Raw genomic sequence first — 72089 nt, 5'->3', positions numbered from 1 at the left:
CGATGTTATGACACGCATGTCAAAGGGCAGGAGGCGGATCTCGCCTGGGTGTATGGACCTGAGAGGGTAAAAGGCCGCTGCCCAAAGCTGGACAGCACCTGGGTTGGGCCCTGTTATGTGGTTGAGAGAGTTGGTGAAGTCGTGTACAGAGTCAAACTGGCTCCCAGAAGTCGCACAGTTGTACTGCACCGGGATAGGATGGCGCCATACCGGGTAAATCAGCACCCAGACTTCCATGTGACATCTTCCAGGGCACAGACCAGGTCGCCTCGCCACAGGAGAACCCCACTGAGGCAGCAACAGGGTGTGCCTCAAGGAGAGGTGGTGACACCTTTTGGAGCTGTGGTGCCAAAGAACACAGCTACAACAAGTGGAACGCTGCTGTTGGATCGTGACTTAAGGAGGTCACAGAGGGAACGGCGCCTTCCGGGTCGCTTTCAAGACTTTGCTCTTCCTCGGGGACGAGGAATTAGAGGGGGGGGGCGGTGTAGCGACCCTGCAGGAGTAATGGGATGGAATGAGGGGGAGTTCATGGGGGGAAGGAGTTGCCCCTAGTTCAGCTTGATAGGCCAGTTTGGGATTTGGGAGGGGTGAGAGAGGAAGAGGAAAAGGAGAGGAAAAAGGCAGGCAGTTCGGGGGGAAAGCCTGCGAAGAGAAGCTGCTACACTCCATAGTTAGATAACTAGCCAGTTTTTCGGCTATCAGCTTTTGTTGTTTTGGGCACTCCTCCAGCCCCGTTGTTAGCCTGTACAAAAGGGGAGTAAAATCCGGTCCTCCGGTTAAAACTTCAGTCACAGTGTCCTCGTCATTCTGCTAGCTAGCCCGCATTGTTGGGCCGCAAACGCTACAATATGTTGTTGGCGGGCAGCAAAACAAGCTGCTGTACACAATACTGACATATTATTCCTTATAAGGTTAATATGGCTAATGTGTTAGGAGAGAGTTGCCTATTTATATGTCCAGCAAATAAACCTTAGCATTCATTTAGAGTCTTGTATCTGTCCTGATGAATGAAAGTCCAATAATTACTCAGTTTAAGGTCTGTTTTTGGTCCCTACCAACTTCTTATCTATCACTTTAGCTGCTAAAGGCTCCACAGTCACCAGAATCAAATGTTAGCAGTTAACGTTTGTGCAAACCACGGAATCATTCATATTTGTAGTGTCATTGGCTACACACCATATTGACATGTCTACAAAATGGGTCATATCACATTCACGTTACACATTTATTACCTGACTTCCGTGTGGAAAGATGAAGGGGATGGTGGTGGAGTTAGAGGTGATAAGGGTGTCAAGCCAGTGAGTGCAAGTCTGCATTTCAACATTTATAAGTGTGACACCACTGCATATTTTTAAAGAGACCTCTGAACAATTTCCAGCTGTGTTTGTGGTGACAAAAATCTCATATTTTTGACAGGAAGTCAGGCTATCTGCATCCCTGTCTGTGGCAACAAAACCGTGTTTTTTAATGAGACCTCAAGACCAAAACTGTATGTTAAATCAAAACATGATGTTTATCTAACTTGAGTGGGTCTTGTGCCTAAACCCGACCAGAGCATAAGCACATTATTGTGACAGGAGAAAATTTGAAAATGAATCCTAAAGAAATGTAAAGCTGCAACATCAAGAGACGGAAAGTTTTAACTTGCCTGTGGTTTTGCAGAAATGTTATTTGCCAACATTTATTCTGGTGATTGGGTTTGTCAGTTCAATTGCTGCTGGTGATTTTTGTTGCATGTAATACCCCTCCCTTTGCTTTATTCTTCCTCCTGTCTTTTCTTTTCTCAGCCCCATTAGCCTCATCAACAACCATCCACAGTGTCAAAAACAAAGGACCGTACAATGACAAAATCAAAGCCCCTGTTTGCAGATGTGGGTGTAAAATTACAGATCAATCTCAGATATCAACATACCTGAGATATATTGATATGTTTATGCAGGGCTGCTGGTAGTTAGGGGCCCTAGGTCTCAGCCTGCTTGAGCCTAATGTTAAATCTATCTCCGGTCATATTTGATCTGGTCTGTTTTGTTTGATTGGCTGTGCTCTGAGTTACTTTGTTGTGTTCAGTCAGCCCTGCTGTAATGAAAGATTTCACAGCTGTTTTTTCTGTTGGTTTTATTTCCACTTTAGCAGAGCATTCTTAGACTTTGTAATTTACAGGAAATTTGAGAAAATTGTTCCATTTTCCAAGCCTGCTGGTTGTAACAGTGTGTGTGTGTGTGTGCAAGCTGATAGACATCAGGGAGCCAGATAGCTGAAGGCTGACGGCATTAAGAGAGGAGGACATTAATCTAAAGAAAATTAAAATCTGGAGTGGTGCGTTTAGGATGGAGAGCGACCGCCACTTCTGATAAGAAGTGGTTAAGGAGAGCACAGATTTAGATAAATGGGCAGGAGAGACAGAGGAGGGGAGGAGAGCCAGAGGGAAGGAGAAGAGGAGGAAAGAGCGATGAGGAAAAGGATTATGAGGACCATGCAGAGAGAGATGAAGGAATGGTAGAAAGGAGGAGGAGAAATGACAAAGGGATGCATGAATGGAAGAAAGAGGAGAAGGAAAGAAATCCGGGCGACAACCCGGAGATAAGAGGAGGGCAGAGTGAAGGAAGAGAGAAGGGGTTAAGAGAAATGAAAATAAAAAAAGGAGAGGAGTGAGGAGGAAAGAAGACACTGAAAGGAAAAACAGAGGAGAGGAGGAGAGAGGAGAGGAGGCCATCTGACAAAATCTGACAGACCTGAGCAGGCTGCTAATATGCCCTCACCGTGTGTGTGTGTGTGTGTGTGTGGCTGTGTTATGCAGCACATGTAGATAGCAGTGGCTCTGTGGTCTTGAGCATCAATAACATCAGGTTATCTGGAGTATGGTCTGGTCACACACACACACACACACACACACACACACACACACACACATACACACAGTGAGTGATAGCAGTGCCACAGAGGTGGCTGTCTGAGGTTAGCAAAGCTGTGCTCAACAGAATGTTGTAGATTTAAGACTGTGGCCAGCAGACAAGATATGGAGCAGATATAGCTGCAGCCTGCAGCCTCCTCTGGCCACTGACATGAAGCTGTGGACAGATATGGAGCTTTTTCTCACATCTGCTTTTTATTTTATTTATTGCTTCATTTTATGATTTTGTGCTGATTTTATTTGCAACAATAAAAAGGTAACTGACCAATCAGGGATGTGCAACCCATCACAAAAAAGCATTTGGAATTGATTTTTTTATATGGAGGTGGAGTTGTAACTAACACATGTGATGGTGTTTCATGTGATACCTTTGTTATTATAATTTTTGTTGTAATGGGGACCTTCAAATGAAGAAAGGGAAATAAAATGTCTTTTGTTATAATTTGATATTGATACACAATAAAAACTGATGACATATGAAAAAGATGCAACATGAATAGTTCATGTAATTTCCAACAACTGGTTTCTGCAAACAACCACAGATATGTTGAAATTTGTACATGTTACATGGTTATGTACCATTGACACGTCTACAAAATGTGTCAGATCACGTTCAGATAACATGTTTATTACCTGACTTTCATGTGGAGAGGTGGAGGGGATAGTGGTGAATTTACAGGTGTTAAGGCAGCCTAAGGCTGCTGTTTGAGTCTGCATTTCAACAACTGTAAGTGTGACACCACCATGTTATCTGTGTTTCTGCAGAAACGTATCTGCCAACATTTATTCTGGTGATTGGAATGCTCATGGTGGCTAATGTTAGCTTAGACAGATTTTGCCATCTCACTGACATTACTGAGTCAGACTTTTGTTATTGTTATATTACATTTTGCCATTTATCATTTAAGCTCCTGTCGGTAAGATAGTTGATTATTTCCAACTTGTCACATACTGAAGCTTTGAACTGGAAAAAAGATTAAAAAATCTACAGTGGCAATCAGTAGAATAAGTTGCATAGTCTCGCTTTAAAGGCAATAACCCAATGAGAGACAATGATTAATTAAGCATCAGACTTTTTTTATTTTGATGATAACATATACTCAACAATACTAGGTGCAGTCATCGTCAAAAGTTTATATCCGCTTGTAAAGAACATGTATATCATGGCAGTTTTCAGTTCAGATGATTTCTACAGCTCATTTTTCTGTGATGGAATGAGTGGAACACATACAACTTTGTCACAAAAAACATTAATGAAGTTTGGTTCAATAATTAATCTATCGTAGGTCTTCTGAAAATATGGCCTAATCTGCTGGGTCAAAAATATACATACAGTAATTCTAATATTTGGTTAATTGTCCCTTGACCATATTCACCTCAATTAGGTGCTTTTGATAGCCATCCACAAGCTTCTGGCAGGCCTCTGGTTGAATCTTTAACCACTCCTCTTGACAGAATTGGTTAAACTAAATTTGTTGACCACTCCAAAACCTCAATTCTAGCCTGATTTAGCCATTCCTTTACCACTTTTGATTTGTGTTTGGGATCATTGTCCTGTTGGAACACCCAGCTACACTCAAGACCCAATCTTATGGCTGATGATTTTAGGTTTTTCTGAAAAAATTGGAAATAATCCTCCTTCTTCATTATTCCATTTATTTTCTTTAGAGCACCAGATCCACTGGAAGCAAAACAGCCCCACAGCATAATACTACCACCACCATGCTTGATAGTACGTATGGTGTTCCTGGGGTGAAAGGCCTCACCTTCTTGCTTCCAAACATATTGCTGCTCATTGTGGCCAAACAACTCAATTTTTGTTACATCTGACCACAGAATTTTCCTCCAGAAGGCTTTTTCTTTGTCAATGTGATCAGCTACAAACTTTAGTTGGAGCAAGGGCTTCTTTCTTGCACAGCAGCCTCTCAGCCCATGTTGATGCAAAACACACTTGACTGTGGTCACTTCCAGCAGCTTCTAATTTATTGCAGACTTGCTTTTTGGTGTTTTTTGGTTGACTCTTGACCATCCTGACCATTTTTCTCTCAGCAGCAGGTGATAGTTTGCATTTTCTTCCTGATTGTGGGTGTCACTGCCACAATCAGGAAGAAAATGCAAACTAACTGTGCCATGCACTTTATACTTAAAAACAATTGTTTGTACAGTTGATCTTGGGACATGTAACTGATTTGAAATGGCTCCAAGTGACTTTCCTGACTTGTTCAAGTCAACAATATGCTCTTTCAAATCAATGCTGAGCTCTTTAGACGTTCCCATTGTAGTGTTTGTGACGAGTCTACTGGGTGTATCAAACAAGCCCTATTAAAATGGACCCAGAAAACTCACCAGCTATTATCAATCAGAACCACTCAGTTACTGTAATGTATATTCTTGAGCCAGCAGATTTGGTCACATTTTCAGAAGACCCATAATAAATTCAGTTTCGAAGCAAACTTCATGAATGTTTTTTGTAATAAAGTAGTTTGTGTTCCTCTCATTCCTCTCATATTAAAACTTTTCTACTCTGTGTGTGTGTGTGTGTGTGTGTGTGTGTGTGTGTGTGTGTGAGTGTGTGTGTGTGTGTGTGTGGTAAATTGACCAACAGCATTTCATCTTTTCAAGTCTACATTAAAATTCTATGGTATGTAGCCCGTGTGTTTGCAGTCTGCAGGTACAGTGTGTTGACTGTTGAATGGCCTCCAGCAGGAGACCTGAGCATCCACACTTCAGCTGACACCTATTTAACACCACAATGTTCTGATTGTTCTGGTTCTTTATTCAGTAAAAAAAAAAAAAGTCCCATAATGGATTGTGGGATCAGTCAGGTACTCTTAATGTGTGTTTGTCAGCTGGACTGACAACTCTAGACTACACACGTACACACACACACACACGCACACACACACACACACACACACACACACACACACACACACACACACACACACACACACACACACACACATTAGCACACTGTGAGGCAGTCAGTGGCCAGTCAATCACTCAGAACAAAGCTTTGAAGCTCAGAGGCAGACCTGATAGACCATGCGAAAGAGTGATTGTGTGTGAGGTTGTGTGTGTGTCAGAGTGATGACTGCAGTTGTAGCAAAAGAATGATCAGTGGGCCTGCTCTGAGCCAACCAGCCACTATATTGTGTTCTATTATGTTTTGGATTATCCAGTGTAACCCAACTGGAAGGAAACTCTCAGTTGAATTTTTGTAAAAGAGACTCAGCAAAACTGGTGCATAATATATATACTAGAGTGGGTTTGTATTAAAACAGAATAGGCCAATCTTAAGTCTATCCTAAATTACTAACTTGAGCCCCTCCAGTCCCCCTCCAGTGTATGTTGATGAATGTTTTCAGTCATGCAGGTCATGGTAATTCTAAGTGATATGACATAAGCAACTGGACTTGTTTCACTTTCTTGAAGACGTTTCACCTCTCATCCGAGAAGCTTCTTCTGTTCTAACTAACTGGATGGGAGCTGCAGGCTTTAAACCCTGTGTGGGTGTGTCCTTACAGAGTTGTTAAGTAAACTCTAAGTTTCAGAGTAGTATTTGTGTGTTTGTGCACCTGTACCTGAAGAGAGAAGAAACAATAAAGAGATGTGTTAAAACTCATGCATGCCTGGATCCCTTCAACCCTAGCTGTAGACAATAACATCAAGTTCACGTGGGAAGATGTCAGAGGAGATAGTCTGTCCTTCTTGGACTGAATCAATACTTGCTGTTCGACTCTCACCACCCACTGGAGCACAAGCTGGGGGTTTTCAGAACTCTAAACCATCGGGCTGAGACTGTGCCCACAAAGACAGAGGGGAAGGAGAAGGAACAGAAACACATCAGGGGAGCACTTAAAACCTGTGGCTACCCAAACTGGACCTTTATCAAAACCTCTAAAAGATCCATAGCAGACAGAGAGGAAGAGACAGAAAATCATAACAGTGTTGTAATTTCTTATGTCATGGGAATATCTGAGAAACTGAAAAGGATCTTCAATAAACACCATATCCCAGTTCACTTCAAACCCAGCAAAACACTGAGGCAGAAACTTGCCCACCCTAAGGAGCCAGGATTGCACAGATTTCTACATTGGGGAAACAAAACAACCCCTCCAAAAACGAATGGCAGAACACAGGAGGGCCAACTCCTCAGCTCAAGACTCTCCTCTCCACTTGCATTTAAAGGAGAAAAATCATTCGTTTGAGGACAATGTACACATCTTGGCCACAGAAAACAGATGGTTTTAAAGAGGAGTATAAGAATCCATCTTGTTTAGCTGTAATGACCATCTTTAAACAGGGGAGGTGGCCTACGACCCTACTTATCACCCACCTACAACGCTGTACTGAGTTTGTACTGTACCCCAGACAGCTTAACAACCATTCACATCTGGGCTCACCTGATGGCCTAACATCCCACATGAGGGCCGGTTGCATCAACGACTCACAAGTGGCCCTAACAACTCTGAAACTCAGAGCTCACGTGACCTTAACGACTCTGTAAGGACGCACCCACACACCTGCAACTCCCTTCCAGTTAATTAGAACTGAAGAAGCTTCTCAGATGAGAAGTGAAACGCCTTCAAGAAACTGAAAGTCTAGTTGCCTGTGATATAGCACTTAGTATTTTTATATTTCATATTTTTCCGGAGTCCTTTCCTGACAATGTTGATGAGCCACACTGTTTGCCAAATATTTCTTGACAAATAACTTTCTTGCTCCAAGTCATAAAGTTTGAGCTGTTGCTAATATGGAATAATGACAAATGACTAAAGTAGAATCTGGGAGTCATATGTCATCCTCCAATAGAGGTTATGAAAGCAACATGGCTCCTTTAAGAAGTAGTGCGTAGTGTGGGGTGTTCAAGCAATAGAAGGAGCGATAGCTACGGTGATTGTGTTCGGGGCAGACAGGTGTTAGCAACAGAGCTAGAGGGGAAAGTTTAGCAGTGAAGTTGTCCGGTGGCAGTGAATGTACAGTACAGGTTACTGTCCATAAACAAACTCTGCAGCTACTCAATACCCAGGAAGAACTTCTGTTTGAGTGACTGTCGTGTCTCGACTTCTTCTTCTTTGTTTGTTTGAAAAGGTTTTTCAGAGTTTCAAAAAGTCCCCAATAAAAAAGGAAATAATTTCCAGGAGTCCTCAAAAGCTGAGTGCAGTAATGTTTAATTGTCGACAATTAAAACATGAGATCTCACAGACAAAAGCCCATGAGAAAAGACCCAAATTCTCAATACAAAATATCCTCCTTATATTCGCTAAGATGGGGTTTGTCCAATCCTTGCTCTTTAAATTTTAAAATCTTTTTATATGGAGAAATCTTCGAATCCTCTTCAAACCCACCCCACTTTTAAGTACTGCTGCTTCAAAAAACTTTGAGCTATAGATGTCATTTAAACTTTAAACACGTCACAAGACTTTGAACTTTAGTGGACAGTTTTTGAAATATCACAGTTTTAGTTTTATGCTGTTTTAGCTCCTTTTCAGCTTTTATAATGGGTGTGTATTACTCTAGCTGTGATGTCACGCACACTAAGCTAGTTACTACTACTACCACTACTACTACTTTTATCACTTCTACTACTATCAATCAATCTTTATTTGTAAAGTGCCAATTCACCATAAAAGTCATCTCATGACACTTTCCAAATTGAGCAGGTCTAGACCATACTCCTTAATTAATTTATTTACAGAGACCCAACATTCCCCCCATGAGCAAGCACTTGCCAACAGTGGCGTGAAAAAAAACTCCCTTTTAACAGGCATAAACCTTGGAGCAGAATTGGGTTCAATGGTGGGTGGCCATTTGCATCGACTGGCAGGTTTTTATGTCCTTAATACATGCCTGAAGTTTAGCTAACTAATTAGTGTCACCTAGTATAATTGTGTATCATCTGCATAACAATGAAAATGAATGGAGTGTTTTCTAATGATATTCCCTAAAGGAAGCATATATAAAGTGAATAATATTGGTCTGAGCACAGAACCTTGTGGAACCCTGTAACTAACATTGGTATGCAATGAGGATTCATTGTTAACTTGTACAAACTGAGATCAGTCTGATAAATGGGAGTTGAACCAGCTCAATGCAGTTCCTTTAATACCAATTAAATGTTCCAGTCTTTGTAATAGGATGTGATCGTCAATAGTGTAAAAGCTGCACTAAGATCTAACAAGTAGCACAAAGACAAGATCCTCATCAGATGCAATTAAGAGATCATTTGCAACTTTAATCAATGCTGTTTCGGTGCTATGATGCACTCTATAACCTGAGAGGAAATTCTCTTCATAATTATTGTTATGTAGAAAGTCACATAGCTGATTGGCATCTGTTTTCTCAAGAATCTTAGAGAAAAAGGGAAGGTTAGATACGGGTCTATAGTTGGCTAAAACCTTTGGATCAAGCGTTGGCTTTTTAAGAAGCAGTTTAATTACAGCCACCTTAAAGGACTGTGGTACAGAAGCTTACATCTAAGAGGTGGAAACTACAGAGGGCAAAACAACTATTATACAAAAGGAGATAAATGATCAGTTTAAGAAATTTTATCAGCACCTATACACATCAGAGGCTGTTAACCGGGTAGGAATAGAGCAGTTTATTAGTAATATTGAATTGCCTACCCTGAACACTGAAGATAGGGAGATCTTAGATACAAAGGGCAATCAGTAAAATAAAAAGTGGTAAAGCTCCAGGCCCTGATGGGTTCCTCATTGAATTTTAGAAAAAGACATTCTCAACCAAGCTCTCCCCACTACTATGTGCAGTGTTTTATGAGGCATTACAGCCAAAATTTTTGTCCCCCACCATGACAGAGGCAACAATTTCAGTCATTCTAAAGAAAGGCAAAGACCCAAAGAAATGCGAAAATTATAGGCCAGTAAGTTTGCTGGGGGTTGACTACAAGATTTTAACAAAAGTATTAGCAGCCAGACTCAATACAGTCATCCAAAAGATAGTACACCCAGATCAGTCTGGATTTATCGCTGGAAGACAACTGTTTGGCAACCTGCGGCGCATGTACAACATCATTTACTCCCCAAAAGCAACAACTATGGCTGAAGTCTTGGTCTCTTTAGATGCCTATAAAGCATTTGACAGGATAGAATATAAATATTTATTTAAAGTATTGGAAAAATTTGGATTTGGCGCCTCCTTCTGTTCATGAATAAGAGCACTGTACGCATCCCCCCACACAGCTGTCTGCACCAATCGCATGCTGTCACAGTAATTCCGCTTGAATAGGGGAACTAGGCAGGGGTGCCCACTCTCCCCACTCCTGTTTGATATCACCATTGAGCCTCTTGCAGTCATGATAAGAAATGCTGAACATGTATAAGGTATTACAAGAGGAGAGCGGGTACACAAACTGGCCCTCTATGCAGACGATCTGGTTCTATATTTGTCCCACCCTGATGTGTCCATCCCAACTGTAATGGATACTATATCAAAATTTGGGGAAGTATCTGGGTACAAGATAAACTTCGCTAAGAGCATACTCTTTCCTGTCAATGAACAAGTGAAACTAATGTCATTAGAATCATACCCATTTAGAGTGAGCTGTGAGAACTTCACCTATCTTGGAGTAACGGTTACAAGGAAATACGGAGATCTCTTCAAACATAACTTAAAACCTGCCTTAGACAAAGCTAAATCAGACCTGCAGCGCTGGGGTTCCCTCCCTATATCCTTGGCAGGGAGAATAAACGTCCAAACGAGAGTAAATGTCCATTCTGCCTAGGTTTACATTCTTATTTCAGACCCTAACCCTAACCCCAATTCCTATATTTTGTCTAAGGCTTTTTTTAAGGAGTTAGATAAACATATAGATGCTTTCCTGTGAGATAAAAGTACCCCCAGAGTAAAGCGGATTTTTCTTCAACGTGGCAAGGAGGGAGGAGGTTTTGGCCTTCCAAATTTTATCCTCTATTACTGGGCAGCAAACATATTTAAAATGTTGCAGGCCTGAGGTTCAGGATGGCCCAGAGTGGGTAGAAATGAAAAGGAGCTTCAGAGGCCATGCAAATTTAATATGTTTAGCTTGTGCTCCTCTACCTATAAATCTGAAGGTTGCAGGAAATCAGGTTATCAAAGGCTCCTTGAAAATCTGGGCACAATGTAGGACGCACTTCGGCCTAGAACAAGCATTTTCCTCTATGCCATTAACTAATAATCCACTATTTCTACCCTCAATGTTAGACGTCACATTCCAGCAGTGGTCCAGGAGTGGCCTGACCAAAGTAGCAGACTTGTACAATGATGAGATTTTTATGTCTTTTACCCAGTTGGTTGGAGAATTTGGCCTTCCACAATGTCACTTTTTCAGATATCTCCAAATAAGGGACTTTATTAAAAAAATGTTCACCACTTTTCCTTCAAAAACTCCTGCCAATTGGCTGGAGGACTGCATTCATAAAGCCCCTGATGACAACTCGATATCTCAGATTTATGACTCTTATTATGCTTATTATTGCTTCACCCTCCTTAGACCATCTTAAATTGAAATGGGAGGAGGACCTTGGTGAGAAGATCCCTGATGAAATTTGGAAATCATCCATTGCAAAGATACACACAACCTCCATATGTGTCAGACATAGTCTGATCCAATTTAAAATACTTCACAGGATGCATCTGACCAGGAGTAGACTTGTCCAATTCTACCCTGACTTTGATCCAACCTGTCAACGATGCAACCAAGGCCCAGCAACCCTTGCACACTCATTTTGGGCGTGCCAGGTCTAGGACAGTTTTGGGTTAAAGTCTTTGAAACAATTTCGCACACATGTGACAAGGTTATAGATCCAGAACCAAAGCTGGCAGTCTTTGGCGTCACTCATGGAGAGCTGAGTCTTAACTCAAGCCCAGGCTCTCAGGGGCGGGGGGTGGGTGGGGATATAGTTGTTGTTGTGCAACAACAAGTTTATTGTATTGCATTGTATATTATGGATAAAAACCAAATAAAAACATCTGAATAATAATAATAAAGGACTGTGGTACATATCCTGTTAATAGGGACAGATTGATCATGTCGAGTATAGAAGTGCTAAAGGTGCGTTCACACCGGACCTTTTATTTTTGTCGCTGTCGCTCGTGTCACTCCAAAAAAATCGCTCTGTCGCTCAGCTGCAGTCGCTCGTCGGCACAATTCAACAGATCGCTCTGATGACATCATTCAAGCGATTCCAGTGAATTTCACGTCGCTCGGAGGCGCTTATTTCTTCCCGTTTGTATTGGTCCAGCATGGCTGACATTGTACCTATTGCCGCCGTTTACCTGTTGTGGAAGTCCCACAAGCGCCGTACAACCAAGCGTTGTCGGTTTTGGGTCCACAACATACTCAAGATGCGCACTGATCTCGGTGAATACCACCGGCTATTCCAGGAGCTGCGTCTGGACGCCAACCGTTTTCATCGGTATACGCTCCATCCCAGCTGAGGAGCGCCTGGCCATTTGTCTCCGGTGAGTGGCTGTGTGTGCATTTTTTTGTAATCATTGATTGTGTGGTCCCACAGGATTCTGTGGGACGGCACAAGGACAATAAGCCTGTCCACGTCCACTGTCATGTCTCTGTATCCAGAAAATAGTCTTTATCCAGAAGTCAACGTAAAGCCGGCTTTGCTCTCCGGACTGGTGGAGTTGTATTACGTTTCCATGATTTCAGTAGTTGTCATAGTTACACATAGATTACGGCAGCCAATCAGCACTGAGCGACAAGTGACTGACGGCCAGAGACTTGGGATTTCTCATCTCGAGCGACAGAGCGATTGAGCGATTTTTTGCTCCGTCACTCGGTCGCTGTCGCTCGGAGCTCCAGCGATTTTTCGCCTGAGCATTTAATCGCTCAGTCGCTCGTTTGCATTGACTTAATATGTAAACTTGTCGCCAGTGACAAAAATAAAAGGTCCGGTGTGAACGCACCTTAAGTAAAGGTAGAGCTTCTTTAAGTAATTTAGTTGGGATTGGGTCTAACAGACACGCTGATGGTTTAGATGAAGAAATAATTGAAGTTAGCTGGTGAAGGTCAATGGTAGAAAAGCAGTCTAGATATATATCTGGTTTTACATTTTAATGTGGTAATTATACTTTTTTGTGAAAAAACGATATCAGACAAATAGTACTGTTCCAAGCAAAGTATTTCTATTTTAATTTGTTTAAATGATGCACCAGTACTGGTTATAGAATGTAATCTGGGGTTTTGCAAATTTGACCAATAACGACATTCTTGTCTTGCAATAGGTTGCTACAAACCACATTAGTTAAAAGCAATAACAAGATGTTGGCTTTAAGAGTATATCCTTGGTTTCTGTGTTGGTCTTAAAGTCTGTTATTAATTGTCATTGAGTGAATCAACAGGAAGCTAAATGTGGAGATGCTGCAGAACAAGCTTAGAGCTGTTTACCAGGGCAGGTCATATGAGATATGAATTACAGTATGTGGAGGTGTGTATGATGAGGTGTGTTTAGTGGCTATTTTGTGTTGTGCAGGTGATTTTCAGTGATAGGGTTAAGGTTGGCTAGCTTTTCATTAGCCTGGATAGCATTCAGTCACCTTCACTTTCACCCTTCCTCAGGCCATACATTAACATTCACTCCATCTCTGCAGTGTGTGTGTGTGTGTGTGTGTGTGTTTATTGGTGTTTGTCTGTCTGTTATTTTGCCTGTCTGTGTTTTTGTGTATGTCACATTGTGTGTGTGTGTGTGTGTGTGTGTGTGTGTGTGTGTGTGTGTGTGTGAGAAAGTGCCAGTGAGTGTTAATCTCCTCAATATTGCGTCCATGAAATTGACATTTGACAGTAATTGTGTTGCGACAGCAATCCGGGCCATCCCGTGCTCTGATTGGACGAGGATATTACACACACACACTATGACCGGTCACACTTCCTGCCTGTTAACGGCACAAATATAGCGTTAAAACAAAAACCCACAGTTTTACCCTGGATGGAGAGATGGTAAGAGGAGGAGATGGATGCAGCTGGATTTTTTGAACACCATGAAACAGGAAACAGTTTGGAAAGAAACAAAAATCCAAATGAAAAAATGAAGGAAGGAAGAAGGGACAGAAGACCAGATTTGAAAGAGGCTTATGTTAGGGCGCACTCACACTAGGCAATCCGTACTGTGACCAAGCACGTTTGACCCCCAAAGTCCAGTTTGTTTGACTTGTGGGAGCGCTCACTTTCTTGGACCTGACATGGTTGGAAGAGGTGTGCTTCGACACAGTACGGTTGCTCATGCACGAGCACAAGCACAGGCGTGCAACATGGACATGATGTCAAATCATTTGTATTACGCCACCTTGCATAATCAAGAAATCCAAGAATGTGAAAGTGCTGTCTACGACCAAAACAACACAAAATAAGCCACAAAAAAGTCAGTAAAGTAAGTCATTTTCTCTGTGTTGTTCTCCATTCTGCCATGACCGCACTACAACGTGATGATGGATGTACAAGAGGTAACCGTACTCAGGCCTGGTTGCAGCCAGAGCAATGTGAGTGCAGGCCAGCGGGGGACTAGAGAGGAGGGACAATCATGTTTCAGCACGGTACAGAGCAACTGGGCCAAGTGTGAGTCCACCTTTAGAGACAAAATTTCACATTTTGGAAGTATACGTTATCATATTTAGTAAGAAAAAATGTGTACGTACTACTGTCTGATTATTTTAATTTGCCATTGACACTGCTATTGTCTTGATGGATTAGGTATAGAGTACATTTCAGCATTACTAGTAACATCAGTACAACAAAAGTCTTGTCACCTCTCTGCTGCTCTGAGTTTCTTTTTTGACTGACTGGTAGCTCTAATTAACACAGTATGTATCATTTGTTTAGTCCATACAAAGAAGTGATGATAGAGGCTGTATTTACTCACTTATACACTAAAATACTGTTCGCTGTCAGGGTTTAGTCTGACACAAGCAGCTAAAACATTTACTATCTGTAACTCAGTAATCTCCTTGTAATGAGTATTAAACAAAGATTTTGACAGCTGACTGCCTACATTGATCCTGCTGATAAAAACACAAAAGCCTATAAACACAAAAGTATGAATGACAAGAAACAAATTCCAGTAACTTTTTATTCACATCCAAAGCCCTGCCAATGTTATATTAACATTACCTTACACTATGCAAACCTGCTTGCTAGTGTGGTTTGTCACCAGTTTTTGCGAATATATATATATATATATATATATATATATATATATATATATATATATATATATATATATATATATATATATATATATATATAGCAGCAGTTATATGAAGAGATATAGTGTACTGTTAATGGAGGACCAAAACTGCCAAAATGAAATTGACCTGTGCACTCTGATGTCAATCAACCAATAGGCAAAAAGTTGAACCCATGAATCACTTTGAATGACATTCCTCATCTGCATAATGAACCAGAACTGCATAAAGACTGTGAAAAGAAAAAGGAAATACAGAAATAAATACGTTTGGGGGAATAAATAGGGGAGAATGCAAAGAGAGAACAATACAGAAATTAACACACAGTCATGGTCAAAAATTAACATCCACTTGTAAAGAACATGTATATCATGGCAGTTTTGAGTTCCAATGATTTCTACGACGCTAATTTTTTTGGTTCAATAATGCTTTTATTATAGGTCTTCTAAAAATGTGACCAGATCTGCTGGGTCAAAAATATACATGCAGCAACTTGAATGATCAATTTTGGTGATTACAGAAAGTTGTGTGAATCAAATTCGATTCTTCTTAACTTCTTCTGAGTGATTATGACTGATAACAGCTGGTGACTTTTCTGGGCCCATTTTAATAGAGCTTGTTTGATACACCCATTAGACTCAGCCACAAACCCTACAATGGGAAAGCCTAAGGAGGACAGCATTGATCTGAGAAAGCGCATTATTGATTTGAACAAGTCATTAATGTCACTTAAAGCCATTTCAAAGCAGTTACAGGTCTTAAAATCAACAATTGTTTGTAAGTATAAAGTGTACAGTACAGTTGTGTCACTGCCACGATCAGGAAGAAAAACCTGCAGCTGAGAGAAAATTGGTCAGGATGGTCAAGAGTCAACCAAAGGTCCGCAATGAATTAGAAGTTGCTGGAAGACAGGTGTCAGTGTCCACAGTCAAGCGTGTTTTAAATCGCCATGGGCTGACAGGCAGCTGTGCAAGAAGGAATTCCTTGTTACAGACGCAATACTTTAGATGTTTACATTGTTGTCCTCAAAGGAATGCTTTTTCTCCTTCAGATGTAAGTGGATAGCAGATTATTGACCTGAGGAGTTGTCAATCATGTGTCTTTGTGTGAGAATCTTGTTTGTGAAAGGGTTTTTAAACATTTTTTAAGAAAAGACCCTGTAGAAAGACCTGGAAATAATGGAATCAGACTCGCAGACATGCCCAGGCATTTCTGGATGAGGAAAGTCCCTTGCAAACCAGCATTAGAATAACACCACTAGAAACAAGCCTCAAAGAGATGTTTTAAAAGAAAAGAGATGAAGACTCCTCAGAATCTCCAACAGTATAAAAGCAGTAGCACTGAGCGCCATGATATACTGATATACTTCGAGTTTGTTGGTGTTGCTATCTGTGAGAACACAATCTCTTTTGCAACTGATTATGCCTATCTCCTGCTTCTTTGAGCACTTTTCCTGACTCTACTATATTTTGAAGAAGCAAGTTTTTGGTAAAGTATTGGAGCAGAATCCATACTCTTCTGGCCCATTGTCTGGACTTTTGTGACACAACATTAGCTGGTATCATGTTAAAGCCAAGTGTTGTCTCTGGTTCAGGTTACGTTACGCTGTTACTATTCCTAGTTGTGTGAAGCACTCGTACAAACGTCTTAGTTGTGTGAAGCACTCATATAAACTTTGAGTGCTACATGGCAAATAATGTCCGAACATGCATGTGACTTCAAGACATAAGTTTCCAAGTCAAACCATTGATATGGTCTGCTGTGTTTTGTTTGTAGTTAGCATGTAATGTGACATTACATCTGACAAATTGTTACAGAAACCTGGGATTTGTATTTACAGCAGTTGTGTTGCACTCAGAAATGGTGGGGGTTGCCGAATCGCACAACATACAAATTTCAACATAATATTGCTTTAATTGTTCATGCTGACCAGTTTTCATCACTCTGCCCATTATTTAAGGATTTAGTATCACATTTGCTTCAATAAAATTTAAATAGGGGTCTAAATTAGTTTATAAAAGACTACCAAACCGGACTGAAGAGGTTTTCACCTGAAGATTAGAGTCCCTTCTCTCTCTCTTTCACTCTCTTCGTGTTTCCATCCACCTCTAAGCACCTTGGACACGACCTACAGCCATTCCACCACTGATTAAACGTTATAATTAGCTCTGTGTGTGTGTGTGTGTGTGTGTGTGTGTGTGTGTGTGTGTGTGTGTGTGTGTGTGTGATTTTTATCATAGTTTTCAGGACATCCTACTCTTCTCCAATCATCAGCCAGCTCCCTGTGGGCAGACGCTAATTAAAATCAATAGTCTCCTCAGACTGACACTGAAGGTTTGACTGCAATGAAGCAACACGACCAACAGACAATATATACTATCTTCAAATTTAACTGCTTTCATTGAGAAAGGCACGTTGGTAAGAAATGAATCCCGGGAAACACAGATACAAACAGACACTTATAAATGAAAACGTTATTTGAGATGTGCTCTAAGATAAACACAAAAATGTTTTGTATATACACAATGGGCAACAATACTGAGCTACATCTCTCTACAGTGTTGCTGACATTAAGTACTACACTCTGTAGAGACTGAAGGTACCTTTGGTAGCCATGTTAGGGCAATCAGTTCATAGGCAACAACAGATCATAGCACACAATAAATATTTCAACCTCAACAGAGGAACAACCTGAGAAGATCAAACATGACGCTTTACTCTACATCTGTGTCTATTAAATTACCTGACCATTTTTACAGACATGGAAAAGCCAGCAGTGAACCCAGTGAACAAGTGTGGCAAGCAGTCAATCTAATCAATTAGATAGTTTATTATGTTGAGCTAAGTAAGTTTGTGAATCGTAAAAAACAAATGAAATCTCAAATCTGAAGAGAAAACACTGGCACATCTACGGCTGCCCAATGAAAGTTGACGAGTCAGTCATTTTAGCTTAAAAAAAATCCAACTGATACCATGAGATGGTGGTTAGGTGATGGGAGCAGCTGTAATTTAGGGGCACCAAATCCTAATCTGGCCTAGGGCCCCAAAATGTGTAGTGCAAGCCCTGCTCTGACAGCACTGTCAGGAGCCTGACAGGAGAGATGCTCTGTGCTGCGCTCAGATTTTATAACTTAATTGTGAGCAGTAGTACACATTTACTTTCTCTCACATTTACTGTGTGGAAATCTCAATGTTTTCATATCACAGATTACGATGAAAGGCGAAAAAACACAAGTCTGAGGCTGTAGGTTAAACATATTCATGTTGGCTGATAAAGAAGTTTAGTGTGGCGTTAAAGTGAAAATCTGATTCAAATAATAACAGGCCTGTCACATCATCCTGATACAGTTATCTACAAAATTTAAATTACTAAATAGTGGTTTATTTTTATGGTTTCAACATAGCGCATATCCTGGACATTAAAGCATCATCCATCTGTCATCACCATCTCGAGAGAATACAGAATCGAAAGAGATGATTGTTCTTGACAGTTACCTAGTTAGTTTATTCACCAATACCAAGTTTGTAGCTTTGACTGTTGAAATGTGTGTGTCAAGGACTGGTCTTTGTTGTAGCAGAAAATAGCATGTCTTATCACGAGTCTCTGATTGCAAGTCCAAGTCGAGTCTTAAGTCTTTTGAGTACAAGTCAAAGTCAAAGTGTGGTGACTTAAGTGCGACTTGAGTCCAAGTTGCAGACTCGAGTCCCCATCTCCTTTCCAAAGAACCTAAAACTGTTCACCTGCTCCACATTAGCTCCGCTGATGTAGACAGGGATGTGTGTTTTTGCCTACTTTCTTCTAAAATCAACATTCACATGCTTGGTTGTGCTGATGTTGAGCAGTAGATTGTTCTCTGTGCACCACTCTGCAGTGCTGCTGTTTTCCTACTAGTGTGAACTCTCATCATTGTTTATAATGTTTAAGTTTAGTTTTCCAATCAGCTTCATGTGTCACAGTGTGTACCGTGGCAGCTTGTTTTGGTTTTGTTTCTCCTGTTGTTTTTCTCACTACCTGTTTCCCCCCTGCTTTTCTCTCACCTGATGCTTCCTAGTGTGTGTGCTTGTGGCCGTGGTGTCACTGCTGCAGCAGAGAGACTCACCTGTGTATCAACTCATCAACTGCCTTTACATAACCCTGGTCTTCGCCTCTATTCAGTGCCAGATTGTTCTGTCTCATCCGGTGATTCTCCAGCTCACTTCAAGTATAGTATCTTGTGCTTTTTGATCTCTTGTGGATTTTTCCATGTTTTGTGACTCAGTTTTTTTGCTTGGCTCACATGAAGATATTTCTCCCGTCTCTCTGCTCAGCAATCAGCTTAACTGCCTTCACCTGCTCACATGTGATTCCTGCTCCTGTCTGGAAACCAAGTGAGATCACTCCACTTTGGCTCCCAGCTCAACCTGCTCACCTGCCTGCCCTCGTCTTCGTCTTCGTGCTCTTATGTGAAAATAAACCTTTTACGCAACAACTACTCTTCGTGTCTCTGCTTCTGAGTCTGCCAGCAACCCAAATGTAACATCATGGGTGAGAATGTATTGAATGCTGAGCTGAAGTCAACAAACAGAATTCTGATGTAGCGGAGCTTACTCTACAGGTGCGTGAAGACTGAGTGAAGAGCAGTAGATATGGCATGCTCTGTGGATCTGCTGGTTCTTAAAACATACTGATGAGGGTCTAGGCTGGCAGGGATGTTGTCTTTGACCTGTTTCTCAAAGCACTTCATCAGGATGGGGGTGAGAGTCACAGGGCAGTAGTAGATAAGACCCAACACTCAACTTTTTAGGTAAAGGAACAAAGATGGCTGCCTAGAGGCAGGAGAGAACGGTCTTCTTTCTTAGTGTTTTTTTTTAATGGCCGTCTATGGGAGTCGCATAAATTCATACAAATAAGAAACAACGCACTCAACTTGTACAGTATATAGCTTCAGTATGGGGTGGTGAATCCCTCTTGGTGAATAAACAAAAGAAAAATAAAGGACAGCACTCCCATCAAGCTGTTTATTCTTGCCACACGGACGTTTCTGGTTTGACACTGTTCTTCAGCATGTATTCTGTCACAATCACAGTAAAACTACACAGGTGTGCTTATTATAGGTTATCCAAAACTGCACAACAGATATACCTCAATAGGAGGAGCTGTATCCTTTTTAAAGAGAGCAAAGGACTACACAGGGTCTCATACAAACAAAACAAAACAAAATCTCACAACAGAATAGCACCTAACTGTATCACAGAAACAACAAAGCATTAAATGCTTCCCCTTGACCATAGAATAACATTGTACACAGTTATGACAAGGGAAATTACCACTAGGGATCTGAGACAAAAAATGATGAGTAGGCCTCTTAGGCAAATCTGACTTCACTAAATAATCCTTCAAGTTTGGAGATAGTTTATAAAAAGAGTTTATAAAAATATCTAGGCAGAGCTTGAAATGAGATAGCAATGTAAGGATCACTTTTCAAGATGTGCCAATGTCGACTCACTACTTCAACTGTAGGTGGATACAAATGTAGGACCCTGAGAAGATGTGTCTCTTGACCTAGATTGGAGTAAATCAGATTGTTGAACTTGGTGTACTCTATTCAGAAACGTTAAATCTTAAAGTTTTTACATAGATCATAAGCATGGTGCTCAAAAAATTAATCCGAATTGCAAATGCGTCTTAATCTTAGTAGCTGATTATATGGAAGACTTCTCTTTAAAGCCGGTGGATGATAACTACTAAACTGAAGGAAAGTATTACTGTCAGCCTCATTTTTATACACTTCAGTCAGAAGACAATTACTGTCTTTTTTCACTAAAAATCCAAAAATGAAAAATGCTCAAGATCATAACACAATGTGAATTTTATAGACTCCATTCTTGAATTAATGAAAGTATGGAACTCCTTTAAATCTTTCGTATGTCCACTCCAAATGATAACTCGTCTATGAACCTCCAAGAGCTTTTAATAAACTTAGAATAGGGATCGTTGTTATAAATAAAGTCCAACTCAAATTTCCCCATAAACAGATTAGCATAATTTAGAGCTAATGGTGATCCCATAGCAGAGCCTCGAAGTTGAAGATTGTATTGATCTAGAAACAATTTTTTTTTTTTTTTTTTTTTGTCAACACCTCATTAGTTAAAGATGACAAAAACTCAGTTGAGGGATGTGATTCCACTCTGTGATTCAAGAAATAGTGCATAGCATCAAGCCCATTTTTGTGAGGTATACTAGGGTACAGGCTGGACACGTCCATAATCCCATAAATTCATAAATATCTCATAAACTATATGTGCTAAAGTCATCATACTTGGCACACAGGTACCTAATGGAAATATGCTCAACCTTTTAAGGGATGTCCTCAATAGCCCCACCAGGTGGTCATTTATTAAGGCTTGTAAGTTTTGGCTAACTCATCAACTGTTTGGAGTAATAAAAAAAAAAACTGTATTGTACAATGGGTTCCCTGGATGAAGCTAAATCAATTTATATAAGCCATGCCCATTTGGACTTGGAAACATTTTCCCAAGTATTTCTTGCCTCTATTGACGCATATTTTATACTGTTGCCTTTAAGAGGATTAAACAAAAGTTCTCCATGAGCATGTACGCGACACATTAAAGTGCGATACTTACAGTGCCATCTTCTGGCCATCAAAAAATGCCACTATAGCTGTTTTTTGCATGATTCTATCAGCACCAAATTCAGGTGGTACCATCAGACATCTATCGCCAACGCTGCTGTGAAAGGTGATGTCATTCAGGTCTAGGTGGCGTTACAATATAAATCAAATTTGGCTTACTTCGGTAACAAATCTCTGTGTAATCTGTGAAAAAAAAACCTCCCTGTTCTCCTTTTAAGAACTACATTTCCCAACATGCGGGAGAGAGAGAGAGAGAAAGAGAAAGCCACATGTCTGCTGCTCTAGCTGGCTAAGTTTCTGTCTCCTTTTTATAAAGCTTTGTGTGCATCTGTATGAATCTAAGTCATCTCAGACTGTACTGTATGTGTATGATGTTTATATTGACTCATTCGTATATGACTACAAAACTGGTTGCAAGCTCAAGCTAATACTAATAGCCCTTGCAGTGCGCACTAGCATGTAGTACTCCCTTCATTTGTCAGTAATCCTGTTGTCTATGCCCATGTTTGTCGTTTTGAGTGTGTATTGAGGTTAAAACTAAGTGTGAATGGCTAAGAGGCTGTACTTGTGAAATGAATGGGTAGCCTTTATTGCTTGTGTTCAAGTGGAATATTTTGGTACTGCAGCTAATATTCACACTGCACTGTTGATTTAAGCTTGTAGAAGTAAGCCTTTCTGTCTACGATGATTTAAGTACCTCTCTTGTGATATGTGTTTTTATGGATATTTGGACATTTATTTTTACATTGATATTCACAACCCATCATACCTGCACGCTCCATGTGTAATCCAACTATTCTAGTGGCTGCTGTTCCATCCTAGTAGTTTGTAAATAAAGGACACTTTTGAATTAAATTCCTGGCTTACCATGTATTTCTTCTGATTGAGGAAGATCTAGTTGTTGCACTGTTCCACTAGCTATAAAACTCACCCTGTGCTGGACACCATGAGCACTGAATTCTGTGATGAATTTACCACTCACTTCTCTTTAACACAAGAGACAGCAGCAGATCACCAGCAATCCCATGCATTTTCTTCAGAAAATGTAAATACTCTAGTTTACAATGAGATTTTTTTTTTTTTAACTCACAGCCTGTAGCATATCCTTCATGCTCACCCAACTATAATGACTCTTTATACTCTCCAAATTTTACACATAACATAATCTTTTTGTACTCGTGTTTTCAGCTGTGATTTACAGTCCCATTTCTCTGGTATGCATTTATAGGAAATAATTTCCATCACCTCAACCTAAAATCAATTGAATTTAGTGAAGGTAGATGGTAGCATTAGAATCACATAAGGTCTTTCTGTCAGAACAGTCTGACACAAAGACCTTATGCATGATTCAATGCAGCAGATGTTGTTACATATTTAAAAAGTTTCAAGACTGGCTGTCATTACAGTAGATACATGTTGCTCTCTGTTCAGCTTTCCATGACTGCTTATCGGAGTTTTATTATATAGCTTCCAGATATCCACACCTTGAACAAATATGAAGTAAAGCAGCATGATCTTCTACTACTAATACCCACTTTTTCTCCCAATGTGGAAGGACCAATTCAGTGAAGATGGTACTAGGCACTTGCAATTCCCTCTGTTGATCAGCGGGAATGCTGCATACCTGTCTATGTGTCCCTCTGGTCATAGGTGCTTCTTTTCACCTGGCAGCAAGGAGCTTCTCCAGGAGGCCATGATACATAGAGGTTCATGCTATACCTCCCCAGAGTCATCTCCCTTTGCAGGAGCAAAGTCATGTCAGTTTTCTATAGAGCCAATTCACAATAAACATTATCTCAAGACACTTTTCAATTAGAGCAGGTCTAAAGACCAGAGCTCCAACAGACCAGTAAGATTAGTCAGCTAGTGCAGAAACAATAATTTGATCCCTCACCAGCTTCCCACCCACAAACACTAAGAATTGTACTTAAATGTACTCAGCCATGCCAGAAACACTGCAGCAGGGATTTTCATGGTTCCTTTTTCTTTGAAGCACCTCAAATTTATGATTTTACATTTAAAAACCATGTTCCTATGTCTCCAGGCTATGCAAACAAGTTCACACCATAATTATAATAATAAGTAGATAGAAGTGTCCAGCACATTAGCTGTACATGCAATTTCAAATGCATTTCAACCCTGATTATATATAGTTTTGATGGTATAACTTGATATGGTGAGAACAATGTGTAATTTGAAGCTAATGATGGATGACATCCATCAGCGTTATTAATCTAAAAACACAGTTATCACTATGAACATTGAGGTTTATAAGTAAACAGTCAAGAACTAAAGAGAACCGCAGAAATAATAATATTGCCTATTTAGCACAACAGCGGTGTGTCGTGGCCTCTTGCATGGAGTATGTATAGCTGCTGTGTTAATAGTGGGATGGGTGTAGGTGATAGCAGTGTAGCAGTGTTTAGTCCCATCCCACATATTAGCAGCTGCTTTCTTTCCTTCCATCACACACAGCCAGTCTGCCTCAAACACACTACCAAATAGACACATTTATCAAAAGCCTCTGTAGACAGCAACACACTGTGATACACACACATCAACTCAACCAAACCTACAGTAAGTGGAATGGCAGCAGCATACACACACAATCACACACACTCATCCCCTTCATCCCCTCTCTCTCTAGTAGTGTTGTGGTTGACAGAGTTGTATGTGATGAATTGTATGTCCTTTCCAGACTTCTCAAAGTTAATTTTCTAAAGACTGCTGCCCATTGGAGAGGAGAGGAGTTGATAGGAGACTGGTCAGTGTGTGTGTGTGTGTGTGTGTGTGTTTAGCCAGTGTTGGCTGCTGCTGTTTAAGCGAAATACGTAAATTATATGTAAATATGGGTTGTAAAAAACTGTTTTCATCTTTCCTATATGGTCATTTTTCTGATGAGGACAGACCCTGTCTGATTGGATAAGGTAGGTCTTGAGCTACTGTCGCTGGTCAAAGGGCCATCTCAATATGTCTATAGTGGATCTGTGGCTTCACTATCAGCACAGATTATATTGTACATCATACACAGAAAAATGTGTGAACTGTGAAGTGGGGAAACAAGGACCTGTTTTGCTGTATTTGGGTTTGTTATTTCCACCAACATGGCCATGTTTCCACCCGTGCCCATTTGATGGTTTGTGTGTTGGTTGGTTGGTTTGTCAGCCAGATTACACAGAAACTACTGAACTGGCTTCCATGAAACTTGGATGGAGGATAGGTCTCGGCCCGCAATACACCCCATTAACTTTTGGTGGATCCAGATCCAGGGATCTTTCTTAATTTCCTTTAACATTGTTAGATAGGTTGTTTTTTTCATTAATTTCTCAGGGATAATGCATGGATCTTGATGAAGAAGATCAGGCTTATTTGGTGGTTGGTATCTATGAGTACAGTTTGATGCGGATCCTGGTTACATTATGGTTAAGCAGTGCTGTATCGTAGGCAGCTGGACTTGTTTCACCTCTCATTCAAGAGAATTCTGGAGGGGAGTTTGCAGGCTTTTAAACTCTGTGTGGGTGTGTCCTTACAGAGTTGTTAAGGACACGTGTGAGCTCTGAGTTTCAGAGTTGTTAGGGCCACTTGTGGGTCGTTGATCCAATGGCCTTCATGTGGGTTGCTAGGGCTAGGTGAGCCCAGGTGTGAATGGTTGTTAAGCTGTCTGGGGAGGGAACGCAGTACTGTATTGTAGGTGGGTGATAAGCAATGTTGTAGGCCACCTCCTCTCTGACAGCCATTCCAGTTGACATAGATGGATTCCTTTACTCAGTTGGTACAGGAGTACGAAAAAACATCCTGGAAGAACAACCACTAGTCCATTACTGTAGAACACACTCTGCAGTAATGGACTAGTGTATTGCTTTTGCCTAACCAGTGCGCCACCCATGCATATTTAAAGCTAAATAACTAATAGAGGCATTATTACTGTATAAGTCTGGGACATGGTTTTTCATACTAAATAACATTGTATTTTGTTGTAAAATACCTGTCACGGCTCAGACATGTCTCTGTTTTTTCCTGTGTCTCTCTGTGTTCCCCCTCCTTCCCCTGTGTCTCTCCACCCTTGTCTGTCTGTGTGTGTGGGTATGCTCGTTGGCACAGCTACCTGATCCGGCAGCTAGGTCATCTCTGTAAAATCATGGTAATCATGGTAAATTATGTCCTTTGTGACTTGCTTAAAAGTATCATTTTTTGTGACTTTGAATGACATCCTCATTTTTTCATGTAGGAACACATTCAGCACATCAGGTTAGTGCTACACCATATACTGGAGAACATGTTGTTTGTCAAGTCCGAAAGGTGTGAATTCCATGTTTCCTCTGTGAGCTTCCTTGGCTTTATCTTTGAGCAGGGGCAAGTGAGCACGGATCCAGCTAAAATCCAGGTAGTGGCGGAGTGGCCCAAACTTACCACATGTAAGCGGTTGCAGTGATTTCTTGGGTTTGTCATCTTCTACAAATGCTCCATCTGGGACTACAGCAAAGTGGCAACTCCTCTTCCACAACTTGCCTCCACTGCCTCCTTCTTGGACTGAGGCTGACACTGTTATTGCCACCTTAAAGCAGCTCTTCACCACAGCCCCGGTGCTGACTCATCCATATCCCCTGTTGCAGTTCATTGAGGAAGTGGATGTCTCGGACTCTGGGGTGGGAACTGTTGTTTCCCAGCAGTCCTCAAAAGATTTCAATCTCCGTCCATGCACCTTTTTCTAATGGTGCCTTTCCCCCACTGAACGCAACTATGATGTAGGAAACATCGAGTTGTCGGCTGTGGTTCTGGCACTGGAGGAGTGGAGGCACTAGCTGGAGGGGGTTGAGCAGCCCTTTGTGGTATGGACAGACCATAAAAACCTCTCTGATCTTCAATCAGCTAAACGGCTTAAAGGGATAGTTCGGATTTTTTGACATGAAGTTGTATGACATCCTCACCATCAGTGTCGTGCATCAGCAGTGACTTTTCCCCCACTGCGTCCTGTGAGCCGAGGTCTGTCCCGCTGTTGTTGCTGAAGAAAGTAGTTACGGCTAGTTTGCGGGGTCACGAAGATAAAGCGTTTTGCTTCAAAAAACAATATCCGTTCAAAAGAGTAAAACATTTGCATCACAAAATCGTTTACGACAAAAAAGTCAGACCTCACGATCACCTGGCACTATTTCCCCTCCCTTCGTATCACTGCGCGCTTCCGCCTGTTGACACACCGCACCGCTCCGTCAGCTGTTTCACGGTGTTTACATGCTCGGATGGTACACGTAAATATGTCTGACTACGAAACGAGTGATGAAGACGTTCCTTTTACCACAGAGCCAAAGGGATATCTTTATGAACCCGAATACACACACCGAGCTTCGTCAAATGGAGTTAGAACGGGCAGAGAGAGAGGAGAGAGACAGAGAAGCGGTCCAAGTTGCTGACAATAATAATAACAGTCATCACATAAAAAGGCACCATCTTTAGCTTGTAGATAGTTGTTCTTACCTGGGGTCGTGGCACAGCAGCACTCTTCAAAACATGTTTCTTCCTCTTTCCTGGGCGTGTAGGAACATAATCGTCCTTGCTGAAGTGTGCACTACACACACGAAGCTTTTTCACCCTTCGCAGTCTCGCTTCAATGTTCAAGCCTATGGCAAGAAGCCAAAGTTGCCTAATAGCAATGTCCGTGACAGGAAAGCAGTGAAATATATACGGCGACTTGGTGTGATCTTTGTTGTTGCAACCCGGATAATCGCAAATCCGCACCATTTTCTTGTCTAATAATCTTGCTAGTACTCACATTAGCTCTCTCGCACATCCGAGCATGTAAACACCGTGAAACAGCTGACGGAGCAGTGCGGTGTGTCAACAGGCGGAAGCGCGCAGTGATACGAAGGGAGGGGAAATAGTGCCAGGTGATCGTGAGGTCTGACTTTTTTGTCGTAAACGATTTTGTGACGCAAATGTTTTACTCTTTTGAACGGATATTGTTTTTTGAAGCAAAACGCTTTATCTTCGTGACCCCGCAAACTAGCCGTAACTACTTTCTTCAGCAACAACAGTGGGACAGACCTCGGCTCACAGGACGCAGTGGGGGAAAAGTCACTACTGATGCACGACACTGATGGTGAGGATGTCATACAACTTCATGTCAAAAAATCCGAACTATCCCTTTAACTCCTGCCAAGATTCCACTTCACCCTACCGGCTTGACTCCCGTAACACTAAACTTGATACCCTGTCCCGCCTGGGTGCCCCCAAAAGACCTGAATCTGAGCCCGAGACCATTATCCCACTTTTGTGTGTGGTTGCAGCATCTACATCAGAGATTGTGACCCTTGTCTGTGAGGCACGACTCACCAAGGCAGACTTAGTCCGCCTGTACCATCTGCGCTCGCAGAATGGTATCTCACCAACCTCCTGCTGGTTTGTTGCAAACCTTTGCCAGTCCCTAGCCATCCCTGGTCCCACATTGCAGTGGACTTCGTCACTTGCCTGCCCTCATCAGCTGATGAATGCCAAGACTGAGAAGAAGGGATGAAGGAAAAGAGGAAGGATAGAAAGGAACAAGGAAAGCGTTTAAAAGGGCAAGAATCATTGACAGAAAAGACCTGTGTGTGTGTGTGTGTGTGTGTGTGTGTATGTGTGACAAAGTGCTGCCATTATCCCCGTATGACAAAACCCTCTCTGAGGGCATATTTTAGAAATTATTTTAACAATGAAGCACGCCAAATGTCAGCATTCACTAATTATGTTTATGCTAATTGTTAATTAGTCTCTTAATGGGATGATCTTAATTAACAAAAGGTTTGAGGCTGCCGCTGGTAACAGGGCTGCAATAAAAGAGATGTAATTGCTGCACAGTGCTTGATGAACATGGATTTATTGGGCATTTTAACTACAGTGCTTGTTGTTTAATTCTATGATGGATAGAATGGACAAATAGAGCAGATAGAATACAGAATGGAGCGAGGAGTGTGTGTGTGTGTGTGTGTGTGTCTGCGCGCATAGACTGAGCTTTTTGGTGTTTGCCCCACTGTGGAGGCATCCCAGCCTAGGATAGTGAATGTCCTTTACTGATTGTCTAACTGACTGTGCGACATGTGTCATTGCTGTAGCCTCTCAAATCACCAATAAACTTGTCTAACACTTGATTGATGGATAAAGTGTTCACTTGTGTTCTGGCACTAAATATTCATGCATGTGTAATTTAAATTAGTTGAAAAATGTAATTAATCACTCATTACTTATTACAGTACTCATTGAAAAAGTAATCACATGACTTACTAAGGACTTAACAGAAGAAATTACATACATTACTGGTTAGATTACTTTTCATTATGTGAAAAAACATGACACACTATGGGGTAACAAGCAGGCAGCCTCTGGTTTGAGGATATAAGGCAACCAATAATAGCTAGTTTAGCGTTACCTCGAGGGACAGCAGTTTTGTACCGTTGGATTCTACCAATACCCATTATTTTTATTCAATTTATCACCAAATTGAATAAAAATAATTTGCAAATGTTTGCAAATGAGTTAAAAGCAATGCCATTTTCTTATTTAAGAGTAGCACTTGTATACATATATGGCCAAAGATTGATAAGAAAAAGGCTTTGTTCTTTTGTGCCTTCACTTGATGAAGAAACGTCTTGAAATGACCATCGACTAACCGTCTGGTTCATGCCAACTATGTGTTGCCTTCCTTTCCTGCCCCCTCCTAATCTGACACCTTGATCCTGTCACCCTTGCATGTCTGAATGTAAATGCACCCCAGTATGTCTGAATGCAAATGCCCCATCCTGTCTATTGTTTCTGTTGATTTCCTTAGTCTGATCAAGTAGGTACCCCTTCCTGCCTTTGTTCCTTTGTCTCCCTTTTTGTATAGTTCCTTTTATTCAGCATTACCTGCTATATATAAATGCCTGTATTTCTTATTGCTTGGGGTCAGCTCACAGACACGGACCCACTCTCTGTCAGTGAGTTCACCAGTTTGCTGGCAGACTTCAGCTCACACCATCACAGCAAACCCTGAACTGGACTTTGATAATTTATCTTCTAAACACTATACTGTTAGGTCAGTTATCAATTTTTGATTAGTCTCATTTGCGTGTTATGGTGTGTTGTGTACAATGCAACCTTTTCTCACTCATAATGCAAACTCCCAATTATAGCAGCCTGGTCAGTGGCCCTATGCTTCTATGTTTGACACTACCCCTCTAACATCACTAGCCTCTCTACTAACCAAGATAGCAAAATGGCCTGGCCCAGATCTGGCCCACACCAGATCCGTTCATTTGGCCACAGTCATTTTTTATTCTAGTGGACTAGATTCTGGTTCATTCAGTTCACTCTTGGCTGACATGTGGCCATGGTATGACCTACTTGTGTCTCAGATCTGCAAATAGGGGTGGACCACCCAAGTGCCATCATTCCAAATGATATGTGGGCCAGATGAACGTGTCTGGTACAATTTTGCTACATACTTAGTGTTTAGTTAGTTTAGTGGTTTAAATTGGTGTGATAAATGATGAGTTCAGTCAGGAACACTCGTCATAGGTTCAACCATTTATTGCAACAAATGGAATACAGTTATGCTTGCCGTTGACAGCTCTTAAGATGCTCCCTGAATTGACCAAGCAGCATGCTAAGCCAAATCAGCTAGCACAATGCAGAAAACCCCCACAACAATGTAGCCCAATGCCAAACAAGGATAACGCCCAGGCTAAGCATTGGCCGATGCATCATGGGAGAGGTCATTCTACAATTATATGAAGTATCAATGTGTAGCAGCAAGCCTGCTGCAGATCTCAGCAAGATTATCTGAGTAAGATGCAAGCATGTATCATGTAAGAGGCCATTCTACAATTATGCAAAATATCAATGTGTAGCAGCAAGCCTGCTGCAAACCTCAGACGCATTACCTTAATAAAGATGCAAGCATGCATCATGTGAGAGGCCATTCTACAATAATATGTAGTACTTGACCATGGTGAATATGAGAGCATGTCGATGTAATGACTAGATGTTCCACTAGCACCACATTGCTTAGGTTAATGCGGTTATGCGATCGCATAATTCAACGCATAATCAGCCAAAGTCCGCACATTTATGCGGGGGCCGCATTTTTTCAAAGATGCCGCACTTTGGCCGCATAAATGGCAGATTTCCGCGCAAAATGCGCGAAATATGCACGAAATATGCGGGGCTTGCATGATTTCATAATCCCCGCATTTTCGTTGCAAAAAAGTCACATATAGCTTCGCAGAAAGTTGAAAAATGTTGCGTTTACTTCACACAAGAGCAGCCATTTTCCTCCTGTTGCCTTGGGAACGTTATGAAGTGACATCATCGGAAAGCTGAGAACTTAATTATTCCCAGCACTTTCTGTGATGTAGTATGCTTGCTTATCATAGGAAGTCATTAGAAATGACTCTTTACATTAAGGTAGTAGCCTAGTGAGCCTAGTAACAGAGTGTTGGGGGAATCACTTTTTTTTTCTTATTTATCAAACCGCAGTTTTTGCAAGTTCCCGCAATTTTTGCAAGTTCCCACAATTTTTCCAAATTCCTGCAATTTCATCCCATAAAATTGCATAAATATCCCGCATATTCCATCACATTTTTAAGAAAACGTGCCGCATAATCAAGGATTTTTGCCCGCAACAATCACAAAAAAACTCTACATTTTTCTGGAAGGACTGCCTTAATATAGATGCAAGTATGCATCCTGTGAGAGGGCAGTATACAATTATACAAAATATCAATGTGTAGCAGCAAGCCTGCTGGAACCCTCAGAGACATTATCGCAATAAAGATGCAGGGATGCATCGTGTGAGAGGCCATTCTACAATAATGTGAAGTATCAATGTGTAGCAGCAAGCCTGCTGCAGACCCCCAGAAAGCATTATCTAAGGGACGCAAGCATGCATCATGTCCCATCTATGATCATGTGAGTTACCAATGCCTAGCAGCATGCCTGTTGCAGAGCTTAGAAAGCATTACCTTAATTTAGATGCAAGTATGCAGCCTGGAAGTGGCCATTCTACGATTATGTGAATTATCCGTGTGTTGCAGCATGCCTGCTGCAGATCTCAAGCATTACCTCAATATAGATGCAAGCATGCATCCTGTGAGAGGCCATTCTACGATAATGTGAATAATCAGTATAAGCAGCAAGGCTTCTGCAGACCTTAGAAGCATTATCTGAAAGATGCATGCATGCATCAAGTGAAGTCATACCTAAATAAATCAGTACAGTGCATACGCCAACCACTCAAATGCAGTGTTTTAACAGTCACAAAATTAGGATTTATGTCCATCTCTCTAAGTATCAGAGCTCATAGCTTTTGAGCTTAGATTATCTCATTCATTCTGTGTAATAGATGTAAATCTAATATTCTAGGCTGCAGACGACCAGTGACCCATAGCTTTCAGAGTGGATGCCAGGACCGAAAGGGCAGGACCAATGTGGAAGGAGTGAAAGGCATACAGCTGAGGTGGGGGTCCACATTGTTTGCAGGGGAGTCAGAGGCAGACGTGAACCAAGACCTTGATGTGGCTTTTCCTTTGTCTGTCATGAAGGCTTCATCTTGCTTTGCACATGGATGTCTTGGCATGTACCAGGTCATGGAAGATATGACAGAAAATGGTTTTAGTTGTAAAATAACAGTTGACCTTTAGCCTCCCTTCATATTTTGAATGTTTAACATGGATGCAGTACATGTGAGAATCTTAAGTGATATTAGCAATGTTAAGATCATGCATAGGATTGAAAGAGTCTGGCTTGTTGTGTATTCTTGGCACCATAGGAACCAATAAAAACAGTGAAGAACACAGCTTCCTGTAATAAAACTGCATAAAACCCAAACACTCCTGCCGAAGGTGAGACACCAGTTTTTGGACTCAAGATAATGGTGGTGGTGGTCTTGCATTTCTATAGCGCTTTTCCAGTCTACTGACAGCTCAAAGCGCTTTACAATACTTGGCACATTCACCCATTCACACACACATTCATACACTGATGGCGGAGGCTGCCATGCAAGGCGCCAACTGCTCATCAGGAGCAATTTGGGGTTCAGTATCTTGCTCAAGGACACTTTGACATGTAGCTGAGGGGAGCCGGGATTCGAACCAGTGACCTTCCGATTACTAGACGACCCGCTCTACCTCCTGAGCTACAGCCGCCCCAATAATGAGAAGGGAAGGTGCTTATTATTTCTTGGTTGCTCTTTAAGCAGTTGAAGAGGTGAATGGAGGGGTTCCCCAACAGGCTACATACTTAAGGATCTGTGTATCTTAAATAAAACTGAATACCTGCTGCAAAGTTTGAGAGAAAATTGCATTTTCCCAGGATTTAAATAGTGAATAATAAAAGCACAAATCATAGGGATATAATAGACAAGACAGCCACAGAGAAGGATGCAATGTGGAGCGAAATAGGATCACCACTGATCTCTATAGATCCCCCCAAAACCAATAGATGGAGCTGAATCAGTAATAATTGAGGGTGACTGAGGTTTCTGCACAGTCATTGTAGAAGATATGGTTTTCCAATTATCACACAGCAATGACTAAAATTTTACATGAGATCTACACCCTTCATGTAAAGTGAAAAGATCATGAAGTTTATCCATTGTTTTCAAGAGGTCTAAACTATTGGATATGAACGATTTGCAATTCTCATTGCCAGTGAATGAATGTTACTAAGTACAACTACTCAAGTACTGTACTTAAGTACAATTCTGAGCTACTACTACTTACTTCAGTATTCCCATTTCCTGTTTCATACTTCCACTCCTTTAGATTTGAAGGCAAATATTTTACTTTTCCTAAACATTTATTTGATGACTTTAGTTACTAGTTGTTCTTGCAGATTGTATGCTGCATCAGAGCCAAAGTAGCATATTTAAATCAGTTTATTTTATCAACAAAACATGCCGAAAATGCTATCAGATCTGATAATCGACCAGGCCATTAATCAATCAACCCCTAGTTATAGCATATAGGCCCACATACATGTAAATATGATTTACTTTACATCTTTGATAGGACTACTTGAGTACATTTATCGCTAGAACTACTTTTGGTACTTAAGTACATTTAATATCAGATTAGACTTTTACTCAAGTTCTATTCATATGGTTGACTTTCACCAAATATTTATTTATTTATATTTTTTACTTTTGATTTACAAGTATGACTTTGGGTAGGCTACTTTATACAACACTGCTGATTAGGCTAAGGTGGTCTAATAAAGACAGTTTGGGATTGCTTTCTTTAAGGACAACTGAGACTTCCCCGCGGTCAAAAAATTGACCATCTGGGGTTTCATTTATAAACATTGTGTGTATGTACAAAATGGTGCCTGAAAGAGGCGTATGCCACTTCCCACACAAAGTTATGATCTATAAAAACAAACTTGATGGGAGAATGTGCACACCTGTGAGCAAACTCTGACCCATGTGTGCGAACATTTTGAAAGCAGGTGCAACTGGTGACCCAGACGGTGAGGCTGTGAAACAAAGCCAGACTGTAAAATGAAGCCTCTCACACATTTTATTCCACTTAATATAAAATGTTTTTCATAAATCCACGTTATGATAAACATTCAAACCAGCCATGTTATGTGTACTTTCATTTTTCTTGAGCCATCTTTATTCCATAGACACCTTTCAATTGTAAGAGATATAAGCAAAGCCAAATCAGCACTGTCGCACCATCACATTCTCCCCAGATCGAGTGAAGAGATCCGGACTGTGCTGACGCTCGTGGTCAGTGTAAACAGTGTAAAATATGTAGCTTTACTATTTCTATACTGTTAGCTAACATTAGCAATGCTAACAGACACATAGTAGCTAATGCTAGCTTTAGCTATATTAGCTACTAAAGGAGAGTTAAAGGAGAGTTTAACCTTTTTTCCACTTAATAAGAAATGTTTCTTGTTTATTCTCTCTCTCTAACATCCTTGTAAAGCTGGAACATGTAGAACTTAATCTGTCATGTTATTAATAGCAACCAGCTATCAGTTTTTGTTAGATAGACTACTAGATACTAGCTAATCCTCATTTAGTCATAATAAGTATAAACTTGCTTCATTGTATTGTATGTATCATAAATGAATATATTGAGGTTAAATAAAATGTAAAACATTTGTGAAATGTCATTATTATTATTATTATTATTATTATTATTATTATTATTATTATTATTATGAACTTCTCCACAGGGGTTTCTTGAGGAATCGTTTTGAACTGAAAGGTTCCTCCACAGAGGCAATGTTGAAGAACCCCAAAAGGTTCCTCAAGGCTCCCCTACTTCTAGCTGCTCATTTGCAGCTACATAACTTGAACAACCTTGGTCTTGTCACATTGCTGTTCATGGCTTGTTTTTTTGTATGTGTGTGTGCTGTGTGTGTGGGGGGGGGTTCATTGTGTTGAGGAGATAAAAAATTCCAGTGCACAGATCAATAGGCCATATCAGCCTGCTGTTAAATTACTGATAACATTATTTGCTTTATTTGCTTTTTTCTACTGCTGCACACATGCCACATTTCTCTTCCAGGAGCTGTGACGTTATACTTGACAACTGTGCATGTGTGTATGTGTGCGTGTGTGTGTGTGTGTGTGTGTGTGTGTGTGTGTGTGTGTGTGTGTGTGCACCAATATCACACATGGGCAAACTATGGCCCAGTCCACAGTAACACCTCTGACACCCTCTTCTGTCGCTGTCAGTAACATGGCGATGGTGCAACCGAACTACACACCTAAAATGATTGGCTGTTCGTGTGTCACTTGTAGCACGCTCCATTATCAAGGGATATTATAAGCTGTTTATAAGCCAGGGCGTATTCTCTATGTGCAGTAAACCGTATACCTGTGAAAATATCGAACATTTTATCAAACTATTTTCTTATTACTATTGATGACGCCGATACATATTTCTATTGTTTTATCACCCAGGCCTAGTAAGCATTGCTTTTCATGTTGTCATTCATAAATACCTTAGAGTTATAATTCATTTTCATAGGTTAGTTGCAGTTACATCTGTAAAACTGAAAATAAGTGAATGTAGTGTAGTCATGTTTGTTCATGAATAGTTAATATTAGGCTGATCTTTTCTTCATTTAGTTCTGCATTTGGTACTGAGAATTAGTTAAACATAATTCAGCACTATGTGTTTAATGTTTCGATTTAATTACCCAATATGTGGCCCTTCGCATACATTTAGTAAGTCAGAACGGCCCTTTGGAGAAGAAATGTTGCCCACCCCTGACCTATATGTTTTCATGATGTCCTCCCAATGAAAATAAAGGAAGGAAAAGCCAGCAAAATTGGGACTTTTTCTTTTTTGTCCTGAAGTGTAAACATCACAGCTTCAACCGTATTTTATAGCATGTACATATTGTGTAATACATAATTATTTTATAAGTTATAAATTATCCTACCACCAATATTCTAATTGTAATTTTTAAGGTTCCTTTCCGCTTGTCTTTTCGGTAACTGCAGCAGGGCATTGACCTTAAGTGTCTCAGTGCATATATCTAAGAAAAACACTGGTCACACCAGAAATTGGCACAGGAAAGTTTATTTGGCACATATCCTTGTGAAGGAGGTGGTGCTGGAGCTTGGTGGCATGGTGACTCCTCACAGGGCTGCACCTGGAAAACATGCACAATTTGTTGAAACATGTATGATGATGATGTATGTATCATTCGGTTAACTGCAGCTGAATTAACATTATATGTCAGGGGCTTGCAGAAACACAAAAACAAACTATCATTGTGTGTGTGTGTGTGTGTGTGTGTGTGTGTGTGTGTGTGCGGGCAAATTGGGGAGTTACTTATTTTCTTGGTCAGTCTGTAACAGTTGTGATGGCTATCAGTTCCATTCAGGCAGAAGCACAACCGATTCTTGATTTAATAGTTGCAAACAATTTTTTTCTTTTTAAATCCACAATCCTCAGACTTCCTCCAACTTAACTTGGCCAATACACACGTCATTTAGCACGGAACTTGGGGACCTGTTATTATTACAACCAGGGGCGGGCTGGGGTTGAAATTCAGCCCGGGAGCTTGGTTTGGAGAGGCCTTTTATCCGATCGCATGACAGGCGCAAGTGGAACCGTAATTTTAACACAAATACTTTATTTGCAGTATAAAAACAATCTAATGATATTAAACACAACACACACAGATTAGTCAGTCAGTAGAGTGTATTGAAGTACATATGCTCACACATACTATGCATACTCATACTCACACACTATGTTTTTTCAACAATCAAAACAACTGTGTGTGTGTGTTTAATGATAAGTGTAAAAGAGCTGTATGATTTAAAGGTTGCATGTGGTGGAGAATGAAGGTGACTGGACCATAGAATTCCTAACTAATATGTTTTCTTTTGCAATAAGGAAATTTGTGCGTTTTTCTGGTCAGCCAGTATGGATTTTATTTGTAATTGATAAAGCAGATTAATGATTTATGCACGTATAGTGTAACATTGCTGATAGGCTACCTTTAATGTTCTGTGTAGGCTTTACACAATCAGGATTTCTGGGGCCGAGCACCGATTAGTGAGTTTAAATAAACCGATAACCGATCACGATCCGATCAAAAAACTTTATTGTCCATTTTTGTTTTGCTTTGTTTGTTTGTTTAAAGCAAAACAAACACGTCTCATTGGTTTAAATATGTTTTTTATGTCTTTGTGGCGTTTATGTTTTGAGCCCTGTCACTATGTGACGGACAATAACATTTTTTGAATCTTGAATCATTAGCTAGCAACATCATCACTAGCAAACAAACATGTCTGTGTCGTGGAACTTCTTCGGAGTAAATGAGACAGATAAAACACAAGCCATCTGCAATCTATGCAACGGGAGCATCTGCAAAAAGTTTCAACAAGACAATGACGTCATTGATCGGATCGGTGAATTAAGGCATTACGGCCGATCTATTGTCAATAAAGAAAAAAAACAAAACATTACGGCCGATTTCATAAATTGCATAAAATGTAATGCAAAATATCGGCCAATCCGATATAGCCGATCAGATCGGCGGAAAGCCTAGTTCTGTGTGCCCTGAACACATCCAAAAACACAAACTAGAGTTCTCAATGGGCCTGAAAATTACAACCCGACCCGACGCACCCCGACATACCGGCATTAATTGTCTGCCCGAAGCTGCTGGGTCCCGTGTCGTCACTGGCCTGGCTGACACTAGCCGCGCTGACCTTGGCCCCTCCACCACGGAAAAGCTCTGTTAATTTGGCGCATTTGGCTGCATCCTGTATTAACCTTTTTTTCTTTTTTGCCCTTAATTTTTTTGCTCCTCTTTCTTTTTTTCTTTTTTTTAAACAGGAAAATAACGGTTTAATGACTGACTGAGCGGCTGAGCCAATCACATTTCAATAGAAACAAGGATCAGCTCAAGTTGGGAGGGGCCGCTCGTATCCCCCCTTAATATGCAAAATATTAGATTGACCCAGTCTGACGTTCCACTCTGTGCCACCTGCGGCCGTTTTATGGGGTAAAAAAATGTTCCGACCACCGGCCGGTTCAGCCTGGAACAGACCGGCCATTCGGGAATACTCCCGAACCTCCCTATGGCCAGCCCGCCCCTGATTACAACACATGTGCTGCAATGACCAGTAACTGCAGGTGTTGCTCAATCAAACAAGACTGAAGGGAATATATCTTTGGCAAATTTACATAAGAACTGAAGAATCACAGAATGCATAAAACTGTTTGCAACACTAAATAGAAAACACAGAGAAATTAATCATTTTGTAAAGGTGGTAGACTCTCAAAAGTTGTGTAAGGTGTGTATGCTTATCTTCCTCGTGCCTGTCTACAACGTGTGGCCAAAGGACAACAGCTCACAGTTTCATTAGTTGAAGGAATGTGAGTGGACTCTGGCTGGAGAGAAGGCTTCCGTCTGTGTCCTTATAAATGTTGTCAAGAGGCCGGCTATGACCTGATAGCTGGCCATGGTTTGAGTGAGTGTGTGTGTGTGTGTGTGTGTGTGTGTGTGTGTGTGTGTGTGTGTGTGCGTGTGTGTGTAGGTGGATGTGGGTGTGTGTGCACATATGTGTGTGTGTGTGTGTGTGTGTGTGTGTGTGTGTGTGTGTGTGTGTGTGTGTGTGTGTATAGGTGTGTGTCTCCTCCGAGCAGTAAAGTGTGTTTTATTGGAGTTAACACTAAGGTCGAATAAAGCAGATTTATTTCTACGGATTACTAGCACTCTGCTAGCCAGTCCATAAAACAGAAACCAATCACTGACACACAACCTCACACACATACGCACACATTCACACTGAATGACTGGGCAGCGGAGATATCATTGGTACTGTGTGAAAGAGCCACTCTGAGAATACGGTCTTATGTTTAACCATTTTAGCCCTGAAGGCCCACAAAGACCTTAAAGTGATTTCAGTGGCTCTCATCACCTCACAATGTCTCATCTTGGGACAGTCTCTTGCACTGCTGCACAGTATTAACATTTTTACTAAAATCCACTTTCCAATCATTTTGATGGCCATGTTTTGCATTTCATTGCTCTGGTTAGAGTGGAGTTGACAGTTTTCTCTGATGCATGGTGAAGATGCAGACATATAATAAAAACTTTGCTACTACTTGTCCCAATGTATTACTAAACGTTCCACTGTTTGCAAGTGTTTGAAGGAGAAGGAGAACAAATGCAAATTCATGTAATTTTTTTATCTAGGCAAAATATTCTTAGCATCTTTGTTGGCAGCTTCCCTGGAAGATACTGTTAAACTGGTGACTACAATGAAATGCATCAAAATTTTATTCAATTCTATCCATTGAGAAATGGCCAATAGTTGAAATAAAACAGGGATGGCAAGACATGGATGAATATACAGGTTACTGGTAATCATGTGAATAACAACGTATCAAATCAGCATGGTATTGAGTGTTGAGCTTTTATGCAGGGCATAGGGCATTTGGGTTAAATTTGGCTATCAATAATAATTAATGACTATCAGGGGTAATTATTTATTATGATAAATACTAAGATCTTTATTTACAGTAGATCGTCTCGTGTGTAGATTGTGTGTGTGTGAACCCTTGCCACCATTTTGCTTGGTTCTTCCAGACACACACACACACACACAAAGTGCCATGCCGCATGGCATGGACAAAGAAAGACTACAAACAAAATGGCTGATCAAGGGGGACTACAACATGGCTGATGAATGGTGCTTACACATATGCTCACTGATATCACATGTAGGTGTGATATGGTCCAGGCTGTGCAAGCAAAGACACTCAACACATACACTAAACTTTCCCGCCAATCCCAGAGTTCATGTCCTGTTTCTGATGAAGAGTCAAGAGTGAATTGTTTTTAAATAATGTGACATTAGTAAGTAAACTAGCAGTAAGCTTTATTTTGAAAGTCCAACTGGACATTGCTTATTAGGTATTATTGCTAACTTGACCATGCAGCCCTTCACATGCAAAACTGATGCTAACAGTGGTAGGTAGGATGTCATAGTTTGATTAGCATGATGTTTTCCTAACCCTAACCAAGTGGTTTTTGTGCCTTAATATAACCAGAGCATAACCACAGCACTGTTATGAGTGAAAACCTGAAAATTGAACCTAAAGAAACTTAAAGTTGCACCATCAAGAAATATAATGTTTGAACTTATCTGTGGTTTTGCAATAACTTACTTTGCCAACATTTATTCTGGCAATTGGATCGATCATTTCTCCTGATACTCTGCTTTGGTGGTACATATCCATATGTAAATGTAAACGTAATCAAATTGCCACAAAGCAACTGTCACAAATTAAATATGAAGTATTCAGGAGCCTGAACATTTTCGGACCCAGGGACAGATTCGCAGTTGGTAAACCAGCCTTGAATCCATGTTAGAAGGGATTCTACATATGTGATTATCTACAGTGTGCTACAGAATATGTTTGTCAGGTATCAACAAGCCACAGCTCCTCTGGCTGTGACTTTCTATCTGTCTCTGATGAATTCAAAAGTGGATACAGATCTCTCTGTCTTTGCATCAAGTTGATATAATTCAATTCTTAAACAACTGAGAAATTATATCATTCCGCACAGTGAGTTTAGCTGAACCCCTAACATGCTACTGCAGACAGAGCAACTTTTGTACTACCATGCCACCAGTGTTTTACTTTATGAAGACAGAATTAAGCCAGTATTGTATTCTGGAAGCAGAACCCTGGAAGAAACACAGGAGAGGCTGATGAACGATTAATTGATTAATCAATTAGCATACAATAAAATAGCATTTCTAAGCTTTAGACTGTACTGATTGGCTGCCATAATTTCCTGCTTTGTCAGGAGCATGATAGCTCATAAATATTGATCTGCTGGTTGCTGTGTGTGTGTGTGTGTGTGTGTGTGTGTGTGTGTGTGTGTGTGTGTGTGTGTGTGTGTGTCTGTGTGTGTGTGTCAGCCAGTGCCTGGTCAGCAGTTTAAGTATTGTTTGTTAGGTCAACCAGAACCACACAAAGGCCTTATACTGAAATATTAAAAACAATGTTGCAAACACGCATTACGATGCTAGTTTGGAAACAACTGGGGGGTTTTTGTCTTAAAATAGACCAAATAAACATCATCTAAAGAAATTTTCAAAAAGATATTCATTATTTTATTATTATATATTATTTAAAAACACATGGAAAAATACTCAATAGCCTCAACAGGTCACAATGCATACCATTTGGAATGTAAAAACATTCAAAAATTAAAACTGCAAGCAGTGATGAACGGGCCCTCGACCCATGTACATCGGGCCGTGGTGCCGTCGGAGGGTGCGCAGCCAGATGTGTGCTCACTCGTTGCCTGTCGAAAGGTTCCTACCTAAATGGGATGCATGTGACCCAAAACACAACAGTGACATTTTCAGTGACTTACTGTGTCCAGTGGGTGGTGCTATGGATATGATGCATTATTGATGCATAGTCATATTCAGGGCGAAACCCTCTACATGTGTGACGAATTTGGTGTAGTTGTGAAATTGTATGTTGGAAAAATGAAAATGGCCGCACGCAATCCAAGATGGCCGACTTCCTGTTGGGGCGAGAAATTCCAGGAAATGAATTCCTGTCTAAATCGATGAGACCTATGAGTCCTGCAAATTTCATGAAGATCGGAGAAAGTTGTTGTTCACATGACCCGGTGTTAGGGGACACTATGGATATGAGACAGTATTGATGCATAGACATAGTCAGAGCAAACCTCTCTACATGTGTGATCAAGTTGGTGTAGATGGGAATTTGTATGTTGAAGTTGTAAGGACTTCCTGCTTATGGTGAGGGATCGAAATTGACCACACTGCCACGCCCACCAGGTGTAATGGAGGCGAAAGCTTTTGATAACGTTTAATGTTCTAGGTCTGAGGATGAGACTGAGTGAATGTGAAGTCTCATCTCATCTCATCTCATCAACTTCCGCTTTGTCCGGGGTCGGGTCGCGGTGGCAGCAGGCTCAGTAGGGAGCTCCAGACCTCCTTCTCCCCAGCAACACTCTCCAGCTCCTCCGGGAGGATCCCGAGGCGTTCCCAAGCCAGATGACATATGTAGTCTCTCCAGCGAGTTCTGGGTCTGCCCCGGGGTCTCCTCCCAGTTGGACGTGCCCGGAAAACCTCCATGGGGAGGCGCCCAGGAGGCATCCTAATCAGATGCCTGAACCACCTCAACTGGCTCCTCTCGACGCGAAGGAGCAGCGGCTCTACTCCGAGCTCCCTCCGGATGTCTGAGCTCCTTACCCTATCCCTAAGGCTGAGCCCAGCCACCCTACGGAGGAAACTCATTTCAGCCACTTGGTTCCGCGATCTCGTTCTTTTGGTCACTACCCACAGCTCGTGACCGTAGGTGAGGGTTGGAACATAGATGGACCGGTAAATCGAGAGCTTCGCCTTGCAGCTCAGCTCCCTCTTCACCACGACAGCCCGGTACAATGCCCGCAATACTGCAGATGCTGCACCAAGCCGTCTGTCCACCTCATGCTCCATTCTCCCATCACTCGTGAACAAGACCCCGAGATACTTAAACTCCTTCGCTTGGGTCAGGAGCTCACTCCCCAACCGGAGGGGGCAATCCACCGTTTTCCGGCAGAGAGCCATGGCCTCAGATTTATAGGTGCTGACCCTCATCCTGACCGCGTCACACTCGTCTGCGAACCGCCCCAATGCCTGCTGGAGGTCACGGGCTGAGGAAGCCAACAGAACCACGTCATCCGCAAAAAGCAAAGACGCAATTCTGAGGTTCCCATACCGGACACTCTCCTCACCATGGCTGCGCCTTGAGATCCTGTCCATGAATATCACAAATAGGATCGGAGACAAGGGGCAGCCCTGGTGGAGTCCAACACCCACTGGAAACGTATTCGACTTTGTGCCGAGTATACAGACACAACTCTCACTTTGGTCGTACAAGGACTGGATAGCTCGTACCAACGGCCCCGGTACCCTATACTCCCTCAGTACCCCCCACAGAACTCCCCAGGGGACCCGGTCGAAGGCCTTCTCCAAGTCTACAAAACACATGAAGACTGGATGGGCAAACTCCCATGACCCCTCTCCACCCCCCACCCCCCCAGCAAGCCTGCAAGGGTAAAGAGCTGATCGACTGTTCCACGGCCAGGACGGAATCCGCATTGTTCCTCCTGAATCAGAGGTTCGACGATCGGAGGGACCCTCCTTTCCAGCACCCTGGAATAAACTTTCCCGGGGAGGCTGAGCAGTGTGATACCCCGATAATTGGCACACACTCTACGGTCCCCCTTTTTAAAAATGGGAATCACCACCCCGGTCTACCACTCCAGAGGTACCGTCCCCGACCTCCACGCGACACTGCAAAGACGTGTCAGCCATGACAGCCCAACAATGTCCAGAGCCTTCAGCATCTCAGGGCGGATCTCATCCACCCCTGGCGCCTTGCCACTGGGGAGCTTCTTGACTACCTCAGTGACCTCTGCCAGGGATATGGATGAGTCTTCAGTCCTCAAAGTGTTCCTTCCACCGCCTGACGATATCCCCAGTCCGGTTCAGCAGGTTCCCTCCCCGACTGAAAACAGCCTGTGCTGAGGCCCGCTTCCCTTTTCTGAGCCGCCGGATGGTTCGCCAGAACTTCCTTGAGGCCAACCGAAAGTCCTTCTCCATAGCCTCACCGAACTCCTCCCACACCCGGGTTTTTGCTTTAGTGACCGCCGAAGCTGCAGCCCTCCTGGCCTCCCGGTACCAGTCTGCTGTTTCAGGAGACCCCTGGGCTAGCCAAGCCGAAAGGCCTCTTTCTTCAGCTTGACGGCTTCCTTCACCGCTGGTGTCCACCAGCGGGTCCTTGGGTTGCCGCCCCGACTGACACCAATGACCGTCTGACCACAGCTCTTAGCGGCCGCCTCTACAATGGAGGCTCTGAACATGGTCCATTCGGATTCCATGTCCCCAGTCTCCCCCAGGATGAGCGAAAAGTTCTTCCGGAGGTGGGAGTTGAAGACCTGACGGACCGGGGCCTCCGTCAGACGTTCCCAGTTCACCCTCACTACCCGTTTGGGTTTCCCAGGTCTGTCCGGCAGCCTTCCCCGCCACCTGATCCAACTCACCACCAGGTGGTGATCAGTTGACAGCTCCGCTCCTCTCTTCACCCGAGTGTCCAAGACATACGGCCGCAGGTCCGATGATACAACCACAAAGCCTATCATCGACCTTTGGCCTAAGGTGGCCCGGTACCAGGTACACTTATGAGCCACCCTATGCTCGAACATGGTGTTTGTTATGGCCAATCCATGACTAGCACAGAAGATTCAGATCTTCCCAATCACCCCCCTCCAAGTTTCCCCATCGTCACCCACGTGAGCGTTAAAGTCCCCCAGAGTACTATGGAGTCCCCAGGTGGAGCCCCTTCCAGGACACCACCCAAGGACCCCAAGAAGGCCGGGTATTCTGAGCTGCTGTTCAGTGCATACGCACAGACAACAGTCAGAGCCTTGCCCCCAGCAACCTGCAGTCGCATGGAGGCGACCCTCTCGTCCCTCGGGGAGAACGGCGCTCAGCCAGGGGCTTGTGAGTATCCCTACGCCCGCCTGGCGCCTCTCACCCTGGGCAACTCTGGAAAAGGAGAGAGTCCAGCCCTCTCAAGGAGTTTGGTTCCAGAACCGGCGCTGTGCGTGGAGGTGAGCCCAACTGTATCTAGTTGGTACCGCTCTACCTCCCGCACCAGCTCCGGTTCCTTCCCCGCCAGAGAGGTGACATTCCATGTACCGAGAGCTAGTCTGCGAAGCCGGGGGTCAGGACGCCCAGGTCCCCCCCTTCGCCTACTGCCCGATGTACATTGCACCCGACCCCATCGCTCTCCCCTGTGGATGGTGAGTCCACAGGGACACGGCCCCACGTTGTCCTTTCGGGCTGAGCCCGGCCAGGCCCCATGGGCCAAGGCCCGGCCACCAGACGCTCGCCGGCGAGCTCCACCCCCGGGTCTTGCTCCAGGGGAGGGCCCTGGTGCCCCCATACCGGGCGAGGTACTCTTTCCCTGTAGTTGCCGATTCATATGTGAAGTCTGTGGTGTTAAATCTGTAGGACAAGTTTGTTAAAGTATGAGGCCGGAAATGGGTCAAAATGGCCGCTTTGAATCAAAATGGCAGACTTCCTGTTGGACTGAGGGTCTGGGTCCAAGGGAGTTTTTTGTGTGTCTGGTCATAATACATATGCGTACCGAATTTCGTTAATGTATGTGCATGTTGGAGGCGGGGATTCATTCCAGGGGGCACTAGAGAGTACCCTGGTCACACCCACACCCAATGATGTTGAATTATCAAATTTTTTCAGATGTGACATATGCTCCAAGTTTGGTGAGTTTTGGGGTATGTTTAGGCCGCCAAATGTGCAATTTCGTGGGTGGAAGTATAATAATAATCCTTACAGATCCAATAGGTCCTCGCACTGGTCAGTGCTCGGGCCCTAATAATCCTTACAGATCCAATAGGGCCTCGCACTGGTCAGTGCTCGGGCCCTCATAACTCTTCATGAGATTACATGTCTGAATGTTTGTACCATTGTGGAACAACCAGTAGGCGATTTGAGGGGGGATGAGGGGGAATGCCGTCCCCCTTGTTAGCAAAATTACCAAAAAGCATCACTCTCCATCCCCTAGTAACAGATAGTGTGTTACAAATCACAAGCGGCCGCGATCAGCTCCGGTGCAGTCAAGCCACGCACGGCTGCTTTGCGTTCCAGCTGCCTGGTCTATTTATTTTTTTATTTTTTTTTTTTGGCCTTTTCATGGCTTTATTGATAGAGCAGCTGAAGACAGACAGGAATCAGGGTGAGAGAGAGGGGGGGAGTGACATGCAGCAAAGAGCCCCAGGCTGGGACTCGAACCCAGGGCTGCTGCAGTGAGGGCAAGGCCTCTGCACATGGGACGCCCGCTCTACCAACTGAGCTAAACAGCGCCCCTGCCTGGTCTATTTTGACGGAAGCCACAACAAGCTGCAAAGAGCAGATCACGCCGGCAGGAAGTCAGAGACACAGGAACGGCATAGAGCATCCGGTCAATTTTCAAAATAAAACACCCTGTGCAGACTCCCGATTGTATGAAAATGAAAAATGACCAGATCAACAAAATCTGAGCAAGTCAACAAAATCGGGCAGGCAAAAGGCTCGGCTTCTGAAACGTTCCCGCTGGGTTCTCTCAAATGGTTTTCACAGAGAACACAGACTTGTTCTTTATTCATAGACTCCACTCCATTTGCTGGTTATATCAGGGGTGTAAATATTTCATATTTATTTTTAGTAATGTTCAAGTATTTTCAGAGATGAGTTTTTTCTTACAGTTTAATATCAATAGTAAGTTTGCTATTTATGTTGTAAAACTAAAATGTTACTTTTTGTAAGTGTTTTTAGTGTGTCTGTTCAGAACATGGTGGCTTATGTTATGTTGGTAATTGTCATTTTTGTGCTGGTTTATAGTTGAACCATTAGTGAGGTAGCTGTTACATTTCCTGACACCAGCTGTTTTATCCCCCGTTGAAGTCCACTGCATACAATTCAAAGGTGTATTTACTCATTACTTTAATACAGTTATAAAAAAAAAGACAATTGTAGTAGGGAGGGAGTAGGGAACTGGATCAAATGGAATTGTAGAATTAGAAGTGTCACAGTTATGGTTAAGGCGTCAACAATGTCCTTTGGGAGGTGTACATAGGTGTGTCAGGGCAGGGTGGTGCTCCCATTGGGCCATCCCCCCTGTTAAATACTAACAAATCACCTACTGGGAACAACCCATTAGAATCAATACATTGAAGAATCTAAGCATATTTCATCTAACTTTACATGAACTATTTAACAAAACAAACTATCATAACCTTGTGCAAAATAAGAAAGATATGTCAAATTCCAGTGTTTGATCATTGGTGCTTCATTTGAATGCTTGTTTTCAGTTTCATCAGTGTCTGTCAGTCTCCTGTGTCTTTCCTGACCTGTTTTGCCATCATTTGTTGTGTTGCTGCCATCTTTGGCTCACTGCTTATGGAAATTCATGAAGCAGTTCTTCTCAGCAGTGAAGCATAGGTAGAGGCATAGAACGATGTTACGTTCATTCTGTAAATGGAGGGAAAATGTGTGGAAAATATAAGCATGTGCTCTGCAAAGAAGACACAAAGTTCACTGTAATAGTAGACTATAGCGTACAGTCTACAGTAATAGCCTGAACGTTACTTTACTACAACTAACATAAAATTTATCTTGGTTAAATTGTCGAGATAAAAAGTTAATTATGATGACTGGTATGCTTTTGAACATATAGCTATAGCTAAATAGCTAAATAGACAATACCAAAATGTCATGGTGAATCCATAATGGCAAGGTGTTGCCTCAAGGCAACATTTGCAATTTACCATAATGGTATGATGTTGCCTCAAGACAAGTTTTCATCACTTAATTAGCAAATAAAGTACATGAAACTATTATATATAACTAAATAATTAAACTAAGCTTTACTCACTCATTATTGCGAATCATTTTGTGACCAGATCGTGGCAAGGCCCGCGATCTCACCTAACAACTTAAGCTCTAACTGGTCCTTTAAATGCTCCAGTCAACCAGTACAGATGCCACAGATTCTTTTTCTGATATAGTTAACTCAATGATGGACTGAGACAAGGATTTTTTCCCACCAAGATAACAGACTTTAGTAGAGCGCAGACAACATCAATTAATCATATAAAACAAGGAACAATTTATTAGGGCTATTGTTAAAATAACTGTAGAAGAGTGCTGAGGATGGGCGGCCGAGGCCGCAGACAGTAAAGGGACAATTCACACTGGGACAGAGTACTCACCCCACTCCAGTGCCCTACGCACACACACAGCAAAACCAAACCAAAAGAAGGGAATCAACTATAAATAGTGAGGAAAGTGCAAAAAATTACCAAGCACACGAAATCAGGGGGGGTGTGAAGTACAGGTGAGAGACTCTGCCACCAAACCCTCCACCGTCAGGCCGGCCATGCTTGCCGCTGCCCCTACAGCACTCATACACAGAAGAGAGAGAGAGAAAACACGTTACTCTCATTAAAATGCAACAATGCAGCTCTATTAGTTCTCAGTGGGAAAAACCAAAAGGAGTTAATTTTAAGCAAGAGAAAAACAAAACAACCTACACAGGAAAACTACTAAACAACCAAAATAAAACAGGCTAAACAAAACCTAAGTAAAACAAATGCAAAACAAATGCAAAACAAAAGCAAAACCTAAGCAAAACAAAACAGCAGTGGCAGTCTGCAACGAAACAGAACAAACAATTTAAACCACTGTAAAAAATAAAATACACAATATAAAACAAAGTCCGCCTTTTACCTCCATAAAGTTTTGTCACCGACACACCAACACCAAGCTGGACCTGGACCGCAGACACACGCACGCTGCCACAGTCGCGGAGAAGCGGGGAGAAGCCGACACCAAGCTGGACCAGGACCGCAGACACACACCCGCTGACAGTTGCGGAGAAGCGGGGAGAAACCGGCACCAAGCTGGACCAGGACTGCAGACACACATACGCTGACTCAGTCACGCACCAAGGAGCAGAGAGGGAGAACGTTAACATGCCACGGCTTATGTATGCTAACCCAGCTGGTCAATTAAGACCCGGAAGTAAAGTGCGGCTACTCGTGAGGGACATTTTACCAGACTGCCTCTTTCTACCTGCTACAATTTTTTTTTCCTGACTAAAAAAGGCAGGAAAAGACGTTTTCTGACCATTTTTGTGGAGAGAAATGGCTGAGCTGATCCTTGCGAGAAAGTCTGCAAAACAGGCATTCATCATAGCCTCCAGAGACTCATGTGACAAATTCAAACACTGCTTTTGCTTCCTTATGGTCCTGCCTCTTTTTTTAAGTATTGTATCATAACTGGGGATATTTGTTGTGAGTGTAAAAGGCAAAAAGTGGGTATGTTGCCCAGAGGCAACATCGTACCATAGTGGGTTAAGTTTACTATTTTAATACATTGAAGGAAAGTCAGTGTAGTGTTTGATATGACCACTGGGGGGTGCCATATTTTAAATTCTACACATAGTGGCTTTTACATTACACCAGAAATTGGGAAAGATATGTCAGCTTCTGAATGAAATTGAAGGGAAGTATGCATTAGTATTTCTATGATCAATGACCCAATTGAGCAGGGGAATAGAGTGGAGTTAGCTGTGAATATATACTATAATCTGCACAGGATGTATTCTAACCATTAGCACCAGAATCACGCCAGTAGCCTTTTTGCCCTTGGTATTAACATGAGCTGTGATAATGGGCCTTTACATTTATACGTGGTACTTACAAGCATTCTTGTTGTGTTAATTCAGACATAATTGCCATTTTTCCATTATATCTGTCGGCCTGGCTCTAATCGGTTTGACTCGGTGTGGCTGCCACAGTCCACCACAACTGGACTACCTGCTTGAAGGCGTATCAATGATGCGCTTGTCTCGATCTCCGCATTACTATCAAAGTATCACCGCCTACAAAATGGCTCCGCTAATTCAGTTACATACACGTCTCATTTCCTAGAACTTCTTCACAATAAAAGCCCCCCGTTATTTAGTCATTTAAGAGCTTTTATGATGAAGCAGCATTACAGGAAATGTGTTTTCACCAGCAGTAACTAAACATGACTCCCGAAACAGCTGAAAGCATACGTGATGAAACAGTAAAACACAGCAGATGTTTTAAAGTACAAATAGGATGAGAGAAACTAAAGAAATCCAGTTATAAGCTACAAAAGTACTTAGAGCTAAACACACAGACTTTTAAAAACGTCTTTCTCTCAGGTTTCCTGCACAGACATGAGTTGAGTATCAATTTGAGGGGGAGACAGGTGCTTGTTACAGGTTGGCCATAGTCCAATTTGAGGGAGGGCACTTGAGGGATTACCATTACATGCTAGGTGACGGACAGAAAAAGCTGAAGGCACCTATCGGCTACTTTTCTGAAGATAACTTGGCTATCGTTACCTTCAAGATATACTGTATATCAAATGTGAGAGTTTAAAAAAATAATACGTGTTAACAAAATACCATTTTATCCATTAAATTTAAGTTTAGTTACACTGAACGATGAAATACGAGTGTTTGTTTGTTTTTTAGCTACTACCACTTTGTTAAGTGCCAAGTTGGATACATCAAAGCTTTTAGGAAAATATAATTTTCTAAGTGATAAGTTTGACTTTGATGTTGACGTGAACAAGTCAAAAACCTGTAATTACGGTGACTCTAATGTGACAAATCACAAGGTAATCAGAGCCACTTGAGCTTGCAAGCACTAATGCTAGCATGGGCACCCTAGAGTTGCATGTTGTAGGGGTCCCTGGAGTATTATAATGGATCCCACTGCATTTCTTGCAAAATCCACACTACTCTACCCCTTGATTGGTTTGGTCATTTTCGTATGACAAAAGTCTCAACAGCTTTTGGGACCTGTTGGGACCGTCCACATGGTTCTGACATCAGAATGGCCTGCGTGTAGCCTAACGCCTAAATGCGGCCTCCTTGCACTAACAAAGCCTGGTAAACAAAGGAAAGTGCACCGATCCTAATATCTATGTCTGAAAGACAACAACCAGGAGTGTCCATGTCTTCATGGAGACACTCCCACCAGGAACCCGAGACCACTATTCTGCCCTTTGTCATGCTCTGTGCGATGAGTATTTCTTGTACACCGATCCTGCCTCTGCCACCCTTTCTGCCTTAGCCATCATGCAAAAGAAGCATGAATCGCCCAAAGAATACTATAGGCGCCCGAGATCCGCATATTTCCAGGGATATAATGCACCAGGGCTGGAGGAGGAACCCGCTTTCAAGTCATTGTTCCTACACAACCTCCACGAAACCGTACGCTATGGCGTCAGCGTGTACTGCAAACCAAGAAACCTCAACATGCAGGAAATTTGAAAATATGCACAGGTAGTATGGGAAATACACGTGGGCCCAGCCAGAGAGCCTGTGGACAGCGCTAGAGTTTGGTGATTGAAGCATTAGAAACTCAAACCAACTCCAGAGCCAGACTCTTTTTGCATGCTTTAGAGATCCAGTCAGCAGTTAGAAGATCTAACTTGAGTGCAAGTAGCTTAGAGATCTTCTGTAGGACCCCTTAGGGAATACTAGCTCCCCTTTGCCCCAATGGAGCAACCCTTAGATCTGCTACTACCACTATTTTACAATCTTCAGATACATCTGACATCGGGTCCTGGCAACGCAATAACAAATTCTGAATCTTCGGAATTAACCCATCTATCATAGACAGGTAGAAGGTACACAGACTTGCAAGTCTGTTAGGTGTTGGTTCGGCTTTTGTTTTTGTTTCTTTTAAGTCAGCACATGTGCATTTCACATTACAACCTTGCGCACATTCTGCACACAGTCCATAACCATATCAGTGGCTAGCTCTAATCCTCTCGGGATGAGGAGAAGCCTACTAACCTTTCCTCTAACCACCCTCCTTTCCTTCTCTCTCTGTGGTTCTTTCCATTTTGATGTTTTTGTTTCGGTGGTTTTGAAAGCAGCAAAGGAATGGACAAAGGTTAATGGTTGATAATGACTGTATGATGTTTGTAACTAGAAGTAGTTAGAAATCATCTGCCCAGACATGCCTCAGTGTGAATGTTTAGTGCCCAGACACAAAGCCTTTGACCATGAACTGTTGAACTGTATGGACAACCCTTCCTTTTCCTCAAGGACATGTGGATTATTCAACCTGCCCACGTGTTTTTAGGAACACACATGGATTGTTTGAACACCTTCCCTGTTCAGAAGATATATGGACTGTTTAACCCCACAGCTTACCACCTACATGGACTGTTCGGCCCTTAGTTGCTCCAAAGACTGCGGACAGCACCTCACTCTTTGGACCAAAGGGGGGATTTTGGGACCGTCCACATGGTTCTGACATCAGAACGGCCTGCACTTAAATGCGGCCTCCTTGTACTAACAAAGCCTGGTAAACAAAGGAAAGTGCACTGACCCTAATGTCCAGTAGGTGGCGCCTGCAGGAAGCATCAGCTTTCATCTGCGCAACTGTACTCAAAGGGATCACCCAGACGTTTGGTTTTATCCGCCTAGGCCGCAGTCTTGCATCTCACTGGACGAGTCAAAACTGTCCCGTGTTTACCAAACACACTCCGGATCCAGAAAAGACACTGTGCAACCAGCCTCTTTCACCGCCTGCAGAAGGAGGATTTTTCCTCAGAAAACGCACACTTTTGCCCGTTTTCTTATTGCCCACGTCAACTATGCTGTTTAAACAGCCAACGCAGGATGCTGCAACCGCCTTTAATCCACGCCGAGGAGGCAAACTGGATTAAGGAAGACATGATACAAGTGAGGCTTAATTAGTGTCTGGGCAGATACTATAAGTTAGCGTGTATTGTATGCTTGTGAGCTACATTGTTTGTTTGTGAGTTTGTGGACCGCTGTGTCCCTTTTAATTGCTCTTAGTTTTACGTTGTAAAACATGCTGTTTGTTTCTCCTTTTCACTCATCACAAGCTGATTTGAGCCTCTCCACTCTGTGGAGCAGAAGTGTTAGCCTAACCGCCGCTAAGGGCGTTAGCCCTTTGTCTTTGTCTTTCTCTCTCTCTCTCTTTCTAACTAACCCACACATACACATACATTAGGGGTTATGCGCGCACACGCAATCTTATGAGCGACTGGTTGGAGACTTATGGTTAATAACCTCGATATAACATAAGATACTTGTGTCTCGTGATATATCCCTTTTATGACTTCAGAGACAGACGCCTCGTGGTAGCACGACTACCTTTGTGGAACAGTAGGTCACTTTCCCTCCAAATTCATCTCTGTATATAGGGCCATTTCGTTATGGAACACTCTTCCTTTAAATATTAGGACTATTCCAAGTAAAAAAGCATTTAAGAAACATGTAAAGTCACTTTTCAGACTTGAGAGTTACTAGTCTTTAATGTTACCATTTTGGGAACTGTTTTTCTCTTTTCTTCTGTTCCGTTCTCTTTTATTGTAACTGGATCTGTGAATTGTTGTTTCATATTGAACTTTTTGAAAAGGACCCCAGGAAGACTAGCCTGGCGTTTGTGCGTCGGCTAATGGGGATCCTTAATAAACAATAAACAATAAACAATAATAAACAATAAACAATCTCGTGTGCAATCAAAGTGCACACAAAGCCAACGGTGGTGTAACCATTGCCGTTGTTCAAATCTTGCGCGTTTGTTCAATTGACTACCTTTAGGTGACGTATTCACGTCCACCATTTTTGGAATTCTAGACACATGACTTAGCAAAATCATTATCATTTTTGAATTCGTATCCACGCGTGACAAGTCACGTTTCGGCCATTTTTGTAGTCGAACGAACGTGAGTTCCCCAATTCCTGTTCGGCCATTTTTGTAGTCCTTTCAACGGGCCACCCCGTGACGTCACCCTACAAGAGATCGTGACTGCCATTTTGGCTCTCCGCCATCTTGTTTCACACACATCCAAGCTTGTTGTTATTTGTGCTTGAGTTTGTCTTAGTTTAGTTTCATAGTTTAGCTGCTTTAGTTGAGTGATTGATTTTTGTTTATTGAAAGTATTATTGATTTAATCAATTTGCTAACAATAACAGTCTATTATATTGTACATAAAAGTTTTCTGTGATTATTTTGTGCATATGTCTTGTGGTATTTATTGGTTTTGATGGTCAGTGCTCGGATTCATTTCCTTCACTGTTCCTTTAATTGTAAATATTTTACAAATATTTACATTTAAAGTGAGCCCTTCTTTTGAGACTAATTTTGGTCTGGTTATTGGTCCCTGATTCCAGGGTGGTGCCCCGTTTTAACGATTTGAAAATTAATTTTATTAATTTTTATTTATTTAATTTTAATAATTATTATCAATAATTATTAATTTCTAATAACCACACCTGCCCTACCATCAATTCCCAACAAACCGATAGGTGCCTTCTTCCTGACGAAAAAACTGAATTAATCTAAAAGATTTTCATGGCCATAGTAGTCCCCTGGACAACCAGAGGGAGGGAGGTCAGTGGGCTACAGTGAATGTACTGTTTAATCTCAACACAAAGGACACAAGAATTACCTATCTAGCAGGCTATTTCCTCTAGAGACTAACTGAGCCTGGGTTTTTCTGATAGTTGGTTTGTAAAACAATGGAGTGGAGCAGATGCAGCAGATTGTGAGCTGTAAACACACAAACCACTTTGGCTGTTACAGCAGCAGTGTCACGTGGCTAGTTAGCGGGCCAGTGGCAGGGCAGCCCAGTGGCAGCCCACCCAGCAGACGCCCTGGCCTGTCCGCTCTGCCTAGCCCAGAGACACTCTGGCAGCGAAGAGCTGCTTCAGAGGATGAGTGACCCAGAGAAGAGCAGCAGAAGACTGGGAAGGAGGTTGAAGATTTTGTCACATTCGGACTTGGTTGTGACCTTTTTTCAGAGGTGCTGGAGAGGCTGGGCACACACACCTGCAGCGCATTGGTAATCAGGGCCTGATGAAATACTGTGGTCTTTACCCTGCCCGCTGCCAGATGACTTTGTCAGTTTTGCCTACGATCTAACTTTGCCTTCTCCACTCCTTTTCCAGTGAAGAGACACCCTCTGAACAGCTCCACTCCACCAGTAACCCAGCCTCCAGCACCTCTGTTGCTGAGCCACTGTACCAGAACCTCTGAGCCTCTTCCCCTGCGCTATCCACCAGCACCACCGTGAGTGGTTTCCACTGCAACCCTAGCGGAATCTAGCCTGAGCTGGAGTGCCTCCATTCACCTGTCTGCACCTCCTGTTTTTTCAATAAACTCCTTCAAACCGCTCCCTGCTCTGGTGTCCGCATTTGGGTCCAACACTACAACCTGCCATTCATAACAGTGGTATTCATATCAATTGGATCATCATCCATTCTATAATTATGTGAAAGACATTTCCTATAATTATAGTATGGATGATGATCCATATTTTACATATTTGTTGCTTGACTGATATAATGAAAGTATTCTGCTGTCTCAATTATTGCAGTGTGTTCGTTTCAGCAATGGACTGTGTCTATTGTGTCTACTGCTCAGCAGCAAAGATACTGGTCACTGAGCTGTGACTTCCACAAATAAAAATGAATCTGGCCACAACCTCAGCCTAACCTAAGGGTTACCACAAAGATCATCAAAATGACCTCCAGTTAGGTGGCGATGCAGGGGTGAAATCATCAGAAATCCGTCAATCCATCCCACTCCCCCTCTCCTCTCCTCTCCTCTCCCAATTCATTTGAATGAATCAACAGAGTAATATAAAAAACACAGAACAGAATGAGTATATTTCTTTACATTACTAATTCACACTGAATTTTATTTGTTATTCATATTGATTTAAAGCTCATCCCTGCTCAAGTCACTTGGCCCATCAACATCCAGTGTGTAATTCTCCATCTACTGTGACCTGTAAAGCCTTTGATTAAATACCCCAGTCAGAGAAGTAAGGGCCTTCACAGGGAATAAAACAAACACACAGGCCTGCCCAGAAGGCCTCTAACTGACTACATTGGTCACTAAAGCAATAAAAGAGGGGGAGGGGACTTTTATTGTGAAACAAAAAATAACAAACAAAACAACACTAAATCGTATCTCTCAGAGTTGATTCCTGCAGGTTTACAAATTGTTTTCAACTATCAGAGAAGAAGAGAGAGACAAATCAGGAGTCAATGAAATGAAAGTACCACTGCCAAGAGGTTATCTTTTCCACTGTTTCCGTACATGTTGGTTGGTTTGTCAGCAGGATTACACAAAAACTACTTAACAGATTTCAACAAAATGTGGATTAACTTTTGGTGCAGATCCAGACAAGGGACATATCCAAGAATTATCTTTCTTCATTCAATGTAAGAGATGGCGGTATGTTATTTGCTTCCGCATATTTACGTGTTCCTGTAAAAACCATCAGGTAGGGAGGGACTTGTTGAGCATATTGGTTGGTGTTTATAGTAGCTAATAACATTAGTGCTGAGTGTGAGTTACGCCCCCCCACCTTTCAGCTACACTGTGTCTTACCGGGTCACCGGTGCTCCCAGTGAACATGGCCCATTAAGAGTTGAGAGGGCTGACCAAACACGGCCTGAGCAGGACCTGACACAGCATCCGAGACTGACAGCTGCTAATTTGACAACAGGGAATACAGTATCAAGGTGGTTTTCTCGCCAGGTTTGGCTCTTGACAACCCAAGGCCTAACGTTATTTAGCTAAAGTTAGCTGTATGACTAAACGAGCAAGCGGTCTAACAGCAGTTTAACTCTGTAAACTACCCCGGTACTGGATTCCCTGTCTGCAAACTGGCTGCAGTTGGTCTCAGAGTTTGTGTTCAGTCCTGACACCAGCCGTGTTCACTTGGAGCCCAGTACAGTTAGGTGCTATTAGCAGATACTTTAGCGACAAGTAAAGCCATCTGTTCATCAGGAATCTCACAGAGTGTACATCACAGAGGGTTCAAGCAGCGCAGCCGGTGGACATTAGAGGGAAAACCCCAAAATTTTCTACAGTGATCAGCTAGGCTCACACCCAGAAACACTCCACTCAAGTTGCCTCTTTCTGAAATGAAATCTTAGCTCTGTGCCACTTGCTCACCGCTTAAAGTTGAAGATTGATTGATGGGTTGGTGGCATGATATTATTGGTTGAAACTGGTTGGTTCAAGTGACATGTGACATTATGTCCTAGAGGAGGAAGACTTGACTGGATTTTGATATAAAAATACAAAGAACCTATTTTTGTGTAATTTTTTGTCATATATTGTTCAATAGGTGCAATGCAATGTTTAAAAAGCATTTTTCATTGTAAAAGTGACAATGAGAAAAATATAACGCCAGCCTCAACCAACTGGTCATAAAATTAATTTCCTTGTTTTTAAAAGACTAATTTCGTAAAACAGGCTGCCAGTCTAGTTTTTGTTTATGACTACTTTCAGGGGCAGATAAATCCACATTTGGTGCTCTAGTAAGTATTTAAGGCAGCAGGATGGTGTAGGGAGGACAAAATAAAAACAAACTGCAGTGTGTGTGTGTTCATGGTAATGACGAAACATGTCACCCAGTGCAACAGTATGACTCATTGATTTGTTTTTAATAGTTTTTGGACAACAATGGAGCTCTATGGCACAGAGAAAGCAGATATCCTTATTATTAAATGACTAATAGTCATCTGTTAGTGATTGTTATATTGCCTGGTTGCAATGCTTCTACACTATTTCAGTCTTAAAAAAAATGTTAGAATTAAAATGAGTAAAATATGGATGGATAAAAAGAGACAGAGACACAGAGACAGAGACTGTCAGAGAGACATAGAGAGAGACGGAGACAGGCAGACAGTAGAGTTTAATGATTCCAGATGAGCTGAGTGGTCTGCCTGACAACTGAAATGAACAGGAATCAATAGTGAGAGTGTCTGTCTGCAGCAGATAAGACACACACACACAATGTTGACTATTAAAGACGACAGCTTGAGATATTACACTATTAGTTATGCTATTTTTAATCAGCTATCATATTTAATTAATTCTTCAGGTCAGATGCTATCTGAGTGTCTACTGTGAGTATGTGTGTGTATGGTTGGGGGTTGCGTGTGTGTGTTTGTGTGTATGTGTGTGGGTCAACTGTGTGTGAGTGGAGGATGGGGGGCTATTACTCCTGTAATGGGGAAAAGGAGGAGGGCTAATCTAAAATATAGAACCTTGAAAAGACACAAAATAGAAAAACAGAAGTGGAGGAAGCAGAGAGACAGATAAAAAAGAATGGAGTCAGAGAAAGGAAAATAGACTGAGCCTTATGTTTAATTATAATAAATGGGGTTACATTGGTATGGGTCTCTGAAAGTCATTGGTTTTGAACAGATGTCAGTTCGGTTGATAGCAGACATTTTGTGTCAGTACTCAATATTTTTCTAAGCATTCTGTGTTGTGTCATTGTTTCTTGTCAAGCCTGTCGAACGTTGACAGGCCTCAGAAACAACATTCAGATCGTGAGGCACTGAAACTCAACACTAAATGTTCGTACTGCGCCTATATAATAGCTGAGATATACAGGGCTGGATTAAATGGATAGATTACACTAGACAGACTGATTTTTTCAGACCCCGCATACATAACATTTTGATATTTTGTAAAGACACAAAATGACATGCCACATGATTAACATTATGCTCATTAAGTTAGTTAGGTATATAATTTCGCTTATCTATTTAGATTGGTTGGTCAAAGGAAAAATATAGCTCTATGTTATACATTTCACTTATATTAATTTCAAATTTCATTTTAAGATATGTCTTTGATCATTCAGATTGAGATATTTAAATGGAAAACTTACATTTACAGATGCCTTTTCCTGATTTTTGATGAGGTGAAACCACTGGAATACTTTTCCAACAATTGACGCTCATGATGTGTATGTTTAACAAAAGATTAAAAATGTTTTTTTTTATTTTCATATTCCTTTAAATATTTTTAGAAATACGTAAAATATTATTAATGTCAGCTGTAGACATTCTTTCCCTTCATCTGGCCTCCCTGGTAGCATGAAGGCCCTGCATGTGTCCAGCCCAGGTGATATAAATGCAATGCTATCGACAATGGATTTGTCTTTATCTGATTTCTATATCATTAAATATGCATTAAATATGTGCAATTTTCACAAAAACAAAGGGATGATGTGTAGCATTATGCACACACTAAAATATATCCAGTAAATGTGGCATAGGTTTTTCAGTACAGGAATGCACCATGGAATACCTATAATAGAAAGTATTATGCAGGAAAATAATTATACTAATCCCAGGAATAACATATAATAACATATAATGCAAACTTGTGTGGTCTGTGTCTCAGAATCAGGTCAGCCAATGAATTGTTGATATCGTATATGATAACAATAATGTAAGTGCATCATATCAGAGGAGGACACTTAACAGAGAGGTACCATTTGTATAAATGTACAGTGTGGACATGCTATATATGTCCAAACCAAGCAGTGACAGGGAGAGTGGAGACAACAGAGGGCTGAGATGAAGGTTGTAGGTCTGATGAAAGCCTCGATATCATCACCTCACTCTGACCAGCCACCAATGTGAGATCTGGCAGCTCAAACTGCTAATTATAGTAATTATGATTCATTACTGGCTGAGATTAATTTAATAAAGAGGGGGCTGAGCAGCGCTCGTTAACCTTCATTAGAATAATTATAGATGCAAGACACACACAGGCACTCTCTCTCTCTATCTATCTATCTATCTATCTATCTATCTATCTATCTATCTATCTCTCTCTCTCTCTCACTCTCTCTATCTATCTCACACACACGCACACACACATACACACATGCATGCCAGCTGATGAGAGGGAGAGGCTTGGGAGTGCTCCCACAGTGTGTGTGTGTGTGTGTGTGTGTGTGTGTGTGTGTGTGTGTGTGTGTGTGTGTGTGTGTGTATTTGTGTGTCATATGTAAAACGCAAGGAGCTAGTGTCCTCCTAACAATTGTAAAATGAAACAGAAAAAGCTGCTAAGTGAAAACATTTTGCGCATTAAGTTTGTTATTAATTAGTCAGTAACCTCCTTTCCACACACACACGGACAAATGCACGCACACAGTCACAAAAAATTATATTATGACATTTTGGTATTATTATAATTATATCATTATTATTACATGTTGCTGAAATGTCTTAATACATTGCGATTATTGTAGCTTTTACTTTGATAAAGATATTAGTTCAAAATCTATGGATTTGATTACACTAAATTATTCAGTAAATATTAGGATTTCAGGTGAACTTTATTTCATTGTGCTGTCACAGGTGTAGCGTGGAATCGATATGTAAATTAACACCAGTACATATTTTAAGTCATAAGTTGTTACATCTTTTATTTGACATAGTAAACCTGGTATGTAGTTACTCAAAGCGAAATCCAGAAGAGGCTGCCCGGCTGCTTGAACTTTATCTGCAGATAAAAAAAACATATAATAGTAGTTAGCATTTTCTATACTCATCGGGCTGACTTTCCCTGCCACCTCTTCTCTGTTCATTGTTCCTGTAGCATTGCGTTGCAGGTGCTTTAGTTCTCTCCCACCATGGTTAAAATATTTCCCAAGGTGAATAAGCTGCTGTGATATTTAATATAGTTAATATATTGACTGTTTTAAAAATAAAGCAATAAAGCCTCCAGGCGGAAACAGGAAGTAGATCAAAAGGCTCCCGTAATGGGTTTAACTCTCTGATTGGCTAATCATGTCTCATTGTTTCAGCCATTATTTCGCTCAACTTTTCATTACTTCCTCCTAAGGATCATTGAGCAAGGCAATTACATGGAGCTGACCTTGTGTATTAGGGCACAGGAAAGATGTCCCATCACCTCTTTTTTTTTTAAATTTCTTCCACAACAATAAAAAAAAAAGTGTGGCGTCAGAGCCTCCATCACTATTCCCCTCTCCTCCGTGGCTGAAAATGAGAGTCAACGGAATATTAAGTCCCTAGCATTTGAATAAACACGTCGTGTGTTAAATCAAAATCCAATTCTGTGGTCTATTATTTTCTGGCATGGTAATGACTGCCAATGATTAGGAATCAATATTTCACTGCAGTGGGGACATTACCGGCTTTATTCAGGTCGTAATTGAGTTTTGAGGAGAGGCCCTGCCCTGGAATCTGCATTAACGATAAGGGCTCCATGGATGCAAGTAAAGCTAGCGCAAGGCCACGAATCGACACCAGTTATAGCGCACGCCAGTTAACCTTGCAACACACAGCTACTGTAACTCTGCTACACACTAGTTAACACCAATTCAAATGAATTAAAACCAAGTTAATTCCAGCTATCGTAACTCATAACTGACTGTGGTTACTGTTGTCCACCTACCTGTACACCCACATCTGCTACATTTAGGCTAATGTTTCACCTGCTATCATACGGAGCAGTTAATATTTCTCTCCTGCATACATTTAAACAAAGAAACATCTTAATGTTTATGAGCTGGTTCCCGCTCTCTGCCTGTTTCTGCACCGCTCTGCTCTGCGCGCACGGGCTGTGATAATGGTCTATTAGTGGAAGTAGGATTAATTTGTAGCCAATTACAACCCCTTGAGTTGAAATGGAATGCATAAATAAGGAGGGAGACAGACACACACGCACACACACACACACACACACACACACACACACACACGGGCATATGTGAGTATATAATAGTGGGTCCTCGAGGGGCCGGCTAAAAACCGAAAAAAGGTGGGCTGCACGAGCTGCAGGAGTGAGAGAGGGAGAGAGAGAAAATACGGAGGAGAGAGGGGGTTTCACTTAACTAATGGGGAGAGAGGGACATAGCGTGAGAGAGGGCGCGAGCTAGTTTTAACTACTGGAGAGATAGATCAGCGTCCGTCCCGCCTTCAACTCCTGTCAGGCTTCGAGAGCGCGCACACACCGGTGACCAAACAGAGCGCGCGAGGCTGGAGGTCGGGACGCCAAGCGCTGTTAATGTGTGTGTGTGCCAACGCGAAATAACGGTGCCGTGCAAGACAGATAGACATTAGATCACCGGAGACGTTGTGTTGCCGCGGCGGATGCGGAGGATGAAGGGAAAAGAGCCTGAGAGAAAAGACAGAGAGAAGAAGTTCAAACCTTGACGGGACTGCGTCCGGTAGTCCAGTTCAAGCCCCTCATCAGTCCAGACTCCCACCTATGGAAAAGTTTAACGGGCTGAAAACATAATCTTAGACTGGATGTTGATGGGACTCATGACCCGGCCTGCGGTGTGAACTTATTATTTTAACATGAATATCATGCAGTCCCTGTAAAATTGCTGGGACTGAATCTTTTTTTTTCTTTTTCTTTTTTCGCCGTTCCTGCATTTTAATTCGGATTCTTCATATATGGGAAAGGGAGAGTAACGTGATGAACCGGGACAGAGCGGTACCAGGACCCGGAGCGGACGGGGTCCAGACCGTGATAAGCCGGGACAGAGCCGTAGCAGGGCCTATGGCGGACGCAGTCCTTCCCGTGATGAGTCGGGACAGAGCGGAACCGGCTCCCGGCGGGGAAGGGGTCCAGACTGTGGTGGGCCCGGACAGCGGAGACATGCTGGACGGAGGTGCTGCCGGAGAGAAGCGGCTCTTCTCCAACGCGGTGACCGGAGGCAGAGATGGTCAAGCCATGGAGAACCGCTCGGAACCCCCGCCGACGAACCCGGTGTTAGCCCCGCCACAGCAGGTAGATGGGCCCAAACTTTATGGAGTTTCTGTGGAGAAAGTGTGTAGTCTAGTTGTTGCAGCAAATAGTCCCAATGTAGACTTAGCCTATTGAAGAAGAAGAAGAAGAAGAAGAAAGGGTGTAAATAAAAATCACGTTGAATCTCGGGACATGATACACCAGGAATAGAACAAGTAAATACGTTAGATATGCATGAAAAATAAAGGTATATTTAGGCGGACAGAGTTGGCATGAAAAGTAGCAGGAAAGTGGGACTGCAGCGTCACCAGAGTGCGCAAATTAACAACCAAAAATTAACTGTGACTAAGAAAAAGAAAAGGCATTTAAATAGAGCGGGTAGAGCTGCGTTTAGGATGTTTTTATGTTTGTTTGTTTGTTTGTTTGTTTGTTTGTTTTTTGCTTTTATGACTATGTTGATGGTAGTTTCGTTTTACTATGTAAAACGGCTTGTGGGCTCGTGTTTTTATGTTGTGGCTGTCCGATTTGAGCAGACAAATGAGGATTTAATTAAGATACAGCAGTAAAATTAGCAGCCAATTTGCTGCGATAATGTTATGGGAAACAATAAAAATAAACCTGATACCATCAAATGCGTTTCCATTAAAGCTCAGAGGGAAATAGACTTCTTTCTGCAAACTTGCGCATGAATCTATAAAAATCGAATGAAAGCGTGACTTTCACACAGTCAGATTAATGTGATTTGATATGAATTACAGCATGTCAACAATATAATTTTGTGTCTGCCTTGAATTAAATTAATTGTTAGCTAAACGAAAAGTATTAAGCCTAGTTTTAAAAAAAACTCTACTAAAAAGTAAAACTTTTAGTCTTCTAGAAATCCCTAATATTTATATATGGAAAAAGATTACATTTCATTATTGTAGATTGTAATCCAAGTTTATTGTGAACTTTTCTGTATCTTAAATAAAGGACTATTCATCTTAGTCACAGATCTGATCATGGTACTGTGTGATTATTCTTATCATCAGATGTTAATAGGCCTCTGCCTGCTACCTGAATGCTCCATCGGATTATTCAAGGAGAAACAATATTATTAATGTCGGATTATTCATGTCGACATGCTCCAGACTGGCCTCATTAAAAATGAATGATCCTAATCAGGATGTAGTGCAGGAGAAAGCCGCACTGAGCCACCGCACCACCTTTTATCTGCTCAATACAGTTGGTCACCGTTTTGGCTTGACATAAATCTTCAGGATAAAAAATCATCTTACAAATCTGTATAATATAGTAAACAAGGTGTACGCATAGGTCACAGGGTGATACTGATGTAATTTATATAAGTAGGCTATTGGGGACATCATGGAAATTATAAATCCATGCTTTCGTTAAACTAAAAAAAAATTGTGTTTATTTGTATTTTTAACATTTTTTAAACTGCATCAACACACGCCTTCTAATTCTGATAAAAAATGTAAAAATAATTAATAATTTTGATTATTTCCCAGGGCCCTACCGGGCACCGGACCACCTCTTTCTCCGTACTGGACATCCTGGACCCCAACAAGTTCACGAGCAGTCGGCGACTCCAGCAGCAGCACGCGAGCCAACGCGGTGAGCGCGAGCTAAGCGCGTACGGAGCGGAGAACCGGAGAGGAGGGACGGGGGAGCGTGAGCCTAGCCTTGAGGCCAGTAAAGGCAGCTACGCTGCTGAGGAATACCAAAGCAGTGAGTCTGAGTTTACATGGAATTAGCCTCTAATCACCTTTATGTTCCAGTTCATTTTAGGCTGTTCCTTTGTTTTCATTTTAGTTTGGTTTGTTTTCCTTTCAGTAATCCCAGACAGTTTAATCGGCTGATCTCAAGGCGTTTATTCATGCTCTTTTTTAATTAATTTATTTCATTCTTTTCACAAAATCCCACGTAGGCTATTTTTAATATGATTTTTGTTTAATCATTTTTTAACCATCCATATCATATTTAGGTGAAAATAATGTGGATTTTTTGCTCGCGTTTAAACATCTATTTTTTTTCTTCTGATAAAAATATAGGCTATATTTAGGATAGCCGTTTTGTGTGCGTTCTTTTCGTATTAATCTTATCCCGATTTTCTGCGTTGGAATGATCAGTTTGGCAACTTTTCCTTGTCTCTGAGTGGAATTTCGAGTATCCAAAACCTGCGATACTAATGTGGCACACAGAAAGCTGTGTTAAGACCAAATAAGGAGAATCTTGTGAAGTGTAAGGGTCAAGAAGGCGGTATTCTAATTGGAGTGGCGGCGTTTATAACCGAAATTTTTCTAGCATCATAAAAAATAAAATGATAGAGAGGATCTGTAGTGTCTGACCGGAAGTGTCAGTTAAAAAAGAAAAAAAAAAAACGAAGTAATTGGCCACGTGTGTGTGTGTGTGTACGTGCGTGCGTGTGTGCGTGCGTGAATGTGTGTGATCGGTATTATTAATTGGTGAATATCTGTTTCAAATAGCAGCCTACACTGTCCGTGAGTGAGCCTCCATTCAAACTCATTAGCTCCGATCAACTCCGTTTCCTCTATTTGATATTATACTGGTCCTCTACTATTAAATCACAACCCGGGATCAAACTTTCTTTTCCTCCTTTTTCTCTGTTCTTTTTCTAGCTTTTTTATTAATCTTTTTATATTTTTCATTTATTCTTCATCTGTTTTTCTTTCTTTTATTTATTCTTTAATCTCTAGATTTAATTTGCTATTTGCTGTCCTCTGGTAATTACATAGCACTTCAGTAGCCTCTAGAAAAAAAATGTTTTCTCTCCAGTGCACAGGTTGGTACCTAAATGAAAAACGGAATTTATTGAGATTCAGACGAATAATCCACTGAATCTTTCTGTAACATTTAAAAGTAGGCTACATTTATTCATCTCCACCCCATTGTTCAAAATAAAGGTCTCTCCTGTTTGAATTGATTTGCACGACATCATGTTGATAATTACATTACTGCATGTTAGACTTTCTGGCCAAAACCCTTTACAAAAAACCCCCCACAATTTTATCAAATATATGTGGATTATTTTATTTTTTAAATATACTGTAATTCACAGTCAGACCCTTACTATATTGACAACATTAAATAGGCTATAAATACATTTATGGTATGTTCTGAGATTAATGTACTTAATGTAAGTATATTAAAAATTGACTTCATTTGGATGATTTCTGTGTGTGTTTTGCCGAGTATTTCTGTTTAAAATGCTGTCACATACATTCATATATCTAACAATTAATTTATGAACAACAGCATGTTTGGGCCCAAAACTAAACTCAGTTGTTTTTTCTTTTCCTTACTGAGGGACTGTGAGCCACTCAGGTGTTAATGTAAACCACAGACTAAACAAGTATAATTGAAATAGTATGTAAGATTTTATTTTTTTAATATGCCAAAGATTGGACTAACATTTCTGTTTCAAAATCAGCCTTAAGTGTTTCCAATTGAAGTGAGGGCTTTTTCATTTCTATTGTGTCAGCTGGCCAACTGAATCAGGAAGTTTAATTAATTTATCATTTTGTTTCATTGTAGTCATAAACACATGACACATGCTCACAGTGGATTTTTCAGGGGAGAACAGGTGTATTTTTTTGGAGATAGAAACTGACTTATTAAAAGTCACATATTTCCTAGATTTTTTCATGTTGCACTTGTTCTCTTACTATAATATGTTCATGTTATATTTTATTGGATTTTTAAAAATGTTTAAAAGTTTTGTTTAGTTTTTTGTTTTAACTTCATAATATTGTAGATGTGAGCACTGAGCAAGGCTGGATTACCAACTGGACTAAACAGACAACCTCTCTGCCCATCAATGGCACTAAAGTCACTGTGTGACTTATAGTTTTCTTTAGGCCTAATTGAATTTCAAATTGTCAGTAATTAAATATACGTATACATATATATACCAAAGCAAAATATAAACTGAAATATTTTGTTGTTTTTATGGCTCTTTGTCAAAATTTAGTTTTGAACACCTTTATTGTCTTGGCTGATGCGTGGTGTATATTCTTGAATAGATCAGAATACAACAGACACACCACAACAGGACAAGCTGCTGGCCTGATGGTTAACGCAAAAGGAGACGAGAGGGAGGACCCACTGTTCATCCAGCCCTGGTGCTGATTAGAGTATCCGTTATTTTAGATCCCTCCTCCTAATAACATTATTCAGCCACCAATTGACGGATCTCCAAGTGTTTGCTTCTTAATAACTCATAGAGAATGGTATTTTCAATAAGCACTTTGACTAGTTATATAATTAGTTCCGCTGGAACTCTCTTGAAAGTTTTAATGATTTGCATTGAAATGATCAAATTAGACATTAAGGCAGTAAAGGCTTCAGTGATTTGTATTGTTGTTCACATTACCATACTACCAAGTTAATTTTAATTATTATATTTTATTTCATTATTATTTTTATATTTTGATGTCTTGTGAAGTTAGTTTTCAGTCAACCACATTTCTTAGTTATTAGTGTTATTTTACAGTTAGTTGCCATATATTGTAAACTACATTACACCAGGACAAAGGTGTAATTGTAAAATAACATTTACAATTACACTGACATTACAAATTACAATGACACTCACAATATATTACATCATAAATTGTTTAAGTTAACAATTAATGGTGAATTATGTTCCAATGTGAGAAGGAAAATAGACACCATCTTGTAATGGAAACACACCAGCCATGATGCCCATTGACATGTTGACCCATGAGTACTCAGCTGTCATTAATACATTATTATATGAGTTCTCAGTAATCATGGGTAAGAGCACACCCATCTTCAAACTCGGCCTTCATTTTGATCTCAACTACACACCTGTAAAGTTTCATGACTGCATGACTTGACTTGCACAGTTATGGTGCTATCACATTGACAAAATTTGTTCACAGACAGACAGACCTATCACCTGGCAAAGTACTCAAAACAGCTTCTGTGACTGGTTCCCACAACAGTTGGTGTCCAGGACCACACACGCACGCACGCGCGCACATGTACTCTTCACAACATGCATGCAACTGACATGATATAACAAAGTCTCACCTAACTTTTCAGATACTGATTCCTTCAATGAATTCACCATTAACTGTTCACCTGAACAGTTTATGATGTTGTATACAATATCATCGTAATCCTTGACTTGCAGGAAGTAAAATGGCTGCCGTGGCCAGCATGTTTTTGCGATGGCTCCATCTCTGAAAATGTTCAGCGTCCCAAAGTGTACAACTGCACCAAGTTTCATGCTTTTATGAAAACGATTCACCTCAAATTTGGTGCATATCAGCTGGACTATAAGAAGAATCCTGCAACATTATTTTCAAGTCTTGTAGTGTGTGCAGGTTTGAGATTAGAAAAGAGAACATCTGTGAAGAGTCTCCTTATGTGCATGATGCAACCCAATTTCACAGTCCTTCAGGATTTTTACAATACCTGTAGTCTGAGCCCAGCCTTAAAGTAATAATCTCAAAGATTTTCATGTAAATAAATATCTGCTAGGTCAGTCAAGTATCTATCGCCGAATGAGGTAACACAATGATGATTGAGCCTATGGCCCACTGATGAAAGCCATTGCATTTGCTGTAATACCAGAGCCACTGGATGTCGACTGGCGACACTGGCGGTGGCGACTTTCCCAGAAAATATCACAAGCGGCGTACAGTTAGTGACGCGTTCACCCAGCAGTGGTTGGTTGGCAGGAGAGAGTAGGTCGTTTGCATCATAATGACCGAATTAAGTTAGCCTAATGTTAGACAATGAATAAGTATGTACTAGGGTTGGGCCAATGTACAATGTCAGCCATCATTCATTGCCAATGGTTGACAGCCATGGACTACTAATCCCTGGCCATCATAACATGGTGATTTAAAAGGCTCCCCACCAGAGAGCACAATTAAGTGGCGTGTCCCCTAAGACTTGCCGTAGGGCAAGAGCTGTTGTTGTTTGTGATATGTGGAGAGAGGAAATGTATGTTGCTGCTCAGGGCACTAACATTACGTCTCCATGTCCCGTTTATAATTTTCTTATTAAACCAGCTCAGTTAGGCGAACCCAAGACACAGTTTTCGTAGCTTAGCTTTCTTGGCCAGTCAGCCAACGTTGTTTTATGCATGTGAGGCTGAACAAAGCTATGTTACAGACATGTGGTGCGGAGACGAGGACACTTTTAAACCTGGCACCAGGATACGGGAGATAGTTTCCTCTGCAGGGTGAGACAGTTCGAGATTCATGTCAGAGCAACGGTGGGAAACAGAGGCGACTACAGTGGTGAGCTAATACACAACTGCTGCCTTACAACAACACTTCGAGGACACGCTGCCTCAAATTCCTAAATAACAATGTCATCATCCATCACGATGTATCATCGTAGACATCGTCATATGCCAATTCAGCAGACATCGCCCAACCCTATGTACATAACGTTACTTTTATAGCAACCATTTTTTATTCAGTGAATAGTAAGTGTTATATTTACTGTCTCAGAAGACATCATTCCCTTTTCGCTTTCATGTGGTGTTGTTATGGAGGCGTGGCAAAGCAGCCAGCTGAAAACTGACTGATGTCACACAGGCGACACTGGATCTCTGGGAAGCAGTGAGATCCAAAAATATACCTGCAATTGCTGCTTCCGGAAATCTTTGAGATTGCCACTTTAAGGAGCCTATAACACACTAAAGGTCCTCGGATCACTGTGTGGCAATTTCATTTATTGTAATTGTATTGGCAAATTACACCACTATAGTGCAAAATAAATTAAAATTATTAATGTTTTATGATTGTATATACATGAAGATGCACATGCAGCAAAAGTGCCCCACAGCAAACTTTGGCCCGGGGGGTCCGTATAAAGTATGATTTACTGGAAAAGTTCACAAACATAATTTTATAAACAGAGTCAAAGCTCTTGTCATTCAAATGTATTTGTCTGTTTAATATAATTTCAAATGTTCAATAATATAACATTAAATGCATTATGATTCATTAAACTATTCAGCATTACATTAGAATTAAAAACCTCCACCTTGAAGAGACATTTGCCTGGGGCCCACATTTCAATAATGGCCCCTGAACAACACACCCAAGAAAGTTACAAAGCAGCCAAAGTGGCCATCTTGTCATAAACCTTTTTTTTCTTCTTCTTTTTTACAGCTAAACACTAAAATATTGATTCAAAAACATTTGAAGAGACAAATGCATTATAATGAGGCTATGCAATAACAAAATCTTGATTCATATTTGTTCAGCACTTCCTAATTTTACAGTGTGATTTCAGATTGGTAAGCAGCGTGTGTTCAAATTCTGCTTTCTTCACATTAGTGGCAAATGATGTTGTATATTTTACCTTTAGTATGAACATCTGTAACATTTTTAAAAGTGAACTGCATACAATTAATTTTAAAAATAGGCTTACTAATCACTGCATTTATTAAGTAAAGCATGAATTTAATTTGCTTAATTATTCCAGCCCTTGAGGTTAATGCTAGGTAGCATACTGCTGTTGACAGAAACTTAAAATCTTACCTCCAGTTCTCGTGAAGAATAGAAAACCCACATTGAGCGCGTCTCCCTGCTCATCCAGACTCGTTTAACCTTCTGCTTTTGTTTTTTCTCACTGCAACACGTCACTAAAGCAAATTGTTGCACCACGCTAATCTCCATTTTGTTATGTCTGCTTCCCTATGAGGTCACATGAGAGGGATCACAGGTGAGCCCAGCTTCAGTCTGTAGAGTCATGAAGCAGAACGCTGAAGCCACACCCCCACTGCTGCACAGAACGTGTTTGCTGTTTACTCAAAATGTATTACTGTTGAAAGTGTCACTTGTCCCAATTTCACCAAATTCAACACTGTAATTCCTTGAGTCCTCAGCAACTAACCTGCCAAGTTTGAGGAAGATTGGATGAATGGACAAACAGACAGAGAATCCTTGGTTTACAGTCAGATAATATAACATCTTAATAATATTTAATATAAAATATAAATCTATCAAATTATATCTTTGTGAAGCCATCCAACAATTTCCACTTAAATGTGTGTTTGTTCGAGACAGGTCTTTTCAAGTAGTTTAATCAGTAGTTTTTTGGAGGCCAGAGTATAGTGGTCATTAGAAGAACTGCAGCCTACAGACGTGAATACTGCAGAGAATTTACATCACAGCTTGCTCCATGCAGTTACATTCTGATCATGTAGTGGAAGTTATTTTACCACTGTCTTTGTTGTGTGTCTATTTCCAGAGGAAGGCTTTGTATACAGAAGCCCAGATGAAGATGACTACCACAGATCTGGGACCCCAGACTCAGAGGCTCCAGATGGGCCCTATAGCAGTGAAGAGAGCAGCTCAGCTCTGCCCAGTAATGGAGACACAGATCTGGGTCAACACAGCCACGACCCCAGCAGAGACACCGCAAGCCCTGGAGGAGGCCCTGCAGGCCAGATCACAAACGGTCAGACCAATGGGGGCCAGGGCCCACAGGGTAAGCCTAAGAGGAAGCGCTCTGGCTCAGACTCCAAGTCGGGGAAGCCCCGCAGAGCCCGGACTGCCTTTACCTACGAGCAGCTGGTGGCACTGGAAAACAAGTTCAAGTCAACGCGCTACCTATCAGTGTGTGAGCGGCTCAACCTGGCTCTGTCGCTCTCTCTCACTGAGACCCAGGTTAAGATCTGGTTCCAGAACCGCCGGACCAAGTGGAAGAAACAGAATCCTGGAGCCGATACCTCCGCCCCCACTGGTGCAGGAGCAGGAGGAGTGGGGGGAGCAGGAGGTACGGGAGGAGCAGGAGGCCTGGGGAGCCTCAGCCCTCTCAGTCAGTCCCCTCCGATCAGCGGGCACCTGGCCATGCACGCTGGCTACGCCAGCCATCATCATCCCCCTGCTGGCAGCCTGGTCCAGCTGCCTTTCCTCACCGCCAGCCACGTCCTGTCGCCCTTCATGCTGGGGACACAGAGCTATGCTGCACCTGCATTCTACAGCACACACCTGTAGACACAAACACACACACACACACACACACAAACCTGACACTTAGAACTCTGAGCCCAGAGAGACTGAAATGTCCCAGTGTATGAATAGACTGCAACACAGCAGGCTGACAAACAGTGTTCGCTCTGCTCTCATTTTTACTACCACCATTTGAAGGCTTTAATTTCAATGGATTATTTTGATAGAATGTGAATATCTACCAGAAACTGTACATAAATCTATGTTCTAGCTCCCTACTCCGAATGCTGTTTTAAACTACGTAATAGACAAATAGTTGATTTCTTCATTAAAAAAAAATGAACTGTATGAATATTGAATGTTTATTTATGACTTAAGGAATGGCTTGATCTATTGTCAGTACCGTGTAACTCAGCTGTGATTGTTTTCATCTCTGTTATTTATTGAATTTCTTGACAGTTTCCATAAAATTCTTGAATGTCCTGAATCCTCAGCTCAAAATGATATCGTCCTTTGATATTAAAATGATGACAAACACTGAAAATATCCCTGTGAACTTATTCTTATGGAGCGGTCTGATGCACAGGACATCATGATGGCTCAGTGCGTCTCCTCTCCTGGCTTTGAACTAGAGCGGCCAGCTGTGGCCTCTCTGTGTTGGTTTGTTTCCACATTTTTTGAGCGTCACAACGCCCACGAAATGACTCGTTT

At 41.6% G+C, this 72089-nt stretch overlaps 1 protein-coding gene across 1 annotated transcript; it reads left to right on the top strand.

The window, feature by feature from the left end:
• The first annotated feature begins 62136 nt into the window (after positions 1 to 62136).
• nkx1.2lb (NK1 transcription factor related 2-like,b) lies at positions 62137 to 71423 on the top strand. Its single transcript, XM_073486285.1, has 3 exons — positions 62137 to 62451; positions 63921 to 64140; positions 70675 to 71423. The coding sequence occupies exons 1-3, from the start codon at positions 62137 to 62139 to the stop codon at positions 71421 to 71423; spliced, it is 1284 nt and encodes a 427-aa protein (XP_073342386.1).
• The last annotated feature ends 666 nt before the right edge of the window (positions 71424 to 72089 follow it).

Source organism: Pagrus major, chromosome 18, assembly GCF_040436345.1.
Source record: "Pagrus major chromosome 18, Pma_NU_1.0".
Classification (NCBI taxonomy): domain Eukaryota; kingdom Metazoa; phylum Chordata; class Actinopteri; order Spariformes; family Sparidae; genus Pagrus; species Pagrus major.
The sequence above is the reverse complement of the archived record's forward strand: the minus strand, read 5'-3'. Positions and strand labels throughout refer to the sequence as shown.

Coding starts and splice junctions, on each gene's coding strand:
- nkx1.2lb (XM_073486285.1), top strand. CDS start 62,137: ATGAACCGGGACAGAGCGGTACCAGGACCCGGAGCGGACGGGGTCCAG. Junction 62,452..63,920: donor TGTTAGCCCCGCCACAGCAG/GTAGATGGGCCC, acceptor ATTATTTCCCAG/GGCCCTACCGGGCACCGGAC. Junction 64,141..70,674: donor TGCTGAGGAATACCAAAGCA/GTGAGTCTGAGT, acceptor GTCTATTTCCAG/AGGAAGGCTTTGTATACAGA.